Source organism: Hydra viridissima, unplaced genomic scaffold (assembly GCF_058129835.1).
Source record: "Hydra viridissima isolate aposymbiotic clone 2 unplaced genomic scaffold, HvirCarnegie_v1 scaffold_1, whole genome shotgun sequence".
In the NCBI taxonomy this organism is placed as follows: Eukaryota; Metazoa; Cnidaria; class Hydrozoa; order Anthoathecata; family Hydridae; genus Hydra; species Hydra viridissima.
Genome location: NW_028324300.1, coordinates 25,502,090 through 25,557,685, shown reverse-complemented (window position 1 = coordinate 25,557,685; position 55,596 = coordinate 25,502,090). Strand labels below are relative to the sequence as shown.

The following is a 55,596-nucleotide window of genomic DNA, read 5'->3' as shown; positions in this document are numbered from 1 at the left end:
AAGCTGTTAAGAGTTTGCTGCAAATCCATTGAAATCATATACTACACAGCACAGCATGTGGTGCACATCATAGACAAAAAGATAAATGTTCATTAGTAATTATTAGGAGTTTTTAAATTCTGTTGGATTCAGTGGTATTTGATTTCCTTGGAAATCGTTTAAGAAACACTGGGATCTTCACTGATAACCTCCGATTTCCACCTGTTTGAAAATTTTATCTGAAGATCGCCACAAACAACTTTTTTTCCGTTCCCGTAAAAATGATCTCGAAGTTTTGTTTACAAAACCACGAAACTTGTTTATGTAACCAAGCTTCATATAGAGTTCTTGAAGAATGATCACATTAAGAATGATGCAAATTAGAAGATCACGGCGTACTTTTTAATTACAGGCAATCCTGGAATATTTTAAGCAGAGTTAGAACAAAAGTACTCACTTCGAAAGCTTGCTTATCATAGCATATCTGGAGATAGAACCCACGTGATCAATCGACCAACAAAAAGATGTTTGTTAGAGTTCTAAAAATGAAAGTCACAACTCTTTTACAATTATTTGGGCAAATTAAATATGCGTTTCCTTTCTGCATGCTTACATAAAATGGTGGGGAATTTGTCGTATCATTTGCATAAAACATTTTAATTAAACTTCTCAGTGTCTTGAATTAGCAAAATTTTATGATAAAAAAAAAACCATTTCTGGCGATGTTTAAAATAAGATGAATTAGCTAATTGAACAGAAAAGAAAGCAAGAAGATGTTATTTAACACGTTTATCTTACTTAAAAGTTATCTTATAAAAAAGCTTCTGTATATATACGTATTGATGTAAAATCAAAAGAATGTTCTCCTATTACAACCGCTCTAAATTCTTTCTCTTCCCCAACTAAACTGTTCGAGATGACGGAGCGAACACGAAAAACAAAATAATCGCGGAGGAGAGCACATTCGCTTACAAAACTCGTTATATAATGACAACATCTTGAAAAAAAAGTGTTTCTATATAAAACCTAAAAACTGATTTAGTTTCCTATAAATTATGAGAAAAAGAAAATTGGAATATAGGTTATAATAATGAAATAAATTAAACTCACAAAAGAATTATTCTAATCTTCTCTTAAAATATTTTTATGTACTCTTGATCGAGCTTCTTTTTCCGATATGATTTTCTATTTCTTTTAACATTCTCGTCATATTTTTTTCCATTTTTTCATAAAATTTATGCCTCCCTCTTCCTCCCTAAAACGATGAGAGCTATTTTGAAAGAAGATAAAGGCAGATAATTTTCAACTTGTACAGCTATTCACGAAAGTTTAAACGATTGCAGAATTTTCAAATCTAATCTTCGGTTTTTCTTGAATAAAAATCTAACGGAAATAGATATCAAAATAATTATTTTTCCAATTTGGTAAATAGGTTATTTGTTAATAGAATAAAAAAAAGTAGGTTTCGACTCATCACTGTTTACTCAGAAATTTCATTAAAAGGTAGGTGATACAAATTAAGAGGTTTCACAAAAGTTTAAACAATTTTATTTAGGATCAATTATTTGCTAATTAATTGATAAATCCGCTGCGAAATTTTTTCTCGCAGCGAATTTATCAATTAATTAGCAAATAATTGAGTAGTTTTTCAATCAAAAAATTCATCAAAACATCATCAGGCAGCTTGTAATTCATTAAAAATCAACTTAAAATATTGTGAATTTCAAATTAATTTCAATTGCGTACAAATGGGTCGAAAATCAGTTTCTAGTGACATCAAATGGCAAGTTATTGGTATGGCGAGGACAAAAAATCACACAAACGTTCAAATAGGCAAAATACTAAACATTTCTGAAAATTGCGTTAGAAAAACCATCAAAACCTGGGAACTTACCAAGGACGTCTCCGACATGCCGCGTACTGGGAGACCATCCAAACTTAGCAACCGTGACAAAAATGGTATATTCAGTATGAGCAGAGAAAGCCCCAGACTCAGCCACAAAAAGCTAGCACAAATTTTCAATGAGTCAAAAAGTAATCCAAAAGTTAGCAGAGAGCTCATGACACGAACATTGTCGGACAAAGGTATTGGAACGTACATAGCTGCTAAAAAACCTATTCTTTTAATCACGGATAAACGTAAACAACGAGTGTAGTCCAAAGAAAGGCTGGACTGGTCTGTAGAACAGTGGGCAAAAGTTATTTGGAGTGATGAAGCTAACTTTCAAGTTGTAAATTTCAAGGGAAGAATCTATGTCAAAAGATTTGCAACTGAGAAATATTCAGACAGGTTTTTTCAACATCGTCGACAAGGCGGTGGAGGTTCGGTTAGCATCTGGGGATGTTTTTCTCACAAAGGTATAGGCTTCTGTGAGCTGTATGAAGGCCGAATTAATCAATACACCTACAAGATTACATTGGAAACGTATTTAGTTCCATCAATCAGACACTTGTATGGCAGAAGCAAGCAATTCATCTTTCAACAAGACGGGGCTTCAGCTCATACAGCACACTCAATCAAAGAATATTTTTTGAAAAAAAAGTTCAATGTGATGCCCTCGTGCCCTATATCACCAGATCTCAACCCAATTGAAAATACTTGGTCTTGGATCGACAATCAACTGACATACCATGAAGTTCAATCAACTCAGCATTTGAAACAACTTTTGAATGAGTACTGGCTGAAAGTTCCTCGCATAATGTGCATGAACTTAGTTGAATCAATGCATAAACGAGTTTATTTTTGCTATAAAAACAAAGGAGGACACTTCAAATATTAATTTAGCTTTTTTTTTCATTTTTTGTTCGAATGTTGCAATTCGTTTAAACTTTTGTGGTTCTTATTTTTCCTATAAGATTTTTTGTAATAGCTTTTTTCTAACTAAATATTAAAATTTTTATAACATGTTCATATTCATTTTAAAGCTAATTACTTTTTCTTTAATAAATAAAAAAATTAAGTCGATATCATTTTACAGTTTTTCTTTATTAAACAAAAACCAAACATACTTGATAAAAATTCTGCAATCGTTTAAACTTTCGTAAATAGCTGTATAGGTATGATTATTTTCCGGCGCTAAATAGCATGTATGTATTCTGATACAGTTATATGATTTCTTAAATGCTTCTGAAATTAGTAATAAATTGATTTCAGAATTTGCTACATCTTTTTCCATTTCACTTTATATTCATAACCTATCATATAAATAGCCTTTTTCATTTGAAACGTTACATTTATCATTTGCGCATTCTTTACTCATTTTCCAATTATATGATATCAAGTACATTTTTCCTTTTCTCCAGTTTCTGCAGTCAGTTTTAACATGCTGTCAAGCAAATTTCTTATTCCTAATCTTCTTCAATCATTTAAAATTAGTCGAAGTATGAGAACACAGTAATATTTCAGTTAAAAATCTCAACGTAAATGTTTAAACTGATGAAAATATGTGAAATGGTTTAACACGTTGTTGACGAAGTTTTGTTGACAAAACGACTTAAATCAGCACGATAAGCAACATGACAAATATAATCACAGAAAATTTGATTGAAAATTAAAGATAAACAGATTTTATTTCACAAAATTAAAAAGTGAAAAGCAACAATTTACATCAAATAAATTGGTATTTTTACAAAAAAAAAAGGCAAAACGATAAAAGAAAAAAAATATGAAAACTTGATTTGAAATCAAAAGTATCAAAAAGTATTTGTATTCAAAGAGAATTTTTAGCATAAAAAAGTTTTATGGCATAAAAAAACAATGTAACAACTTGTAACTGGGAAAATAAAAAAGTTATATATTTACATTATATATTTACATCATTTACATTTTCGTGTAGATTTTTTTTTTTGTAAAATATTTTTAAAAGGTGGAAAAAGCATTTCAATTCCGCTAACTTATTTGTAGTAATGACTAGTTGCACTTAGTATTTAAATCTTACATTGCACGATGATAATAAATATAGAAAAGAAAAAAAAAGACAGTTCAAAAACTCCTTTTAAATAAACAAAAAACGTTGAAAGCGTGAAATACTTTTGAAGAACTTCATTCTATTCTTACAATTTTATACAAACCTTCATACAAAACATATTCAAGGAAACCTTCACACAAACTGTTTTTAAAAGGCATTTTTGATAATACCCTTAATGGATGAGTAAAAACTCGCTAAACCTGATTTCTCATCTCTATCAGAGACGTTACCGTTTTGTTCCGCAATAATGTCCAAATGTCTGACCGTTGTTACTCTTTTTTTAACCATTGCTATATCTGTGATTTTCAATTTCAATAACACTCGACCTTTGAAACAATATGAGATGAAAAAAGTTAAAGAGTTGCGCGATTTTATTTTCAATTGCAAGAAGTGGGCAGCTGAATTTAAATTTAAAGAACTAGCAGCTGAATTTAGAATTTGTAAACGAATGCGTGTTTTATATCCTAGCTAATTAACCCTGAATTTAATTTTTTGCTTTTCTTGTGAAAAAATATCTACTGAACATTTTTTAAAAGTTGTTTCGTTCTGAATTTAGCTAATGGTAAAAAAAACTCCGAGAAAAGCATTTGGAGGTCCTGGGAATGAGCAAACATTTTAGAGCAAAACCTCAGGGACACACGGTTAGCGTGGATCAGGATAATGCCAACCTAGCTGAGCCAAGAAAGTCACTTATATGGGGCAATAGCATAGACATCAAGGTACCCTGTGATGCAAATTTTGTAATAATTTTATTTTGTCCGTGAAAAATAACTTCATTTGAATGTTCAAATTGAGCGAAACTTTGATTTCATAGTGCGCCAATAAAAACACCTGCAGAATCAGAACCACTCTATATAGTTTGATAAAATTTGGTGCAAATGCTGCCTATAACCACACCAAACTTTGGATAAAATTTCAGTCGGATTGGTTCATGGGTTACGGATTTATGGCAGCTTTAGTTTAAATTGTGTTAGTTTTTTGCTACTTATACCTCAAAACGTTACCGATTACTGTGAAATTCGGTCACTATTTTCAAAATGGCTTACATAAGTGTTCTACTATGTAATACCAACAATCTTTATTACAGTTGTTTAATTGCTACATGTATCGTTTTCATTTTATAGACCAAAATATTGGTTTGCTATTTAAAGCGTGGTTTGGTTTGGCTTATGCATAGCGTGAAAATCTCGGCATTTCCTAAGGTATAAACTACTGCCAAAGTGCAAATTAATCCAAAAAAAAGTGTAAAACCTGGTCAAAAGACTACCAGTTGGTAAAACAAATAAAGAAATACGTCTCTGTTAATATATTTTTATTGACTCTCGAAACCTTCTTAAAATATTTACTTTCAAAATTAAGTGATAAAATAACTATTAAAACCCTTTATTTTTTACATTATATCATCATAAAATAGCATCTGATTACAATTTAAGAAATGTTTTTTGATTTTCTCCAAAACATTTATCAATAAATAGCTCAATACACTCTTTTAATACAAATACTCTACAATACTATTTTAAACGCAATTAATAATTTTTAAATTAACAGCATTTAAGGATAAAGTTGTTTAAAATGTTCATTGTAAACCTAATCTATGATTTTCTGCTCCTTAGCTCTAATAACTCAAATCATGCAAGCAGTTCTTTAAAGATGCTAACTGTTTAGATCAGTTATGTAGCACAACAATCTTTCTTTGTACTCTTGATGAGTATTGTTTCGTTTATACCTTTACCAATGTTGATAAAAATCTTGATGAGCGGTTTCAACAGTTTGTTCGCTATAGGGCCCCAGGGGGGATCCTTTATGACTGATGTAATCCTTGATGTGGTAGAAGACGGAGTGAATTTTAGTTGTTCCACTTGCACCAGTTATCATTAAGTAACACCTTTTGAAATTTTCAATTCTTTCAGCGAAGTCCGGCTGTAGGATGAATCCAAAGCTAGCTTTGACAACTAAATTGAAACTTTTAAATGCTTCAATTATGTAAAAGATATTGGAAACCAAATTTGTATCAGCAAATTGCTGCAGCACATCAACATTTTTAAGAAGCTTTCTGCATTCGTTTCCGTCGAAATGGCCCCCTTAATATGGGCTAAGTTGAATGTGGAGAGCAGCTGGCCACTTAACAGCTTCTGTCCAAGCAGTTTAAAGATCTTGAAAAGATGATTGACAACTCCAAAGAGGAGATGCAATTCCATTGGTGGGATGATTTCCAAAATCAGATTATTGTCAGGCCCGCTGATGATTGGCTTTCAAATGACATTGCCGAACAGCTTTGCATTAGCAACATCCCCGCCAGATTGCTGAAAAGGCTCGAGGCTAGATTTGATTGAGCCCAGTGTTCGCAAGTTTCCAGGTTCGGCAAGAGGCTTTGATTTGAAGTCACATCATGTGCAAGGATGAATACTTGAAATGTTTTGAAAACCACTAGCCAAAATTAGTTTATGCCCATTTGTATTAATTAGTGACCAGATTTGTTCAATGTTGGAGTGAGTTTCTGGCAAATCTTCTGATACAGCAACAAGAATTTGTCTCTTGACTCCAGTGTATTTACCAGTCCTTTGAGTGAGAGGCTGTTTTTGTGGCAGTGAGCTGGTTTCATCCCTGAACGCAATATTGACAATGCTTAGACAAAACTTGTGAAAACCATTGCCACCATCAATTCCGAGCTTAACAAAATAGCCACCAGAAATTTTGCGAGATTGAACAACATAATTCACAAGACTTATTAAATCATTGCAGTGAGCAACAATCCGAACTGTACCAGAATCTCCTTTTCCTTCGGTGATTTTTAAGTCACTGCAGGTGAATAAATCACTTAAGTGCTGACCTGTTCTTACGAAATTCTTGTTAAGTTTTGGCTCTACCATCTTGCTGCTTGATGTTTGGTTTAAAGTTTTGACCAGTTCTTTTAATCCGTTGTTTGACAGGCCCGTATTTAATTTTACATTTACAAGAGCTGGAGTGGTCAATTTGGTCAACAAAAGATTTGTAACAATGCGCAACGAGCATGGTTCGTAAAAAAACCAATGTCGTAGCACGTCCTTGTCTTTTACGTCCATGCTCAGTCAAAAAAGTAGCGTTTTTATTTTAAATAGTGGAAGCACATTTAAATATTTAATCTTAAAGTCAAACTAACTAGTCAAAACTTGTCAATTTTGCATAAGTTATATATATCTTGAAATTATCATTATACTTTCGAATTCCGGTTCAACCCTCATTAATACTAGTGTACGACCTCCGCATTTTCGTATAATTCGGTCGAGAATTATGGGACGTCTTGTACAGCTAGATTTTTAAAGAATAATACTTTTACAAAAATAAAACATCTGGTTTAGAAAAAAAAAACTTTAGATGCTAATGTTTCCTAAAAAAAAAATCTAAACGAACACATCCAAGCTTCTCATGGCTTCAAATTGAAAGTAAGCTCGAACCATGGACGTATAAGACAAGGACGTGCAACGAGATTGTTTTTTTTGCGAGCCATGCTCGTTGCGAATTGTTACAAATCTTTTGTTTTAGATGATAGAAATTAAATTATGTGAAAGTCTGTCAGGTTCATCGATAATTGTTGGACTTGTCTAACCAGTCATTTCAACTTGCTTTTAGTTATTAAAGATAACAGCAATAGAACCAAGTTTTAAGCTTAATTTTATATAGATAGACAATCTTAATATCTTAAGAAATTACGCTTGGGACAAAATTTGGGACAAAATCTTTTTTTTTTCGATTTGGGACAAAATCATTTTTCATTTTCGTTGTGCAATTTTTGATAATCGCGGGGTAAAAATTTTCTGGAGGTAAAAAAAAAAAAATTCAAAAAAAAAAAAATTTCAAAAAAAAAAAAATTTCAAAAAAAAAAAATTTCAAAAAAAAAAATAATTTTCAAAAAAAAAATTTTCAAAATAAAAAATTTCAATTTTTTATTTTGTAAAAAAAATTTCAATTTTTGTAAAGATGTTTAAATTTCCATTGCGAAAAATTTCTTTTTCCTTTTGTCTTTGTTCTTGTTCTTTTTTTGTTTGTAAGATGGAATTTAAAATTTCAATTTCACGCCATCCTATTCCATTATTTTTTAAAAATTGAATTGGATCGAGTATTATAAAACTTCGAATTTTTCCATCGTCATTTCGTAAGATTTTAATTTTGCGAGTGTCATTCATTTTAATGCGCCAAGAAATTTTTTTTTCACAAAATTAAATTTAAAAAGGGGATGCTTGAGAATGAGGAGTTTGGTCCGAGAAGCAATCCGGCGCCGATATATTCGTATCCTCTGCCACTTTTGACGTAAAGCCCATCTCTGACTGAGCTTCCTTTGACCCAAGGAGTTAAAAAGAAGTCCATTGCCTCTGTGAGTTCCCAATTTCATTTCGTGTCCATTTTTTTTGACGTAAACGACGCCTCTTCCAGTAATTTTGTCGATCACAGTGGACCCAAGCGGAGAGGCAACCCCACTTAATAGACCGGTGGCAAGCGTAGGAGCGGCTCGTGCTGCAAACATGCCTAATAAAGGTAAAAGAGCTCCAATAAATCCTCCCTTCACATTTGCGATGTGTTCCACTTGAGTTTTGCTCATTTTAATGGTGACTCCAACTCCTCGATGTAGAGCGTCCACAATTTTTCGATGTTGACTTTCCGTCACAAGCAAAACGTCGTTTCCGTTAAAATCCTCTCTTGAAATCCGGATGCTCACGGGTTTTCCTTCCATCATTGATTTTTTTATTTTTTCGATCTGTCCCTGAGACACATTTAATTTGACACTAACATATTTGCTCATTTTTTAAATGCCGGAAAAAATATTTATTTCACTTCTCGAATGTGATAGCGGATCGTGATGTCCTCGTCGCGAAAGTCGATTAAACTTCCATTTTGATCGACGATGCGAGTGATCATCGTTGAAATTTCTGGGACTTTGACAGGGAGGTAAACCAAATGGGTGGGTCTTTCGATGATTTTGAAAACTGGGCCAACGTCGGGATAAAAGGAGTAAATGCAATTTAATTGCGAGCCGTTAATGTAAGCCGAACCGATAACGTTGTTGACGATTCTGATCGTGTTGACGCTTGAAATTCTGACAATGTCATCGGACTCGTATTCGGAATTGGAGTCCAATTGTCTTTTTGTAAATCCCAAAAGTGAGGCGATGCTGTTTTCCACGTTCAAGTCCATCAAATAATTCAAACCAAGTTTGATGGTGGATTTTAAAGTGTTTGAATTGGATCCGATTTTGATGTTTTCAGGGGAGTAGCTGATTTTGTTTCTTGCAACGTAGCTTGCGCTTTGGGACGCTTAACTTTTTATTGTGTTTGAGACGGTCTTTTGCAAATAATTGTTGATGTCGATGATGTCGTAGCTCCCATCTGGAATGGTAACGTTTTCCCAATTTCCTCCGTTGTTCATGCTGTACCGGAAAGAATTGTTTTTGCTGGTGATGTTTGGAAAGCTGTTGTACGTCTCCAGACCGAGAAAAGCCATTTCATAAGTTTTCCCTTTTTCAAAAACGATTTTGTCCAAAAATTCTGTTATTATTACGTTGGAATTTCCATCCACGTCAATGATTATGCCTGACATTTTTTAAATGGACGAAATTTTTTTAAAATCATTTAATTCAAGGACCTCTTTTGGAAAATAAAAATTGTCAAATCCGCTTCGATATTTTCCATCGTATTTTTTTGATGACAAATCAATGACGGCAAATCCGTGAGGTTGAGACCAGCAATCTGAAAAATTTTTTGAACTCTTCTTTTTTCATGTCGCTAGAAACATGGTCTCGATAAATATGGTCCACATTTTTGGAATCTTGAGGAAACAGGCAAATAAAATTGGTGTTTTCTCTTATGGTTTGTCTGGGAAGCATGAAGTAATTTTGAGCAAGGTAAAAGCAGTCGACGTTGGAGTGTCTTCCTCGGATGTAATATTTTTCGCACTTGCTTTGTTTGGTCAATTGCAAATCGTCAAAGATCATCAAATTGTTTTTGGTCGAATCAAGATCTTCAAGTTCAGGAACATCGTCAGTCGTTTCGAAAAACTGACACTCCATGTCCTCGTTTTTAGAATAATTTTTTGAAAGGTCGTTGATGACGCATTCAGGGTTTAAATTCAATTTTTCCATTTCGTTTTGTACCTTGAACAAATCGAGAATAATTTTTTTTGGCAATTTTTTTTCGAAGGAATTTTTCAGTATTTTGTATTCGGGTTGGAAAAGAGATTTACCAAAAACTTGCAAATGGTTGTAATCCAGCCATCCATGTCTTAACAGCAAATTCAGAAGCAAAGTTGTTTTTCCACAACCTGACTTTCCAACGATGATTCCTCGAATGCTTCTCGGTAGAAGCTTGTTTTGTTCCTTTTGCTTTTTCCAATATTCCATGACAAATCAGCAACTTCCATTTTTTTTAATTTAAAAATATTTTTTTTAAAATAAAAAATGTACTGCGTCAAATGCAAAAGAAAAACAGAAACGATCCATTTGAGAAACGAAGTCTCAAAAAACAATAGAAATATGATCAAAGGAACTTGTGACGTTTGCGGAACGACAAAATGCAAGTTTGTTCCTTTTCATGAATCATTTCGAAAAGGAGGAGACTTGGTGGAATCGATCAACAAATTTTCAAAAAAAATAAAACTTCCGTGGGCAAAATTTCCAGGAGAAATGCACATTCCAGGAATGAATTTTGCAGGACCTGGCACAGACTTAATCACACCCATAATCAAAGCAAAAGCTAAACTCGGACTGGGTGTCTCTGCAAAAAAAAAAAAAATTCCCAGTTTGAAATGGACGGATCAGCTTGCAGAGGAGCTTCACAAACCGGTGATTCATCATTTCAAAAAAAGAAAAGTGTTTGTTAATGGCGTCGATGAAATATGGGCTGCAGATTTGGTTGACATGCAATCGTTTTCAAAATTTAACAACGGCGTAAAATATTTGCTCATGGTTATCGACGTGTTTTCAAAGTATGGATGGATCGTTCCTTTAAAAAGAAAAACAGGTCTTGATGTGGCTGAAGCGCTGAAAAAAATCTTTGAAAAAAGAAAGTGCACCAAAATGTGGGTCGACAAAGGAAAAGAACTTTACAACAAACACGTGAAAGCGCTGGGAGTGCAGTTGTATTCCACTGAAAACGAGGAAAAAAGTTGTGTTATTGAGCGATGGAACAGAACAATGAAAGAAAAAATGTTCAAATTTTTTTCAGCAAACAACACCAACAAATACGTTGACGTTTTGGACGAAATGGTTAAAAAATACAACAACACAAAACACTCTTCCATCAAAATGACTCCAGTTGAAGCCAGCGATGAAAAGAATAAAAATAAGGTCTGGATGAACCTGAATGGAAAGATGCAAAAAGAAAGACCAGAGCCGAAATTTTCAACGGGCGACAAAGTGAGGATCACAAAAAAGAAGTCCAATTTTGAAAAAGGGTACACACCGAGATGGACTGAGGAGGTTTTTAACGTATCAAAAGTTCAGTATACAGATCCGCCCGCGTATAAAATCGCTGACGCCAACGGTGAAGAAATTCAAGGAACTTTTTACGAACAGGAATTGCAAAAGACCCATCAAGACATATTCAGAATTGAAAAAATAATTCGCAAAACAAAGAGCAAATCATTAGTCAAATGGAAAGGATATCCAGACTCGTTCAACTCCTGGGTGGATTATAAAGAATTGATCCGTTTGAAAAAATGATTTAAAAAAAATTTTCTTTTCTTTTTAAAAAAGATGAATTTTGTTACGTTTGAAAATTTTGATGATAGCAAATTATCGGTTGGAGAAATTTATTCAGCAACCAAACCAATTCAGTACCAAAAAATTCCACTTTTTTATGAGTACCCCTCTGGAAAAATTCCTTTCATTTTAAGGACTCCCGTTTTGTTTTCTCTGGGTCCGTTTGAAAGCCGCAGTTTTGAAAAGAAAGAACTGAATGGATATTCCATGTCCTTTCTATGTTTCAACGAAAAAAACGGAATGAACGAAAAAGAAAGAAAGTTTATCGAGGTGACTGAAAAAATATCAAAATTTCTTCGAGATAAAGTCAAGGAAATGATGCCAACTTTGAAAAAAGGAGGAAGAACGAAAAAAATCATGACAAAAGATTTGTCCATTTTGAAAAACAAATCTGATAATCCAAACGAAGCACCAATTTTATTCGGAAAGTTGCTCACAAAGAAAAACGAAGAAAACATCGAAGTGTCTTCTCTGTTTTTCAAAAAGAAAACGAAAGAGCTCGTGAAAGCGAATCCTTTGGAATATGTTCGACAAAAGTGCTACGCCATCGCCTCTTTGAAAATTGACGGTGTTTTTGTCAGTGCGCAGATCGAGTCCATTCAGGTTAGAATTCCCGAAGTGGTCATTGCAAAAAATGCGCCTTCAATTCAAAGCATCATGGGTGACGATTTGGATTTTGGAGAAATGGAATCCGGTGACGAAATGTGAAAACACGAAAAAAAAAAAAATAATAAAATGATTTAAAACATTTTCTTTTCATATTAAAAATGCACGCGCCTCACAAGTTGTTTAAAAACAGCGCCTCGGCAGAGATTCACAGTTTTAATTTAAATTTGGAACATTTGAATCTGCATTTGGGACATTTGGAGGATAGAATCAAAGAGTTGGAACAAAAAAATCCAAAAAACATTATCGTAACAAAAAAAAAGTTGGATCATCCTACATATTTTAACGTTAACGGACAGTACGAAATTTTTGCTCAGAAAGATATCAGATTTGTTGCTCTTTCTTACACGCCAATTTCGTTGTCCGTTGGACTGAATTTGGAGAAAGGAATTGCTGTCGTCACTTTGATGAACAAAATCAGCGATCAATTGAAATACCACAAAAACGATGTTATTATTTCAGAGTCTGTGAACGACATCGTTTTGGATGTGAGCAACAACAGCCACCAGGACGTCATTGTCAAAAAAGGTGAAATGCTATGTAAAATAAATCACATCGATTCGAATTAAAAAAAAATCTGACTTTGTTAAAAAGATGGAAATGTTGAAAAACACTGAAAAAATTTACCCAGTTCTTCCAACAGCACCATCGGATGGAGGTTACATTTATCGACTTCAAAAAATAAGCGAGATCCAAATAGAAATGGAAGATAAAAAAAAGTGAAGAGAATGGCTTTGAGCAAAAAGTACCATCGAGCAGCAAAGATTATTCGCTTCTCAGATGATGGATTGCAAACGGTGTGCATCGGTTTGGGGATTACAGGAATTGCACTTTTGTCAACCGTCGTTGCCACTCCAGTTTCGATTGCGTGTGAGGGTGTTGCTGTTGGAATGGGGGCTTTGTCCATTTTCGGAAATCAACAGAACAAAAAACTGATGTTGAAGGCCGAAAAGCACGAAAAATTAAAAGTTCTTTCCGAGTCAAAATTGAACACCATTAGTGACCACATTTCAAAATCGCTCATGGACGGATTTGTGAGCGATTCCGAGTACGAATTAATTCTCAGCGAGCTTCAAAAATTCAAAGCCATGACTGAAGAAATCCGATCAAATACAAAAAGCAGCATTGACGAATTGACCAAAGAGTCGTTGATCCAAAAAGGAAGAGAAGACGCGATAAAAGCATTTAACAACCTGTTTAAAAAAAGTTGAAGATTTTTTCCACGGATTCGCAAGCGAATCTAAAAAAGGTGAATAAACAAAAAACGCAAACTCGTTAGTGTTTTTGTTTAAGTTTTTTTTTCTCCGTATTTTAAAAAATGTCCTTCTTTAAAATACAAGACCCGAAAAAGAGAGAGGAAATTGTGAAAAATTATATGGCCAACAGAGAAAAGCTTTACAACGACAGTCTCAACGCCAACATTTCAGATCCAAATTATCAGACTGATTTGTCCAAGTTTTTCAAACCGCTCATCGAGAGCAATGAAAATGTGAAAAACGAGCTGAAGAGCATTGCATACAGAGGGGTTAACAACAGTCCACTGGCTTTGACTTATCCAGAAAGCGAGTCGTCTTTTGAAAGTTTAAAGAGTGTTGAAAAGCCTCCTGAAAGAATGATTGTTGGAAACACAGCTTTGGAATATTTGTCCAAATATGCATCCAAACGATTTGTTTCAGACAGAGTGTTTGGAATTCACGAAGGAGAAGGTGGAAAAATGTAGATTAGAAAAGAACAAATTTCAATCGATAAAAATGACGTCATTGTGGGTGGAGAAAAGTATGCGGGAACAAAAGGTCTTTGGGAGCTAATTTCAAGATTCAAACCTGACAAAAGCATTTACACGGACGATGACCTTAAAAATTACGAAAAAATACTGATCAGCACTGGCGCGATTGAATCTGATACAAATCCGAACAGACCAAAAGCTTCGAGAGGTGAAAAAGATGTAACCGTCATTGCACCCATTTGAGAAAGAAATAAAATTAAAACGAGAGGAAAAAAAGGTCACGGAGTGATCATTCTTCCGAGCCATCCGAATGCGCTTGCGCAAAGACTTAGCTTGAGTATCGCCGCAGGTCATGCTGGAAATATCGCATCGAGAAACGAAGCTGTCGCCATTTGTGACGAGCTGGTGAGACTGGGGGAAATCAACAAAGAGGAATACAAGTCGATTCAAAAATACATCGAGTCGTGAAACACGACGGATTTAAAAAAATATTTTCTCATTTTAAAAATGCTCATTGTGAACAACAGAAGATATTTAAAAAAGAACGTCGTCGGAGGGGGAGGAATCATGGACACGGTTAAAAATTTTTTGAGGAGAATGGCAGCTTCAAACGCATCGAGATCGTCTCTTCATTTATTGAGAAAGGCAGTGGCAAGCGAAATTGGAAGAGAAGCGATCACAGCAGCCAAGTCTGCCGGAAATGAATTGGCCTCCTTCGCCATATTGACCGCCAAAGACGTTGCCATCGACAAAGGAAAAAAAGCTATTGAAAAAGTTTACGCCAAGACAGGTACGGTGAATCCGAACCAATTGGTCAACACGATTGTAAACGAAGCGTCAAAGGTGGATCATTACGCGCATATTAATCCGATGGAGGAGCTGCATAAAAAAATGTTTGGATCGTCCATTAAGCTAAAAAGGAAAATGACGAAAAAGAACGCGGTCAGAATTCAAGATCTCGTCAAATGGGGAGTGGAATTTTGATTGCGTGATTTTTTTTTCACGAATCAAAATGACATAAAATTTTTTTTTTTCTCTTTTTAAAAAATGATAAACACCGACAGATTAAGAGTTGACGAAATGCCCGTGCACGACTCCGGCATTGAAAAAGTTGATTTTTTCGAGTACCTCCCCACAATTCTCAATTTAAATTATTCAGGATCGATCGTTTTTGAGATTGATTGCCAGTCTGTGCAGACACTTCCGTCTGAGGCTTACATCCTCGTCGAAGAAGTTCTGAAAAAAGCGGACGGAACTGCTTACGCGGCAGCAGACAACATTGCTTTGGTGAACAACGCCATCATGTATTTGTTCAGCGACGTCACTTACAACTTATCTGGACAGCAAGTGGAAAGAGTCATGTACCCAGGTCAGGGAACAACCATGCTAGGATTGTTGAAATATCCTTTCGGTTTTCAGCTTGCAGATGGTTTGAAGCAAATGTGGTACAAATTCAGGATTCATCGTCAGACGAGACCACTTGTTTGCAGATACCACATCCATTGGAGCATTTTCGTTCAGGATACCTTTAAAACACATTTTTGGTTTTTGCGAAACTTACGACAAAGTCGTTTACGGATTCAGACACACAATCACCTTTACAAAAAAAGAATACGACGACGCCATTTACAGAGCGGGGGCTGTTGCTGCAGGAATGATCAACATCAAAAAAATTCCGACTTTTTATGCCAAGAATTGAGCTGGATGTTTTGAAAAAATCCGAATTCCTGAATTTTATGTCGAAGAAAATTTCCGTTCCAGTGGCCTATAAGGCAAATAAAGTCGAAAGGCAAGCCATTCCCTCGGGTCTCACAGAATTCACCTGGACTCTTGGAAGAATCACAGACAAAAGCGTTCCGAGTTATATCGTGCTCGGTCTTCAGACAAACAGGTCATCCAGTCAAACCACAAATCCAGCCGTGTTCGATCACTGCGATGTCAACAATTTTTTCGTTACCGTCAATGGGATAAAATATCCGAATTACAATTACGACTTTTGGAGAAAAGAAAATTTTCATGGCTCATTCTGACGCGTTCTCTTTTGACGAAAAATTTTACGGGACAAACGAACTTGTTTGCCAATCTGGATTGTCTCTGCTTGAATACAAAAATTTGTTTCCGTTGTTTTTTGTCGACATCAGCAAGCAAAAGGAAAGAGTTGTTTCCGAAACGGCTGAAATGGTTGTAAACCTCAAATTCAGAACGGCAGTACCAGACAGCACCGTTATTTTTGCAGTGATCATTTCCGACAAATTGATCAAATTCGTTTCCGACGGAACCAACATGAACGCTGTTTATTAGGTCTGAAAGACCGTCATGAGATTTTTGACAAAAAAAATGATTTAAAAAATTTTTTTTCTTTTTAAAAATAAAACATGAGATTCACAAAAAATTATCTGAAAAATTTGCTGAGGGAAAATGGAGTAACAAAAACCTCAAACAATTTGTTGACTCTGATGTTGATTGCGGTTGAAAACAACCTCATCAGCAAAGATTTGCTTTTGGAAGGTACAAAAGAATACAGGTCGGTGGGCCGACCAAAAAAAGAAATAAAAACAGAAAATGCGAAAACGGAAAATGCGAAAACGGAAAATTCAAAAAAACCAATCGATCCAAAATACGAGAGACTTGGTTCAATTCGAAAAAAACCTGTGTCTATGAAAACTACCAACATCGAAACCGGGGAAGTTGTTGAATACGGATCCCTTTACAAAGCAATGAAAAAGACGGGGCATGGATGGAGATACTTGGAGCGTCGAGATGGAAAAGTAGAAAATGGAATCAAGATTGAAATTTTAAATTCTGAAAAACTCGAAAACAGAAAAAAATCGCCAAGTCCGAAGAAATGAAAAAAATGAAAAAAATGCGAAAAATCGACAAGTCCGAAAAAAAATTTCAATTCTCGGAAAAAAGAATTGAAAAAATTCTCGTAAAAAAGAAAAAAAAATTGATTTTGAGAAAAAAATTTCTTGGCATAATAAAATGGAAAACAAAATGCGAAAAAATGGAAAAACCAAAAAAATTGATTTTGAGTTAAATAATTTTCTTGGCAAAGAAAAAATGGAAAACAAAACTGCCAAAGAAAAAAAAGTCAAAGAGAAATCTATGACAAAATTGCGAAGTGAAGCCAGAGACCGGGCGATAAAAGGTTTTTCAAAAATGACAAGGGATGTGCTCGTTGAAGCAATAAAAAACACGAGGCCTGTTGTTGGTGCTAAACCTGTAACACGCCGAAGACCAACGAATGCTGCAAGACCGGTTCCTGCTCCGCGTCCCGTTAAGCCAGTTCCTGCTCCTCGTCCTGTCATCGTGCCGAGCCAAATTGTCAAAAAACCTCTCATCGCTCCAAAACCATCAACAATTCCACCGAGACCTGCCATCGCGTCGAGTCAATCTCTCATGTGGAAACCAACTCTTCCTCCAAAACCAGCCCATTTGCAAAATCCTGTCGTTGCGACGAGATCTGTTCAAGAGCCGTCGCGTTATATCGTTGACGCTCCTGTTCCAGATTCGCCTCCTGCGATGACTCCTGGAATATTTTCAAGGTTTACGGCGGCTGTGAAAAATGCGGTCGTCAACAGTTTCAACAGCGTGCTTGAGTTCGTTAATCCGTACGTTCCAGAGGTGGTGAAAAAAAGGTTGAAAAGTAAAAAAAGAGAATTAAAAAAAAGAATATTGTCCCTCAAATCGCTCGTGTTCGGAAAATCTCAAATTAATTTTCAATTGACCGATCATGCGTTAAGACATGTTGCCAAACAATTTTCGCATCAAGTCGAAGGAAATTTACAGGACGTTTTTGCCTTATTAGATTTGGCAAAAGACGGAGCGATGAAAATTCTTCAAGAAAATAAAAATAAAAAAGCGATCATTGTTTTGACTTGCGAGATGGTGAGCGTGAGCATTACTACTGGAGAGGAAGTGTATCGAATTGCTCCTTTTTCGTCAAAAGCTGGAATTATTTTGGAGTCGACGGATTTGGGAGAATTTTACGAAAAAGCAAAAGAGGAAATCCTGGAAAACATGACCAATTACAACAAAATGGGTTCAAATTGCACAGTGTCCGCCATCTTGAAAATGGATGTTAACTTTATTGATTACAAACCCATCGGAGGTCGGTCGTACGTCCCTCTCGACGACTTTTTGTCAAGCAAAAAAGCAATCATCAACATGGAAAACGAAGACAACGAATGTTTCAAGTGGTGTGTCTCCAGGGCGCTGAACATGAAAGAGAAACACGGCGAAAGAATTGACAAAGACCAGATTGAAAAATCGAAAAAGTTAAATTGGGAGGGGATTGAATTTCCAGTCAAACTCGATCAAATTAAAAAATTTGAAAAAAATAATCCAGAAATAAGCGTGAATGTTTTCATGTGCGAAAATAAATCCATTCAACCTTTACGAATATCCAAATTTTTGCAACGGAAAAATGAAATTGACTTGCTGCTCCTTTCAGACAAAAAAACAAACCATTATTGCCTGATAAAAAATCTGAGTTGACTCATTTCCTCCCAATCATCCAAACACAACGGAAAAAAATATTTTTGCAGAAATTGCTTGCAGGGGATGAAAAGCGAGGAAGATCTTTCAAGACATTCAGCCTATTGCAGAAAGCACAGCGCAGTTCGAATCGATCTTCCTCCAAAAAATTCGTTCATGAAATTTGAGCACAAAGAAAGGTCGATGAGAGTCCCATTTGTGGTTTACGCGGATTTTGAAAGTTTTGTCAAACCGATGGATTCGTGCGAACAAGACCCAAACCAGTCGTACACAAAAAAGTTTCAAAGACACGTTCCAAGTTTCTTTTCCTATTATATCAAATGTTTTGACAAAACCGTTTATGACGGCGATCCGTCTATTTCCGAATCGTCAAACGAGAACCAAGACGTGGCCCAATTTTTTGTTGAAAGTTTGGAAAAAGAAATAAAAGAAATTTATGGAAAAACCGGGGAAAAAAATATGGTCTTCACGAAAGCCGATGAAAATAATTTCAAATTTGCGAGAGTTTGCCACATTTGCGAAGAAAAAATTCTCGATAAAGACAAAGTGCGCGATCACTGTCATTTTACTGGAAAATATCGAGGAGCTGCCCACAACGATTGCAATTTAAAATACAAAATTCCAAAATTCATTCCTGTCGCTTTCACAATTTGTTAGGATACGACAGCCATTTATTTATCAAGAAATTGGGTGGAGAAATAACCTGCATTCCATGCAATGAGGAAAAGTACATCAGCTTCTCTAAAAAAATAAAAGTGGGAGAGTACCGTCAAACGGGGTGACTTTGATAGGTTTTCGAGCATTTTTGCAAATAAATTCTTTCGTATAAATTTTTTTTTGAATTTTATTTTTTCGATATAACATTATACCTTTCCTTTATAGGATTCCGTTAAATATAATTTTTTTTTTTGGTTCTAATATATATTTTTTTAAGTCAAAAATGTTATCTATCTCAATCCTTCGTTGGGGGTGACTTTGATAGTTTATTATTTCTTAAAAGCTTATTAATTAAGCCACCTTCACAAGTGCCATTAATATTTTTTTTTTGGAGTTTTACTAACTTACAACACAATTTACAAAATATTTTTAAGATTTTACGGTTTTTTTTGTGCGCACATCGCACAGTTTGACTATCGGTTTCAATTTCACACTGACTTTTTATATGACGTTCTATACTGCTTTTAAGCACATTCCAGTCAGCTGTTTCCATTTGTTTATAAACTAGACATTTACAGATGGTTGTTAGTTTAGTAGTTTGTTAATAGATGTTGTTTATTATCTTTGTTTTGAATATATTCACTTACACACTTCACACGGTATTTTGCTATACCTGTGAAGTGTGAACTCGTTTGAATATTGACAAAAATGAGTGGTATATTACAGTGGTATTATAACTGGAATATACCACTTGAACATCTAAGTATAGATTTTTAGAAAAAAATTTATTCCAAAAAATTAAAATCATATGTTTTTTGGTATTTTTTTGGTACATGTAAAAATCGTTATTTTGTTGTTTAAGGCTTGTTAATCCCAACACATTTGCACAAGCTAGAATCACTTCACAATCATTAAATTTTCAAAAATATACGCAAAATATAATAATGTACTAGGAAAAAAACAAAAAAAGTTTCTAATTTTGCAAATACATCTCCAAATCAATACTTTTGAAACTAACAGGCAAAATTATCAAAGTCACCCCGCGTATCAAAGTCACCCCGTTTTACGGTACACTGGGAAAGATGGAAAACCCAAAGAAAAAAAAATTGAATTAAGATTCATCGACAGTTTTAAATTCATGGCCTCCAGTTTGGACAGTTTGTCTAAAAATTTAAAGCCAGAACAGTTCAAAATCCTCGCAAAATATTTTGAAGGAAAAAAAAATCGATTTGCTGCGTAAAAAAGGCGTGTACCCTTACGATTGGATGGACACATTTGATAAATTTCAAGAAAAGCAATTGCCGCCAAAAGAAGCGTTTTTCTCAAAACTCAGCAACGAGGGAATGAACGACGAAAATTACGCGCATGCGCAAACGGTTTGGAAGGAATTTAAATGCAAAACGTTCAGAGACTACCACGATTTGTACAACGTGTCTGACGTTTTGATTCTGGCGGATGTCTTTGAAAATTTCAGGGACGTTTGCATGAAAAATTACAAGCTCGACCCCGCCTGGTATTACACATCCCCCGGGTTGGCTTGGGACGCTTGTTTGAAATTGACAAAAATTAAATTGGAATTGTTGAGCAATCCTGACCCGTGGTTGCCGACAACAAAAGAACCATTTTGGAAGATGGAATTCACACGTTGGCTTATGGTCATTACAAATTAAAAGGAACAAAGGTAAGTGACAAAGGTAAGTGACAAAGGTAAGTGACAAAGGTAAGTGACAAAGGTAAGTGACAAAGGTAAGTGACAAAGGTAAGTGACAAAGGTAAGTGACAAAGGTAAGTGACAAAGGTAAGTGACAAAGGTAAGTGACAAAGGTAAGTGACAAAGGTAAGTGACAAAGGTAAGTGACAAAGGTAAGTGACAAAGGTAAGTGACAAAGGTAAGTGACAAAGGTAAGTGACAAAGGTAAGTGACAAAGGTAAGTGACAAAGGTAAGTGACAAAGGTAAGTGACAAAGGTAAGTGACAAAGGTAAGTGACAAAGGTAAGTGACAAAGGAAAGGAACAAAATAAAAAAAATAAAAATAAAAATAAAGATAAAAAAAATGAACAACAAAAAAATCAATGTGGAAGGAACTGTTTTGCCAAACGAGGCTTTGACCAATTTTCAATTGATAAAGGCTGCAAAAAAACTGAAATTAAAAAACTTTCGGGGAGTTTTTGTCAGAGACGATTTGCCCAAAAAACCGAGAAGAAAAGAATGTGGAATCGTGAATACAGGAGACTCAAGCACAGAAGTATTTCATTGGGTGTGCTGGTACAAAGACGGGGATAAAAAGTTCAGCTTTGACTCTTACGCTCAACCCCCTCTCGTCGAGCTCGTTGACTATTTGAAAAGCCCTGTCTTTTACAACAGCGAAAGGGTTATATTTGGAAACACGTCTTATTGCGGTCACTTGTGTCTTTACGTCTTGAAAAAATCTGAAGACGGAAACAGCTTTCTAAACGTCGTCAACACCCTTTGGTGATTGCAAATCGAATTTAAAAAATATTTCGCCCATTTAAAAATGATTGACAAATTCAACAGAAACGAATTCAGCGTTTATTTCGACAATCTTGCAGCAGACTCAACAAGCAACGTTTATATTAAAATGGGCGGATCCAGCACTATTACTGCAGATTTGGATTTCAATTTAAACAAAATAATCAACCTGGCAGAACCGACCAACTCACACGACGCCGCCACAAAAAAATTATGTGGACACGCATGCGTCAGGAGGAGGAACTTCAGTTGGAGCGGCAGACTTGGATTTGAATTTTCACAAAGCGATCAATTTGAACGAACCGACCAATCTTCATGACGCCGCCACAAAAAATTACGTCGACGTCAGCTCGAGCATGCGCATCAAAACGGACAGATCGAGCACCATCACTAGGGACTTGGATTTAAATTCCCACAAATTGATCAATGTTACAGATCCAACCACTTCTCACGACGCTGCCACAAAAGGGTAGTGGACACACGAGTGGCTTATTCAAATATTTTATACACAGATGTTAACATGACGTCACACAAATTAACCAATCTGGCGGAACCCATTTCAGCCTCAGATTCAGCCGTCGACTTGCTGTTGGAAAAATCGAGTTTGACCAGCGTCGTTCCAGGATCCAGTTTTACCAGTTTGGGTTTTAAGTCTCAGACGGTGGCAGCGTTAACCACTCCTCCTGTGTTTTCCTTTTCCGGAAAGTCTGAAGTGTTGAGAAGGTTATGGCTGGCTTTATACAGCGCCTCTGGAACAAATATTCCCGGTCAAGTTTTTATTCGAATAATTACAGACGGAGAGATTAACGTTGGGAACTATATAGAAGTGACTGACGGAATTGGAGTGGACCAAACAGGACTTGCCACCGATTTGCTTTTTTCACCATTGGGAGGAGCTTTTTACGCCAATTTTTTGCAAGGATGCAACATGTTTAACACCACTTCCTTGGGAGGATACTTTACGTAGGACATGCCTTTCAGAAACGACGTCTCTATTCAGCTGGTGAACAAAAATGCTGCAGCCATCACGTGTTGGATTCAACCGTTCATTTCCACTCTTGCTTCCATTCCTGCCTCCATCCCTTTTTTCAAACTTTACTGCAGGACGTTCAGGTATTTGAACACCACTTACGGAAGCGAATACGTTTTGATGAACACCAATAGAAAAGGAAACGGAGTCTTTCTTAAATACATAAAGATGCACATCATTGGCTCTTCTGGAAACTGGTGGGAATCCAGAGTCAGAATGTACGACGGAAATTTACCTCCAGGAAACTGAACCGTTTTCACTCCATACAACACCAACAATTACACATATTTTTCTGGGTATGACGGAGACAGCACATGCATCTTTTCTTCGTCGGGATTGGAAGATTTTTATTTGTCGTCATGGACGGATCAAATGTAGCTTCATTTAACAACAAATCGACTGGACTGCTTTACCAATCCACTGCCTCCATCGGCTCCACAACCACCATTTCATTTTACAGAAATTTCGGAGAAGCTGATTTCATGCCTAGCGTTTCATCCGGAAGAAGGCTCGTGGTGACGCTAAACTCTGGCGACGCTCAAGTCGGTCAATCCGGAAGCTTTTACCTTTAACTCGGATAGGTGTTTTATTACGCCTAATTCTAAACTTTTTTTTAAATTTAATTTTGTGAAAAAAAAAATTTCTTGGCGTATTAAAATGAATGACGACGAAAAAATTCAAAGTTTTAAAATACTCGATCCCATTCAATTTTTAAAAAATAATGGAATAGGATGGCGCAAAATTGAAATTTTAAATTCCATCTTACAAACAAAAAAAGAACGAGAACAAAGACAAAAAGAAAAAGAAATTTTTCGCAATGGAAAATTTAAACATCTTTAAAAAAATTGAAATTTTTTTTACAAAATAAAAAATTGAAATTTTTTATTTTGAAAATTTTTTTTTTTGAAAATTTTTTTTTTTTTTGAAATTTTTTTCTTTTGAAATTTTTTTTTTTTGAAAATTTTTTTTTTTTTTTACCTCCAGAAAATTTTTACCCCGCGATTATCAAAATTTGCACAACGAAGTTGAAAAATGAATTTCTCCCAGAACTCTCATTTCCTAGTAGTGATATAATAAATAATACAAAATATCAACTAGTTTTGTAGCTACCTAAAACCCAATGGTTTCATGTCCAGGGAACTACTTCATCTACTATATTGCTGTAGACTTCTAGTTTATGAATATTATAGAATTTTCTATTTTTATGTTTAACAACAGAAATATGTATTTATGTATATATGTATAGTTAAGGATAAATAACTTATACATAAAATAAATGTAAATACCATAAAGAAAAAAATATTTTGTCATAGTTTTAAAGAATTTAGCAAAGCCAATTTATGGCAAACCGCAAGAATAACTAAGTATTTCATATTAACAAAAAATGATTTACCAGCTATATATAAACTAATTTTTATTTGAAACAAACTAATGGGTTATTATGTGCTTTTTATGACATGAAATAATATATGAAATATGAAAAACGAAAGCACGAAATATTTGGGCGAATTTTGTGAGATAATAGTAAATTTGAATAACTTTTTAATAGGTTTTGCATTATCAAATGAATTACAAAAAAGCCCATTAGAAAATACACCTACTAAAAAACAATTCATAGTTTAATATATATATTCTTATAATTGAATATATATATTTTTGTCAAGATCTGGTTTTATTCAATTCCTTGGTTCCTTCATTCACCAGACTTAGTTTTGTGTATTTTTTAAGCATTTTTTCCGATTGTCGCCATTTTTTGCCTCAACTACTCTATACGCTCCATAATTTATATATTATATAAATTATGGAAAAAAAAAAATTTTATTTATGCCTTTTTTTTTTTTTCGCTATATTTTTTTTAGTCATTTTAAAATTATTCTTACATGTCTATTTTATCATTGACAGACTTTATTTACACGAAAAAAGTTCCCAAATTTCAAATGTTTATCTTGAAATGAAAATCTGTTCGTGCTGACAACTCATTTTCTTTACCTTGGTGTAATTTGTTTAGTTATTTGTCAACACGTGAAGTAGTAACTTTATCCTGAACAGTCATATTAAACAAATGCGTTAAAAGTTTAAACTAATATCACGTGATCAGAGTTTCTGTTTTAAAACTGTGAGCAGCCATTTTAGTAGTTTTTTTTTGTTGACGGGCAAAAACTTAGAGTTTGTCGGATACTCGCATGGCTCGCTGATTTCTGTGGTCGCTTTGATGTAAAACAATGAGTTGCACTTCCATCTCTTATACTTTATAACAAACTCTAAAAATGGAATAAAAAGTTGAACTTCAAGAATAAAACAACATCAAGAATAAAATAGCAAACAAAATGACTTTGCAATCTTTTTAAAAAAAGAACTCTATTTTAAGTAAGGCCTATTAGTCACTTTTTTTTGGAATACTCAGTTTTTCATTTAAATTCATAGATAATTATCATTTTCAAAAATTAATATAATAAAACTGATAGTGAAAACAAAAACTCACGAAATAATCTGATCATAAAGGGCCTAAGTAACTCACCTTTTTAATATATGATTTGGGTTGTTAAATATATTGACTCAAGAAAAAACCAGTTTTGTCGCGAAATTTTTAAAAAAAAATCTTCATACTTAAAATTTTTTTTACAACAATTAAAATTTTTGTTTCCAATAGAAAAATCCTTTCCCCCCGCCCCTCCCCTTCTGTGGATAATGTTATTTTTGTGTTTAATAAAAAGATGAATTAATAACTATTTTGTTTCTAATACTTGTGTCTAATGACACAGAAATGACATTCCCTCACATTGTTACAACAGTTTTCTATATCCTCCCGTAATTAAAATGAAATTTCCTTTCCCTTCCATTCCTATTCATATTCCCACATTGTCGTAGTAAAACGTGATTTTGAAAAATTTCTTTCAACTGCGATGCATGCGACTTAACAGTAAACAACTTTCCTAAAACTCATTTTAGTTTAAATTGTGAAGCAATAAGGTATTTCTTTCCCGTTTACTTCAAGAACATTTCTATATCTGTTCCCATTTTTAGGTATTCAAATGAATTGCTATATAGTTATGATTTAAATTTTGTATACTTAATAAGTGCTAATAAATAATATAAACCTAATTAACGGAAATTTCAATTTGAGAAAATATTAAAGCATTCATTACCTTGTTTCTAACTAAGAATCCTAAAATACCTTTCGTTTTGATGTTAGATCTTGTTTTCAATCAACAAAAAATCTATTTGTTCCATAGATACATTGTTCATTACACTGAATTCTCATTAAACTCAGCTGAACAAATTCTAAAAAGAAAAAAAACTTCAAAAAGTGCTGCTTAGGGCATTAAAACAAAATATAGAGTGGTATACATACAATGTATATTGAGAAAAAATATTAAACATTATTCTGAGCAGCTCATTTTTTCTTCTCCAATATTTAGATGAATTCGTTCGTTTTTTTTTAAGAGCTGGAAACGTCATGGTAAAAATTCGTCAATTAGTTTGATATTTCTTTTTGCATGATTTTCTAGGAAGAATAAAATAAACTATAACATCAAAACAGATTTGAAGTTTTTAATTGCGACAAGGGTGAGCAAACTTTTGTAATGTTACTTAATCTTATTTAAAACTAGCTGGAATTCCCAGTGCAATGCACCTGGTTTTCCAGGTTTTAGTTATAAGACTTTACTATTGGGTTGTAAAGAAAGTTCGTTCAGTTTTTATATTCCTTTGTTTCATAATGGTTTTTGTTGTTATACGGTAAAGTGTTTATATTCTTTAAATAGTACTTGTTCTGCTCTACAGACCTGTATTATTTGTTTTTTGAAAGAGTTAATTTTTTCTTATTTTTTCCAGGCTTTAAAATGGAATATCCAACATTTTTGACACCTGCTTTCCTTCGCTTTTCATCGAGGTCAAAAAGCAGCCGAAGCAGCTCGGGGCATATGCATTGTGTATGGAGAAGGTGTCATAGGGGAGCGAGCAGCACAAAAATGGTTTTCAAAGTTCAAAAATGGCAACTTTGACCTTGAAGACACGCCTCGAAGCGGAGGACCATCAGAATTCGATGAAGAGCATCTAAAGGCCCTGTTGAAGGAAGATGGTCGCCAAACAACCCGTGAATTGGCCGAAAAAATGGAATGTAGCACCATGACCATCTCGGGCAATTTTTGGCGGGACGGGATCAACGAACTAGCCGAACGTTTGGAGGAGGTCGTAAATAATAACGGAGAATACATGATTGATTAATTAATTGTTATAACTTATATTTTTTTGTTTAAATAGAAATGTCGAATAAAACCAAACGAACTTTCTTTACAACCCAATATATTAACTAAAAATGCATTTGCAGCTATGTGGTCATGTTTTTTGGAACTAAACCACACTATAGTTAACTAGCTTTTTCGCAACAAGCACATCGATTAATCACAATAATCTCAACAAGACCTATTTTAAAAATTTTCTCGTTCATTTATACTGTATACTTTTTCAAAAATATCCCTCAAAAATCGTAATAAAAAACCCCTAACACATATTTACAATTTTTTGGTTTTCAAGGATAAAAGCTATTAAAATTATTAACTCCGTAATCACCTTCTCCCCGGGGAAAAAGAGGGTTGGAGGGGGCTGGAGCTTAATTCCAGCCATAAGCACCTTGAGCATGGAGTCCGAGGTGGTCCGAACCTAGCCTGTAACCTTCTCTGAGAGAAATTACACCTACATGCAAAATTTTGTGAGGATCGGATCAAAACTGTGGATTTGTATAGCGCACATACATACATAATAAACTCCTTTGTAACTACGTTAGCGACTATACATACATATAATTATTTGAAGATCCATTTGCGTAACATCTTTATTTATTTTCAAACTTAACCTGGAAACCACTGTGACAGAAATGTTAAAAAGCATTGTAAATTTCAAATTACCCCATCAAAGTTTCTGGAATTCTATTCTAAAAATGTCTAGAATAGAATTCTAAGAATTTCTAGAATCTTCAAGAAGTCTAATCTAAAAAATTGGGGATTGTTTCCAGAATATAAGCTTCTAGAATAGGAAAACTACAATACCGGAAACCCAGAGGCATGGAGAGATCTGGAAATCTGACCCGGTCCCACTAAATTGGGGATGCCTGACAATTTTTGACTTTATAATTAAGTTGATATTTAGTACAGTTATGGAGATACAGGCATTTGCGGGTAAATAACCCGTATTTTGACCCGGATTCCGGGTGAAATCCGGACATTTGACCAGCCAATTTTACTCCTGGGGTCAGTATCTGCCCACAGCCAAAATTTCTTCGGAATCGCTCCAACGGTTTGGGAGGAGTTTTCATACTTTAACCAATTATTACTGACTATCTGCCCTTAAAGTCAATCTTTTTGCCTATGAAAGTTTAACTTTTTAAAGTCTCTTTTATATTTTTCAGACCAATACGTCAAGTTCTTGAAACCCAAGCTCAAACAGCATTTGCGTTTTATATGTATAGATGAGAGATGCATTTGCGTCATTTGCACGTGCGCCAGTTCAAAAAAGTGGAAACCAAAATGGCGAACCAAAATGGGAACCGAAATGGCGAACGCGTTCAAGTGTTCATACTGTTAATCCATAAAACACTGACTAAAAGTATTAGAAAAATTTCTTTTAAGGAAAAGTAGAAAATATGTTGTGTGGAGTAGAATTTATGTTATGTATTTTAGAAAATAAAAATTAGCATAAATCTTTTTTTGTTTTGTGTTTGACTAAAAGTGTTTTAGTAAAAAAAAAATCTTTTATTGTATCATATTTTCACTATAGATTAGATTAGGGAATGTCCGGGTCCCGATAGGAACCGAACGAGTCCCGACCCGAACGGGTATCGGACACCAATAAAAGCTAAAAATAATTTTATCGGACTCCGATTACCCGAACGGGTATTACCCAATAACGTCAATAAAATTGGGTAGTCAAAATTTTACATACCCAACCCGACTCAATCTTTCGGGTAATTTTAATAATCGGTTTCCGAACTTTTTTAATCCTATCGGTTGCCGAACCCGATTACCCGAGCCAAACGGTTCTGTCGGGTATTCTGTGAAAAAAGGTCCATTTTGTTAAAAAATAATTGATATTTCTAAAAAAGTTACCAAAGTGGAATATAACCGTAATATTCGCAAAAATTACATTTTCACTTGGCATTTTGGCAGTTAAACAAAATTTAATATATCTTCTAATGCTATTCATGCTATCTGTTTGGCAAAATTACTTTCTCTCACCCTTTATTTGAAATGCTCGACTCTGATTGGTTGTTACAAAAACTTCAAGGTAAGCCAAAACCAGTAAAAGCGATCGCAAAGTTCGTGTCCAAACATTGAAAAAGACAAAGAATTTGTCGAAAATGATTTTTTAAAACTTGGTTCAGATTTCATTCAACTTATTTCTTGATCAGAAACTCATGAAAACAGTCTCCAAATCAGTACATCTTCAAACTTTAAATGTTTATTTGTAATCGGAATTAGGTAAAAATTCTAAGGTGAAATTACTATACTTGCCAGAGTTTTATTTCTATGATGACAAAGGCAGCTGTGTTTAGAAAGTTAACTTTTGGTACCAAAACTGCATTTATTTTCACATCCTTTAAACTCTTTCATTTACTCATGTTGTTTAATTAACTGTGGACTTTAGTTAACACGTTCGCTGCCGAGCTATTTTAAGCTATGCGTTATTTTTTTGCCGAGCCATAATGTTTACAATGATTAATTTTTGCCGAGGCTGTTTTACGTGGTTTCATTCTCATTGCCAAGGCTAGTTATCAACATTTCAATAAATAAAATATTTTTAATCTGAAACAATTCTATAGTATTTTTTATTCTGAATATAACTGACAAAAAAAAAGCACTACGAGTATTCTCGTAGCTTTGCAATTGGGAAGGAATTTTTTTTCTACAGTGCCGAAGTACTCGTAACACCGTAATAAGTATAACTCATTGCGGTGACTACATCTTTTCAAGATGTAATTGAGAACTTGAAAGTTGTAATTAAGAAACGTAAGATGTAATTAAGAAACACAACATGTAATTAAGATACTTTAAACTGTAATTGAGAAACCCAACATGTAAATAAGAAATTGCAATATGTAATTTGAAATATATATTATATTTTCTCAATTACAACTTTCATCTTCTAAATTATATCTTTAGTTTCTTAATTACAACTTTCATCTTCTAAATTAAATCTTACGTATCTTAATTACATCTTCCATGTTCTAAATTACATAATGTGACTTCTAAATTACATGTTGTATTTCTCAATTATATCTTACGTTTCTTAACAACAACTTTCAAGTTCTCACTTCACTGTTGTCGAAAATAGGGATATTGACCTTCGAGCTGACCCGAGAATGAGATCCATATGGGATGACAGTGGACCACTCCCAAAGTCCAGAAATTCAAACTTTAAAATCAGGTTACAATATCCGCCAGAGAAAATTGAATTTTCATATTTTGGATAAAAATTGACTAGCGCCCAAAGCTAAAACCCACATTAGTCTAAAACCAAAAAAGCTGGAGAGCTGAAATTTGGTAGAAAGTTAGCAATGATATATACCTGTACTCACACAAAAAATCAATAAATTTCCTTGAGTGGCTCAAATTTTATCAAGTTTTAAATTTTAAGATTTTACTTTTTGAGTGAAAACTCTTTTGAAATGACTTGGTACTTATTGTTTGGTTATAATAGAACTTATGTCTTAATGTAAAGGTTAAAAAACTGTAGCTTCTTCAGTTAAAGTTCATATCAAAAGAGCATTTTCGATTTTTCTTTTCAGTTTAATTTGAGAAACCGAAAAAGTCAACTCTGATCAAATGGCCGATTTCTTTATTTGACTTCTTCTGACTTCAACAATAACTTAATTCTCAACCAAAATAATTCTTATCCTTTTCCTTCAAATGTGTTTGCTGTTGTATTCAACAAGACAGTTCATCAGCTTTGTAGCATAATCTGGGTGGGTCTTTGTTCGTTTGAACCTTTGCCAATGAGAATTGAAATCCTGATGTGCAGCTTCAACAGCTTGCTCACTGAAAATGCCAAGTGGCGTCTTTTGACGGCTGACAAAGTCCTTTACATGAAAAAACATTGTATGGACTTTTGGTGTGATGCTGCCATGCTGCAAGGCCAAATATGAACTTTGGAATTGGTCAATTTTTTGGCCATTTTCTTCTTCAAGGTGAGTGCCAAAGCAGACCTTGATGACGGAGTTGAACTTTCTAAAAGTTTCAATAAAGCCAAAAACCTGGAATGCAGCATCATTTTCGGCCAAGCTCTGAAGTAAATCAACATTGTTCAAGAGCTTCCGGCACTCATTTCCTTCAAACTGGCCACCATGGTACTCACTCATTTAGATGTGGAGGAAAGCTGGCCACTGATCGGCATTTTGCCAAACCTCCTTCATAGCTTTGAAAAGATGGTTGACAATTCCAAGTAAGAGGTGCAGCTCCATTGGAGGCAGGACATCAATGATGAGAGTTTCTTCAGAGCCTTGGACAATGGGATCATGGATGACATTTCCAAAGAATTTTACTTTGGAGAGGTCATTCATGGAATTTTCAAATGCATTCAGACAAGCCTTACGAGAACCAAAGCTTCTGAGAGTGCCAGAGTTGCTGAGATTTTTTGAGTCAACATCACACCACACACAAGGATGTGATGAGGAGTGTGCTTGCAGCCCAAACAAGATGTTGGCCAACTTCATGTCAGTGGAGATAAAATATTTGATCGAATTGGCATTGACAAGTGACCAAAGTTGTTTAACATTTGAATAGTTTTCCGGAAAATCTTCAGCAACAGCTGCGATGATTTGTCGTTTCACACTGGTGTCCTTGGCGATCCTTTGTGTCAAAAAACGTTTTTGTGGAGGACTTTGGCTGCACTCATCCACAGGGGTGACTTCTGAAACTCCAAGGCAAATTTTGAGAAATCCTTTCCCGCCATCCACACCAATCTTTACGATGTGATTTGCAGGGACATTCCTAGATTGCAAAACTTGCATCAGGAGATCTCACATGCTTTTGCAATGCACCACAGTACAATTTTCTTGTTGACCTCTGGGAGATGTAGAAGAGATTTTTGAGCATATGAAGAAATCCTCTAATTTCCGACCAAGGGCTTTAAAGTTTGCACAGAAGTTAGGTTCAACCATCTTTGAATTTGTGACCTGTGAAACAATATTTAAAGCGTAAAAGTAAATGCATGCAGGCAAAATATTTCAATTGCACCAAAATACTAACTTCCCGGTAAGACCACCTTTGAATAACTAGCTATATTAGGTTTGTTTGTTAACTATATTAAGTAGGAAATTTTTGCCTATTTAATTAATCATTATTTCACCTGGTTCACAGTTTGGACAAGCTTCTTCATTCCCAAGTTTGAGAGTCCTGTATTTAGTTGTAGATGACAAGATCGTTTGTCTTCAGAGCTGGCAAAAAAGATTGTGACTTGTCACTTGGACCTGTAGAAAAAGAAAAAATAATTGATGTTGCATCAACATCATTGCCTCATTATAGAATAGTAGGCTCATTGACCAAAAAATTGCTACTTTTTTATCTATATATTGGCTTTAGGGCTTTTAATTATTTATCACCTAAATCTTGTTTGATTACTTTCAATAGAGACTCATAAACCACTAGGATGGAGTTAACAAGTAGTCTTTTACCTAACTGGAACTGGATGTCCACCAGTTTCTCTTGAAAGCCGAATGGTCCCATGAGGTGAAGACTCTTTGTTGGAGACAACATTGGAAGCTATATGCTCTGCAACCTGAGGATCTTGTGCTGCAAGGCTCCTCATGTTCTCTCTGAACGTGGACTGAGTGCATTTGTGGGGCAAACCCCGTCCAAGTGGGCTTAAGCAGGTTGAACATCGAACAGCCTGAGAACTTCCTTCTTTTTTTTCTTCTAAAAACATTTAAGTGCAAAGAATTTTTTATTTAAACATAGTCATGTAATGTTATGTAATGAAGTAAAATGCACAACATTACATTGTCCTTACATTTAAGGGATAACAATAAATAAGATTACTAGAAATTGTAATAGTACTTGTTATAGTTGCAATCAGTGATTTAAATGAAAATCTTACCTGCTTCTGCAAGAGGACTCTTCTCATTATTCTTCAACCAAGCTATTCTGCAAATAAGACATGTGCACTCTTGCCCACGAGTTTCTGGTTTGATTTCAATAATTTTGAAGTCAAATAGTTGTGGCAGAGCAACATCTTTCCCCTCATCTTTCCTCTTGAATGTTGTGCGACAGGCTTCACAAAGGCCTTGAGGGACTCGTCCATCAGAAAAATCAAAGATGGTTTGATATATTTTTGAATATATCAAACCATCTTTGATATATCTATCAGCTTGGTAGGCACTGATTTGACGAGTTGCCTTTTTCATGCATGTCAAACAGACCACTTTCCAGTTTTCTTCATGGTTTCTAGCTTTATATGGTATTGTGATAGATAACCTGTCAAAAAAGTTTTATGTGAAGTATGGGTTCAAATTATTGATTGTTAAGCTTTAGCTTAATTTTATTTTTACTAACAAAGAATTTTAGCTTACCTTCAAAGTTTTAATGCTTTTTCACTTGTAGCTTGAGCTAAAATAATGAGTTTTCCCGAAAAAATGAGATAGTTTTCTTGCACTGATAAAAACATGTGATATCAAAAATATTTGCCTTGCATTGTTTACACATATATGCAAATATATAAATTTTATGGATAATTGATAAACCTTTAAAATATCTATGTACATCAAAGTTTACAATAAAATGGATTTTAAAATCTAGTATATATAAACTGATAGGTTTTTAATTGAATATCACTTTATATGACACCTTTTGTGTAAGCTTTTTTGTGAGAAATTTTGTTATAAAGATATTCTTAAAATTCAAAACTTAATAAAATTTGAACCACTCAAGGAAATTTATTGATTTTTAGTGTGAGTACAGAAATATACCACTGCTAACTTTGTACTAAATTTCAGCTCTCCAGCTTTATTGGTTTTAGACTTAAGTGGGTTTTAGCTTTGGGCGCTAGTCAATTTTTACCCAAAATATGAAAATTCAATTTTCTCTGGCGGATATTGTAACCTGATTTCAAAGTTTGAATTTCTGGACTCTGGGAGCGGTCCACTATCATCCCATATGGGTCTCATTCTCGGGTCAGCTCGAAGGTCAATATCCCTATTTTCAACATCTTGAAAAGGTGTAGTAATGTACCTTATCTGATGCATTATTATTATAGTGTTTCAATTTTATTGCACATGCACATTGGCAGTTATCATGAGTAAAAAAGGTAATTTATATTTTGTTTTCTTAATTCTAAATCGTTGTGTTTTTTAGACTAGAAGCTAAAATATATTTGATAACTACATTATTCTGTATCTTATTAAAAATGTGAAAAAAAATTTGAAGTACACAATAAGATTTTTTTTTAATACATTAAAAAACATATTAGTGTGCACTTCGAATTTTTTACACAGTATACTAGTTAATGTGTTTTATAAATGAGTAATTTCTTTTTTATAAATAGATAATTTATAAATTTATCTCCTATTAGCTCAACACAGATATTCCACAATTGGATCAGAACATTTGATAATGGAAGATTGTGAGGATAGTGAAGATGATGATATTAAAGATTCGGATTAATTTTTCGCTTATACTACTACGTCTTCGAGCTTAACTGCATCAGAATCAGGTTCTGAAGATATTAACCCTGAAGAAAGTGATGACAATCAGTACACAGACGTTCATCTAGCAGCCACTGCAGAAGATTTTTTAATGCCGCTGAAAAGAGCTAGAAAAACGGGTAGTCCATCTAGAAATTTAAACCAATGGAAAGATGAGTCGAATATTGTAAAACAAATTGAATTTACTGCTGATCCTGGTTTGAAGATATACATGGAGAGCAAGAAACCATTAGATTTTTTTAGACTATTTGTTACAGAAGAGCTTATAAATACTATGGTAGTTGAAACTAATCGCTACGCAGCGCAAGAAATAAATAAGCAGCGTCCCCTCAGAAGAAGCTCACGTTTTAAAGATTGGAAACCAATAAATTCAGAAGATATGCGGCAGTTCCTTGGAGTTCTTGTTCATATGGGGTGTGTCAAAATGCCATCTTTAGAACACTATTGGTCTAAGAACAGTCTCTATAGATTTCCCTTATTTTCTAGAATAATGTCACGAAATAAATTCCAACTGATATTACGGTTTTGGCATTTTATTAACAATGAAGATTCGGGTAGTAGACGCTTATGTAAAATTATTGGACTTCTCGATCACTTAAATAATGCAATGGATAACATCTACTGTCCTAATAAAAATATATCAATTGATGAGTCAATGATGCTTTGGAAGGGACGTCTTGTATTCAGGCAGTATGTGAAAAATAAAAGACATAAGTATGGTATCAAGTTCTATGAGCTTTGCGAATCAGATGGTATTGTACTAAAAGTAAAAATCTACTCTGGCGAGACAACTCTCGATAAACATTTGTTGGGTCAAACGGGAGCTATTGTTTTAGATTTAACGGAAAAATTTCTGGGAAAAGGTTACCATCTGTACATCGATAGCTTTTACAGTTCCTTTGAATTAACAAAGCACATGATAAATCAAAAAACATATATTTGTGGTACTTTAATAACTTACCGAAAGTCAAATCCAAAAGAGTGTACAAAAGCAAAACTGAAACAGGGAGACGTTATAAGCAGAAGCAGAGAGGGTGTAGTGGTTGCTAAATGGAAAGACAAAAGAGACGTGCTAATGATTAGCAACATGCATTCGTTGCAAATGATTGAAGTGACAAACAGAAGAGGAGAGAAGAAAATGAAACCCAACGTTATTAAAGATTATAATCAATATATGTCAGGAGTAGATAGGGCGGAACAAATGGTATCATATTATGATTGCCTAAGAAAGACAATCAGATGGTATAAAAAAGTAGCACTTCATCTCTTTGATGCTTTTTTGCTTAATGCTTACTGTCTAAACAGCAAATATGGGGTAGATAAAACAATTTCCTTGCTTAAGTTTAGAGAATTAGTTGTTACTGATTTATTGGGTGAGCGTTTGAATGAAATTGTGCCTCGAATTACCAATATTAGCTTCCACTACTTTTCTTCAATACCAACGAATGAAAAGAAAAAATTCCCAACCAAACCATGTCAAGTCTGCTCTAAAATAAAACGTAAAGAAACACGATATGAATGTGCTGTTTGTGAAAATAGACCTCCGTTATGTATCGGCGAATGTTTCAGAATGTATCATTCAGCAGAATAGGTTTCAGAATGTATGATTTAAACTTTAATTACACTTAAATTTTCATGAAATAAAATTAAATAAATATTAATGTTTTATTTTTATCTGTTTTAAGCTATTTCTGGACTTATCCGCATTTAAATTAGGTTCCCTGGATTTTTAAAATAAAATCTTGAATGTAATATTTTCTGAAACCAAATGTGATGCTAAGAAAAAAAAAAAAGAACAGACAAAGCCAGTCATGCACAAATATTATTTGAAATAAGTTCGTAGAACTACGAGTATTCTCGTAGTTGGCAAATAAATGACGCCAACTTACTAGAGTATACTCGTAGTTGGCAAATAAATGACGCCAACTTACTACGAGTATAATTGTAGTTGGCAAATTAATGACGCCAACTTACTATGAGTATACTCGTAGTTGGCAGCGAAAGTGTTAACTCCCAGCTTAAAAAAGTTTATTTTGTACATTTTTTAAATATTACATTATACATTTCACAGACTCTTCCAAAGATGCTAAAATTACCGTGAGCAATAATTCGTAGGAAAAATTTAGTGACTTTAAGCGATTTTTGCAATTTTTAAAAATATTTTGCTAAGTTTCGGGACACGAACGGTGATAAAGCCAAAAACCGAACGAGTTCGGGTTTTCGGGTAAAAAAAAAAATCAATAACCGAACTAAGGGTCTGCGTATCGCTATCGGTATATCGGTATGAACCGATATTTTGAACCGATAACGATATAAAATGATAACGATATCAAACGATATGAGTTTGTCTATGAAGCGATAATATCGGTTAAGTTATCGTTTGAAATGATTAGTTATCGTTTGAAACGATAATATCGGTTTAGTTATCGCTTTTTTTATCGGTTTATCGGAATACATGAAAATAACGAGAATACCGATATTTATCGGTATAATAACGATATTTTTTACAATATTCCAATTTTTTTTTTTTTAAATGCCAAATTTTAGTTCAAATGTATCATAAATCTTCAAGTCGAGTCAAGATGTCGTTTTGCCTATCTTTACCGGTTTTACAAGTTAATCCTTCCCAATTGTATATATTATCTGGATGTCTTACTTCACAAAAATTCTGTAAAGAAAAAGTGAAGCAACACTGTTCTCCAAATTGACCCCCAGGTTGAAACTCTCCCCACTCCTGATTTTTTTACATTTAATCAATCATATGTATTAGTAAACACAATATATGTTGTCAAAAAAATCTGAACTAAGTGCTAAATAGCCAGTGTGTGTGTGTGTGTATATGTATATATATATGTATATATATATATATATATATATATATATATATATATATATATATATATATATATATATATTAACACACACATATACATATTGATATTATATAATATACTTCAGGTAGAAAAATGTATTTGATAGAAAGTAATGTATTTTAGATAAATAGGAGTACTCTTAGGCGAACCTCTGATATACAGTATTGGACAAAACATTTGCAACCAACATCGAACAATGCTAAAAAGTGTTCCTAATTTTACTTGTCTTAAAATCGAAACGAACTATACTACCACAGCAAACAGTTCAGGAGTCTGGAGTTATAGCATCCCATGACATGAGCAATCAGCTGACAGGTGACAGCACACAGGCAGAATTTCGTTGACAAGTGCCATTTTGCAGCAGACAAAACAAGTGCAACTTTTTTGGTTTGTTTCATTTTCTTAAGTCTGGTCCGTGTCAACGTCACGGAAGTTTTTTAATAATTAAAGGAAGTATCCAGAAGTTTCCAGAAGTTTCCAGAAGCATGCAGAAGCTTCCAGAAGTTTCCAGAAGAAGCATCTGGAAGAATCCAGTAGCATCCAGAAATATCCAGAAACATTCAGAAGCATCCAGAAGCTTCCCGAAGCATCGAAAAGAAGCATCTAGAATCTTCCAGAACAGGTTCACACAGGTTCATTTTACTATGTAAGAGACATGTAAATCGACATGTAATTCAGTCAGTATATGGAAGTCAATCAATCAGTATTATCAAGACAGTTTATTGAAGTGAGTTTTATCAAAGTGTTTTATCGAAGAACATCAATACAAGAAGTGAAATACAACAAGTGTTTCATTACATCAATACAGTCCACATCCAACCAAGACGTTGTGTTCCACAGAGCATTATTGTATCATCACAAGGTAAATGTAACACGGTAAGCCTTGAGAAGCGTGATTATTTATTTTTATTACTTTTATGACTTCAAGTGCAAAAATGGCTCCCGACAGTCTTGGATTGGAACTAAGAAAGAAAATTATTGGCGATTACGTAAGTGGAATGTCACAAAAAAGTATTTGTGATAAATATCGCGTGAAAAAATGGACCGTGTCAAGACAATGTTCCAAATATCGTTCTACGGGGAAGTTGGCAGCAGATAACAAAGGTGGAAGACCGCGTTCCACCACTTCTAGAGAGGATTCTATGATCGTCAGATCCGTCAAGAAGGATCCCTGGATATCATCAGTCGAGATACAAAAGCAATTAGAGCTGCCTGTATCGGACAAAACAATCAGACGACGTGCTGTTGAAGCCGGATTGTTTTCTCGACGCCCTGCATAGAAACCGCTGATTTCACTAAAAAACCAGAAGAAAAGACTCCTGTTTGCTACATCTCATATTGACTGGAATGTGCAGAAGTGGCGAACTGTCCTGTTCAGTGATGAATCGAAGTTCAACATCATTGGGAGCGGTGGCATTTGCCGTGTACGTCGACCGGCCGGAAAACGCCTCAATTTACGTTACTGCCATAAGACCGTGAAGCATGGTGAAGGCAATGTAATGGTCTGGGGGTGTTTTTCTGCTATTGGTCTAGGTCCAATACATCGAAACGATGGAATAATGGACCGTTTCATGAATAAAAATATCCTGAAAGATGTTATGTTACCTCATGCTGAATGGAATATGCCAATAAAATGGGTTTTTCAGCAAGACAACGATCCGAAACACACTGCAAAAGTAGTCAAGCAGTGGTTTCAAGACAACCACCTATCGGTGATGGATTGGCCGCCTCAATCTCCGGATCTCAATCCTATCAAGAACCTGTGGGAGATCGTCAACCGCAGAATTAATCGTGAAGGTGTTCGTAATAAGGATCAACTGTTTCAACAACTCCAAAAGGCCTGGGCAGCGATTCCACAAAGTTTCATTGATCACCTGATCGAATCTATGCCTCGAAGATGCAAGGCTGTGGTCGACAACAAAGGATTCGCCACGAAATATTGATAGCGAAATACAGCTTGGTCAACATTTTGTCGAGTTGCACTTGTTTTGTCCTGAAGGAAATCAACTTTTTTTAATACTTTTGATTATTTTATTAATTTTCGTGTACAAATAATGAACTTTGTGATGAATAAAACTTGAAGAACTTTGTCTCTAAACAGTTACATAGTTATTTCTCTAAATTGAAGAAATGAAGCATTTTTATATAAAAAAACTAAATTAGCATTATTTGGTTGCAAATGTTTTGTCCAATACTGTATTTCCAGAAAAATAATTAGCCAGGGTCAAATACTTTAAATGTAGCTGAAAAAATCTGTGGACTTTGCTATTTAAATCTTAGTATAGATTATTTATATTTATGATTTTATAATTTAAAAATAAGGTTAAAATAAGATCAGTTAAAACATTTTTTTCTCTTTATGTTATTTTATAGTTTGATTCAATAGATTTTTTATCGTTTTTACTTATTTCAAAAACTGTTATAAAATTCTTAGTATTAATTTTAGAGGAGTTTCTCATGATTGTTGCAAAAGTAAAGCTGTAACCAATATCATAGATATTAGTGAATCACTTGGAGATAAACATGCAGAACAAGTAGCATCTGGATTGTTAAAGCATAAAATGGAGAGTGAAAGATTTGTAAGTGTAGAGCAGTTCAAGATGTCTACAGGTGGAAATCTTTTCTCTGTTACAGTTGGAGTAAATGAAATTAAGTCAAAAAGAAAGAAAGTAAATCATATCTTGTTCCAAAATATTATGGAGCTATCAAATGCATTAGAACTCTCTAAAAATAAAACCAAAAAACCATGTTCTACTTTACACAGGAATCTAACAAGTGCTGTAGAATCGATTACACAGGTCTACAAAAAATTTATTGCATTAAATTTGACACTTGTTCTTACATAACTTTGATACGCTGAATTCAAATCTGGCATCAGATTTTTAAGGAAAGCTATAGATATTTTGCAATAAACATTTTTTTTTTTGCAAAACATTAGAAATAATTCTAAAATACTGATTTGAAACACATTTGGAAGTGCTATGATATATTTTTTACAATAAAAGTTGTTTACCAAACTAAAACAAAAGCAGAAAGCAGATGAAAGGAAATCACACCTATCCAAAAATGGTCCCAACCTCAATTTTGAGGACAAAAAAACGACCGATGGGGCATTAATCTGCAAGGTCTCAGATATCACCAGATGAAAAAATTAAAATCTAATATCGTGTTGGATACGAAACATTTGTTGCAAAGCTGCTGCAAGCGATTGGGCCGATTGCAATTGTTTTTCAACCTCTTTTTGAATTTCCTTTTGAATAGCCGGAGTTACTAGACTATTGAAGGTTGTTTGCAGGCGAGTTGGCTTTGGAGGTGACTTTGAAGCTGATGCTATGCAACAAATGCTGATGCTAGATGTTGTTGATATAGATTCAGATAGCAGTGGCTGAGATGGTGTAGTTTCTGGTGCTAGTAGTGGTTGTGGTACTTTCATAGATTCTGGTGGTTGAGATGATGAAGGCTCAGGTTGAGATGACGGTGTTTCAAACGTATTAGCAATTTGCAATTTTGACTGATCGATTTTACTGATGTCGAGTGGAAACAAGCCAGTATTCTGAAATCCACTAACTATTTGGGTGCGCGTAAAAACCTCACCAGAGCTAAAAAGTTTTGCTTGCAGTTGGCTAAAACATTCTTTTGATAAGTTACTGAACTTTGTCTCTGCATAAAATTGTTGAAGTAATTTGCGCCAAACTCTTTTGACATGACAATAAACACCGACATCTAGTGGCTGCAGAATGTGTGACGAATGAGCTGGTAAGCAAATTAACAAGATATTGTTTTTGATACAAGTAAGTACGACCCGATAGGTGACATGTGTCACATGTCCATCTACGACTAAAATATGAATGCCTATAATTGGATAACTATAATTAGATTTATTTAATTAAGTAATTAATTGATTAAAGTAAAGATTAAACTAATTACCTGGAATTTTTTTAATGGCAGGAACATACACGCCAGTGAGCCAATTCATAAATTGCTTATCTTCCATCCATCCGGATGGAGATATGGCGTAAACGGCATCGTCTGGACCACTTAAGCACCAATTTCTGTACAGGCGTTTTTTGATTTAAAAATAATATATGGAGCAAGACGATTACCAGCAGCATTGATGCAATTTCCAACTGTGTAATGGATTTTTTCATTGTTGCCAACCAATTTCAATGGACGTTTTGCACCACGCCGGCAAACTATATGTTGCTTACCTTGATCACCAGAAAATCCAATTTCATCAAAATTCCACAAATGACATGAAGTACTTTCATTGATTCCTGCTTCGTTGAATTCTTTTTGCAGTGTGTTGAAATACTTTGCAACTATTTCTTGTGTGCAAGAAGCGGCTCTGAAGGATGAAATATTGCCTATGGCCCTGATGCTTAACTTATGACTCCACCGGTTTATGAAAAGCTTATACCAATCTCTCCCTGGTGTACCATTAGGAAACAAATGAGATTGACCTTGGTGTTGCAAATAGTCGGTAACAAGTGTGATGACGTCATTGTAAGTTCTACAAAAGCCCCAATCGGATAATTTCATTAGGATATCTACCAAAGTTGATTCAAGTTGTTGCGACAATCTCGTGTTTGAACCACTCCCAATTGTTTCACCTATGCCGTGGACACGCCTGTGAAGAGTTGCTACTGGTATGTTGAATGATTTAGCAGTTTTGTTAAGTGAAAATTCACCGCTTTGTACTTTAGCCACTGCAAGCGCAACTTGCTCTTCGGTGTATGGTTTTCCTTTTTTCTTTGAGAGCAACTTGTTTCGAGGCATATTTTATATTAGAATAGATTTAACACGAATTGATTTAAAATTTATACAAAAAAATTCATAGACATTAATTGGTCACTTGAGATTTAATTAATAAAAGCCGCATTTAACAAGTGAGCAATTTGCGTATTTCATTCAACCCCACATGTCTCCGTTTTCGTTTTTTTCTCATAACTTTTTTCCCTGAATAGCAAACTTAATTTTGAAAAAAGATTCTTGACCAGCGTAAAAAGTTCTACCAGTAAACATATTAAGTTCACTAGTATCAAATTTAATTTCCGAGAGTTTTATGTCCATTTTTCAAAAAAAGAAAAAAAATATCATCATGCATTCGAAAACTTAGCAAATTATCAAAAAAACTTTTTTTTTTAAATTAAAATTTGATATCATCTTATTCAGAAAAAAATCCTCTGCAACATGATCAAAAAATATTTGCAAAAAGTTTATTCAATAATTAATTAAGAACAAAAGAATAAGCATAGTCATAACTATTTCATTCTGCCCTCTATTTCATTCTACCCTGTTTTACTATATATGTGTTGGCTATAACCTGACAAAAAATCAGCTCTTTAACACTTGTGGTTTGTGTACAGGGACCTAAAGTAGAGGGTATGGCACTAAAAGCCTCTTTAAAAAGAGACAACGGATGCTTTACGTTTTTATTCTAACCTTATTATCGACTATGGAAGTTTCAAAATTTAATAGAATGAAGCCTTGGCATTTATCTTTCAGGCAAAAAAAAAAAAAAGCAAGATATCTTTTATCTGTGCAAAGATATAGCTCTTAAAGTAGGAATCTCGCCTTTGAAAAAACGGCCAAAATATAGCAGCTTTTTGTGGTTTTTATGCTTTTTAAAGATTCAAAGTTACATCAAATAACTAATTTAGTAACAACATCATGTGACTAGTGGATATGGGATTCTATGGTTGTTAGACTTCACATTTGTGTGTGCTTTGTCTGCATAATGAGTGCTATTTGTTTCCAAGTTTGTATAAAATATGGGGATGAAAACACATAGAGGCATTTTTTCTAATTATTCTGAATTTAAAACACATAAAAACCTCTTTATATTTTAGTTGTTAAACCCACAGGTTTGCTTTCTTGCTTTTGTTTAAAGTGAGTGAACAAATATTGGATATAATAAAAACTTTTTTTCATATTGTAAAAATTACTTTAGAATTGTAAATTCAAAATTAATTGGTAAATTATAAAATAATTTCAAAGTTAATGCTAGAATCAAGTTTTTTTCAAATATGTATAACCTTGTTGTGCTTTTTTTCTTGTATTGAAATATCTCCTAAAATCTTTCATTGCTGTTTATTTCGACTATTTAAAAATGTGTAAACAAATGTTTTTTATTTCCGGGAAAAGCCACAACATCAAAGTAATTACATTTAAGCAGTCAACAGTCTAAACAACTAAAAAGATTTTTTATCAACACAAGCTTGTACTGAGTTTTTTTTTCAAAGATCAGTTTTTTAAGCACTGAAATGCCATATAAAAGAAAAACTCATCAAGATTGTCGGCAATCTGTATGCTTCTTTTGTTTTTCAAAATGTGACAGGCATATTTCTGATTTCAACAAGAAAAGAATACTAGGTATTTTTTCTGGAAATTCCATTGATTTTAAGGATGATAGAGTTCCATTGGGGATTTGCAATTCCTGCAGAGCAATGGTACAAAAGCATGGCAAAGGAGGTAGAAACTTGCCTCTTCCCAAGTTACATGACTTTAACAAAGTGAGTATTAGACCACAGACCAGAGGATTTGATTCTTGTAATTGTTTAATTTGCCAGGTTGGTCAACTAAAAGGACATTCTACAAAGCTCACTTTTTCAACCGATCAAGATTTGAAAGAATCATCAAGTAGCTTTGATAAACTATGCTCAAACTGTCTCAGTGCAGTCAAAAGAGGAATAACACATAATTGTTCACAAGCCACCAAGTTTGAAAACTTAAAGAAAATGGTAGCAACTGATTCCATAACTGCTGAAAAAATTGCGTCCTCTGTAATAACTCAAAAGGTATCTACTCCACAGGGCACTATTAGGTTGAGCAGAGAAAGAGGTAGAGCTTTAACAATCACTCCAGGTCCCTCCAGAGCTCAGTGCATATCAAGAACTTCTCTAAATACTTTGGACATGGTTCAAGTTCAAATCAATACTGGTCTTTCAAATAAAAAGATGCAAGAACTGGCTGTAACATTAAACAAGTCTACAAATTCAAAAAATTGTTGAAACAAAATTTAGGGAAAATTTTACAACGGCTGGTCAAAAAGTTGAAAGTTTATTCAAACTTTCCAAAATCTCACTTACAAGGCCATCAACAAAAACTGATTATTTGGCAAAGGTTGTTCACTGCAAGAGTTTGGGGATTTTTATAACACAATTCTCAGAGTTAGAGCAATCACTTCACCGCATCTCATCAAACTAGGTATTGATGGTGGAGGAACTTTCCTCAAGTTCAGCTTGAGTGTTATCTCCAAAGGTGGATGTCAAAATGTCAAAACAAGTTTAGCCTCAAATGACAAAAGCTTACTGGCTGTAGAACATGGGAAAGAAACAAGTGCCAAGCATCAGCTACTTGTTGCTGTTGCTGAAAATGTTTCAGAAACTTATGAAAATGTCAAAAAAAATTTAAGTTTATTTGGGAAAATTGATGTGCCTTTTTTTATTGCATGTGACATGAAGTTAGCCAATATCATCTGTGGCATTCAGTCTCACTCAAGCAAACACCCTTGCTGTTGGTGTGATATTAAATCTAGTGACCTCAAAGAACGGGGAATTCCAAGAAACTTCAAATCCATTAGGATGCAATACAAAGCATTCATTGAGAAAGAGAATGGAAAAATGTGTGCAAAGGATTTTCATAATGTTGTTCATAACCCATTGTTTGACCAAGAAGATGTCAAACAAGTTATTGAGTTTATTCCCCCAATGGAACTTCACCTTCTCCTTGGAATTGTAAATCATCTTTACAAATCAATGCTAAAGATATGGCCTAAAGGCAAAGATTGGCCGTTACTTCTCAAATTGAAATTACAACCTTATCATGGTGGAGAGTTTGTTGGGAATGCTTGTCATAAGCTTTTGAAGAATACGGATGTTTTGCAAAGAATTATTGAAAGAGAAAAAGCAGACCATATGCTTGGTTTTGTGAAAACATTCCAACATTTTAGGAATGTTGTTAGCTCCTGTTTTGGAAGGACATTAATTACTGAATATGTTCAACATATCAAAGACTTTAAGAACTCGTATCTTCAACTCCCAGTTTCAGTCACCTCAAAAGCCCATGCAGTGTTCTACCATGTTCCTGAATTTATTGCTCTAAAGGGTACAGCATTGGGCATTTTTAGTGAGCAATCAACAGAAGCCTTACATTCAATCTTTAGTGCTCAATGGGCTAGGTACAAAAGAAACCCTGATCACCCTGGTTATGAAGGCCAGTTAATGAAATGTGTTATTGACTATAACAGCAAGCATCTTTGAATTAGATTTTTTAAATAATTCTTTTATTTTTAAACAGTTAAACAGTGATTTCTAGAATTTCATTCTTGTCTAAAATTTTTGTTTATATTATACGCTGTATCAATTTATTTATATTTTCATAAAATATCATAAGTTTACAAAAAATTAATCAGAAGTATATATCTTATTTTGCAAGTGCTAAATAAAAAAATCCCTAGAGCAGTTTGAAAAAAAAGTAATAAACATCACAACATAATTTTTTTTAAATGAAATCATTTCATGTCTGTATGTGTTTTTACAAAGGTTGAATGGGATTTTCTTTTGTTTGATATCTTGTTAAAACCTATTTCAGTAAAGATATATTTCTTTTTTGAATTAAAAAAAGTTTTTATTATTGTGTGTATTTCCAATATTTGTTCACTCATTTTAAACAAAAGCAAGAAAGCAAACCTGTGGGTTTAACAACTAAAATATAAAGAGGTTTTTATGTGTTTTAAATTCAGAATAATTAGAAAAAATGCCTCTATGTGTTTTCATCCCCATATTTTATACAAACTTGGAAACAAATAGCACTCATTATGCAGACAAAGCACACACAAATGTGAAGTCTAGCAACCATAGAATCCCATATCCACTAGTCACATGATGTTGTTACTAAATTAGTTATTTGATGTAACTTTGAATCTTTAAAAAGCATAAAAACCACAAAAAGCTGCTATATTTTGGCCGTTTTTTCAAAGGCGAGATTCCTACTTTAAGAGCTATATCTTTGCACAGATAAAAGATATCTTGCTTTTTTTTTTTTTTTGCCTGAAAGATAAATGCCAAGGCTTCATTCTATTAAATTTTGAAACTTCCATAGTCGATAATAAGGTTAGAATAAAAACGTAAAGCATCCGTTGTCTCTTTTTAAAGAGGCTTTTAGTGCCATACCCTCTACTTTAGGTCCCTGTACACAAACCACAAGTGTTAAAGAGCTGATTTTTTGTCAGGTTATAGCCAACACATATATGTGAAGAGTTTTTGATATTTTTTAAAAACTCCATAACCCAAAAGTGAAAAAAAAACAAAATAGATTTACGACGGGGCTCCAAGTGCGATGAGTTGCGCAAAATGCTATAAACTTTAAATGTGTTTTTCTCCTTTGGCTATAGAGATTAGATTTTAATTTTTTCATCTGGTGATATCTGAGACCTTGCAGATTAATGCCCCATCGGTCGTTTTTTTGTCCTCAAAATTGAGGTTGGGACCATTTTTAGATAGGTGTGAAATGTGAACTGTTTAAAATAAACATTTTATAAATATCGTCCTATAAATAAAGTTCTAGCAAAATTATCAATTTTTTATTGATTAATAATAAAATCATGTTTTTCTTTAGTTTTAAAAAAAGATTGCAGATTATATTATTTGATTAAAATTATTTAATCAGGAAGAAACATTTGCTTGTTGCTCTTTCTTTAATAAACTTTTTCTGAGTCTTCTCGCTTGGTGCCCCAATGCCCCAACAGTAGTCTGCCATCATATGTATGTCCCATCGTCCTTGGTAACCATCTTCGATTGTCTTAAGATCTTGATGGAATCGCTCTCCTTGCTATTCACTCACATCTCCAAGATTTTCAGGAAACTGGTCAAGATGACTATTTATATAATGAAGTTTTATACTCATTTTGCATCCAAGATCACAAAAGGCTACCAACATTTCATCAACTAAATCTGCATAGTTTTCTGCTTTTTTATTTCCAAGAAAGTTTTTTACAACAACCACAAACGACAACCAAGCCGTTTTCTCTTTAATATACATTGTTTTAATAAATTCTTTATCTTTTATAAGATAGCGAATTTGTGGCCCATTAAAAACTCCTGCTTTTTTTTTCTCTATTGACAAACCTGGTAATGATGCAACTATATACTGAAAGCAATCACTATCAGTTTTCAGTGCTATAACAAATTGTTTCATGAATCCAAGTTTAAGACGAGTGGTGGAAAAATTATTTTATTTTGACTAACAATAGGTTCACTCACAATATTTTGCATGCCCACTGTGAGAGTCTTGCGAATGGGCCATTCTTTTTGTATCTAGTGTTGATTTCTTGCTCGACTATCCCACATACAGAGATAACATTGAAACTTTGTAAAACCCTTCTGCTGACCAAGTAGAAAGTTAACCATCTTTAGATCTACACAAATAATCCAGTTATGTTCGCGATATTTAATCAAGTTAAGCACCATTTTAATGTCATCGTAAGTTTCTCGCAAATGAACAGAATGACCAATTGGTACAGAACCAAAAATATTTCTTATGTGCATTTGAGGCTTCAGTTTGAGCTATCAATAAAATGTCTCCATTCTGTTGGATTATATACAGAAATACCTAACTGTAATAGGAGACCTGAAATATCATGACAGTAAACAAATAAATTGACTTCTAAAAAAACTTAACAAAGTTTTCATCTCTTGTTCTAGTAAGAAATTTTTGCAAAACTATCAAGTAGGTTTTTTTTCTTTAAACATAATGCTAATACTTCTGCTGCTTGCTTAGAAAGTCCTAAATCACGAACTAAGTTATTCAGTTCTATCTGACTAAAACACTGAGGAAAATTGAATTGTTTAGCATTAGATGAGAAGTCTTCCTAATCTTGTAAAAATTCTTCTGTTTCTGTAGTAGACATACTTTCCTCGTCTTCTGACAAAAATAAACCTTTAAAAATTGGAAATGGAATCTCTTTAGAACGTTGAATTGGTCTAATAGCAGAAGGAATGTTGGGATAAGCTTTTTTTGCCTCTTTATTTTGCTGATATCAGTAGTATTAACAAGAAAAAAATAACAGTCGTCAATGTAGTTTAGTGGTTCCTTCCAAACCATGGGGACTCCAAAAGGAAATTTTTTTCTTTTTCCTTTTGTCCAATCTCGAAGACTTTCTTCACAAATATGGCACAAAGTATGTGGAGCCTTCTTTTTGTTTTGGTTGCCAAGTTTAATATCAAAATATAATTTATATGCTAGTTTTACAAAATTAGTAATGTTTCGTCTTTGTCGAACAAGTGTATAGCAACCACAGATGTAGCAGAATAAGTTAGGATTATGCTTGTACTTATGTCGATTTGAAGAAGCCATCATATTATATATTTGATCGAATAAAAACAATGACATGGTTACTTTTTTTATACCTATTTTAATAAAAATACCTATGAAAAACATAATTTTTAAAAAATAAATAAGTTGGTTATTGCAAAAAAACTAGAGCTTGCCAACAAAAATGGACCTTATATTTAGATTCAGCGTTTAAAAATACATAAAAGTCAGTTTAAATATATCATGCAACAGAAAAAAAGTTTTTTTTTGTAGACTTGTGTTATTAATGTTAAAATGACTGAATTGCAGGAAACTAAGAAAATCTTTAAATGGTGGTCAAAACTTCTTAAAAGTTATTATTGTTTTCGATCCAAAAAATTATTATTCTTCCTTTGAAATATATGAAGATTCTGGTGTCAAGCAATGCTATATTCTTGCCATTGTGGAGATGGTCTTAGAGAATAATGGCAATCTCCAAAAATTATTGGCACTTCTCCAACTTGAAGAAGTAAACTTCAGTATGACATTTGACCTAAAGTGTGCAAATAGTGTTTTTAGAACTTTCAAGTCACTCTGGTAAATATGCCTGCCTGTATTGTGAAGGAGAATGCTCCCTTGAAGCAGGGAAACTAAGAACGTTGGGCTCCATAGACTTATGTTATGATCAATATGTATATGGTGGAAAAAAAAGATTGAAAATGTAGGAATACAAAAATGTAATAATTCCTCATTTCATTTACTTAAAAGATCAAGAAACTTTTCTTGAACACTTTGTTCCTCCACCTGAGCTTCACATTATGATGGGAGTTGTGGATAAACTTTGTACTTTGCTTTAATACGTTTGGCCAGCTTTTCAAAACTGGTTGAAAACACATTACATATTAATGAGAGGGTATCATGGTGTAGGTTTAGATGGAAACAATGATAATTGATTTATGCCCCTGTTAGATATTTTCGAGAAGGAACTACCTTAACTGCAGCAATCAATATTTTACCAATAATGAATTGCTTGCGTAAATTTTCATTAGTGAAATCAGCTGTGTTTGGTTTGGAAATGGGTACAGATATTTCTGTTAAAATTCAAGATTTCAAAAGTTCATTTTCTAGTTTTCAACTATATACCAAAGATGTATTTAGCTATGACTTGACAGTTTCATGGAAAATACATATTTTAGTTTGTCACATTCTCACCTTTGTAGATTGCAATAATATTAGCTTAGGTAGTTATGAAAAGACTTGGATGAACTATAAAAGAAACATAGGACAAAAAAGTCATGGAGAGCTAAAATCTGCTGTGGTAAATTTTAATTTAAACAAGCATTAACTTAAATATCATTTGTGATACAAATGTATTTATATTATGGTTTTTTTATAAATGAAATAAATAAATATTAATGGATTATTTTGACTACAATAATGGCTGACTTTATTAAAACTTTGGAAGAAAAAAAGCCAAAAATTATGCGTTTTAATTTTGGAAGTTTACATATTTAGCACTTAGTTCAGATTTTTTTGACAACATATATTGTGTTTACTAATACATATGATTGATTAAATGTAAAAAAATCAGGAGTGGGGAGAGTTTCAACCTGGGGGTCAATTTGGAGAACAGTGTTGCTTCACTTTTTCTTTACAGAATTTTTGTGAAGTAAGACATCCAGATAATATATACAATTGGGAAGGATTAACTTGTAAAACCGGTAAAGATAGGCAAAACGACATCTTGACTCGACTTGAAGATTTATGATACATTTGACTTAAAATTTGGCATTTAAAAAAAAAAAATTGGAATATTGTAAAAAATATCGTTATTATACCGATAAATATCGGTATTCTCGTTATTTTTATGTATTCCGATAAACCGATAAAAAAAAGCCGATAACATCGTTTCAAACGATAAGTTATCGTTTGGTTATCGTTTCAAACAATAACTTAACCGATATTATTGTTTCATAGACAAGCTCATATCGTTTGATATTGCTATTGTTTCATATTGTTATCGGTTCAAAATAATAACGGTACGCAGACCCTTAACCCGAACGGGTACCCGATAATTTATCGGTTTCGGTTCCTTGGCTATCGGTGCTCGTTAACCCGTTCGATCATTGTTTCGGGTAATCGGGATATCGGGTATTTACGAGTTTATACCCGAACGGGCTCGGGACCCGAAAATTTTTTTGAAATCACCCGTTCGGCAGCCAAACGGGACCCGATGATATTCCTAGATTGGATTGTTCATATTTAAACGAGCGTAAAGCGCATGCGTATAAAACGGTAGGCAAAACAACCGAACAGATCAATTACACGTAGAGAAATCGAAACAATCTTAGGTATATTTAGATATAGAGATATATATAGAGGTATATAGAAATAATTTATATAGAGATATTTAGAGGTATATAGAGATAACGTCAGATATCAAAAAAATAAACTATTTTTCTTATTATTTGAGGTTGTCGAATCAAGAACAAAATCATTAAAAAATCAATTAAATTCTAGTTGACGGGTATCCTGATCCATTGAGTATCATAGGATGTCACTCTGCTTCTTGATGTTAACCGAACTGATATTTATCATAGCTTATTTTGGTGTAGCCAGCAACTTTAGTAAAGAAAATCTTTAGAAACCTAGATCATTCTTTGAAGGGGAAAGTATCTTACTATACAGCTATTCACAAAGGTTTAAACGATTGCAGAATTTTTATCAAGTATGTTTGGTTATTGTTTAATAAAAAAAAACTGTAAAATGATATCGAAATAATTTTTTTTATTTTTTAAAGAAAAAGTAATTAGCTTTAAAACGAATATGAACATATTATAAAAACTTTAATATTTAGTTAGAAAAAAACAATTACAAAAAATCATACAGGAAAAATAAGAACCACAAAAGTTTAAACAAATTGCAACATTCGAACAAAAAATGAAAAAAAAAAAGCAAAATTAATATTTAAAGTGTCCTCCTTTGTTGTTATAGCAAAAATAAACTCGTTTATGCATTGATTCAACTAAGTTCATGCACATTATGCGAGGAACCTTCAGCCAGTACTCATTCAAAAGTTGTTTCAAATGCTGAGTTGATTGAACTTCAATGTATGTCAGTTGATTGTCGATCCAAGACCAAGTATTTTCAATTGGGTTGAGATCTGGTGATCTAGGGCACCAGGATATCACATTGAACTTTTTTTTCAAAAAATATTCTTTGGTTGAGTGAGCTGTGTGAGCTGAAGCCCCGTCTTGTTGAAAGATGATTTGCTTGCTTCTGCCCTACAAGTGTCTGATTAATGGAACTAAACACGTTTCCAATGTGTTCTTGTAGTTCTATTGATTAATTCGGCTTTCGTACAGCTCACAGAAGCCTATACCTTTTTAAAATATAAACTATTTTAAGACAGGGAAAAGACTTTCAATTTTTATATAGACACGTCTTTCCAGCTAATACTCTTTCTTTTTAACTAAAACTATATAATACAACAAGAGGGATTTGCCATGAGGCACGGAGGAGCGCCGTGGCGGGAAAACTCCACCGTACCAGATTTCACATACTCCCCCCGTTGACTACAGCCCTTGTAGTCAACAATACAAATATAACCAACAAACTATTATGTAAGAAAAATTTTCGTTTTAATAAAGTTGTTCAAAGATTCTTCTAGTTTCTTCTCCGACGAGTGCTGCTCTACGCTTCGGACGAGTAGCTCCAAATTGTTTGGTATTTTCAGATTCATTTTCTTGTGTTAACTCTTCAACATTTTGTGTTGTACTAACTTCTAGAGGAATTAATTTCTGTAAAGGCCTAACAGTTTTCGTCTTTTCTCCTTAGAAATAACGGCTAACTCTGCTCCTCGTACAACTCCATCTCGACCAGTGATTAACTTTTCAATTTTTCCAATCCTCCATTGTCCACGGGGAATTTTGTTATCACCTTTGATTAATACAATGTCACCTTTGGATAATTGGCAGTTATTTGAGGCAGTGCATTCTTTCCTGTACAAATTATGTTGTCTCAGTTCGTTCAGGTAACTATTATAAAATCTATTCCAAATACTTTCAAACAGTTTTCTAATATATTTTGTTCGATTGGAGCAGTCTTGTGGATATGAACAGATCGGTACATTATCTGATATTATACACTCTCTACGAGAAATGTCAGCACCAAACATTAGATGGAATGGAGTTAATGATTCACACAAGTCCTCATCACTAACATAAACTAACGGTCGTTGATTAATCGAATACTCAACTTCACATAAAACTGACGACAACTCATCATATGAAACTATTTCTTTGCATAAGGTTTTCTTGAGACAAAGTTTTACAGAACGTACTAATCGCTCATAAAACCCACCCCACCAGGGTGAAGCAGAAAGAATAAATTGTTGTCGGATGCCTCTATTTAACATAAATTCACACACCGGTTTTGCCTTGAAGGTTTTTGCATTATCGCTTATTAAAAGTTCAGGACTTCCTCTTCTGGATATGAATCTTCTCAAAGCTCTTAAAAATGAAGGTGTCTGAAGATCATTTGTTAACTCTAAATGAATTGCTCTAGTTGTTGCACAAGTCAATAATAATACATACACCTTTAACACATTAGCTCTCTCATTATCTTCCTTTATAAACAATGGACCAGCATAATCAAGTCCAGTATATTTAAAGCTCCTGGTTGATTGTATTCGGAATTCTGGAAGATCAGGTTCACCCCCTTTTTTTATTGTTCGTCCTTGGAAGAATTTACAGATGTAGCATTTGTGTAACACTGATTTAACAGTCTTCCTACCTTGGGTGATCCAAAATAATTTTCGTACTTCATTAAGGGTGCTTTCGACGCCTTGATGGAATACCTTTTTGTGGGCCTCTTGAATTACAAGATAACACAAATAACTGCTTTTCAGCAAAAGGATAGGGTGCTTTTGATCAAAATTTAAAACTTCACTGTTACAATAACGTCCTTTTAGTCGCAATAAACCATATTGGTCCTCAAACAAATTAAATGCAGTTCTTACTTTATTAAATTTTTCATCCTTACAATTCTCATTTTGATGTTCTTTAACCCATAGATGTAAACCATAATTGTACTCATCAACTGTCAGTGTATCACATGTTAAGCTATTGTCATTAATATTTCTAATGTTCTTTAACAATTTTTTTGCAAAACGTAAAACATATGCGGTGACTCTAACTAAATGTTGTAGAGAGCTATACCTGTTTATATCAATTATGTTTTTGAGAACAACTTCCCCACAAAACAAAGTACACAAAGACAAATTGCTAACTACCTCTGAATCAACTATTTTACCATGCTTACTACATTCTTTATCAGCCTCTCCTATTAAATGATTCTTATTAAACTCAAACATTGGAAAAATGACACTTTCCTCCCTAAGAAATTCTGGGCCTTCCACCCATCTACTGCTTTTACAATGAGACAAATCATCAGGGCGAGTAGGAATGTCAGCTGGGTTAATTTCACCCTGAACAAAGTGCCAACTATCACAACCAATTATCTCCCTAATTTTTACTACTCTATTTTCTACCCATGGTTTCCAACAACATGATCTACCTTGGGCATGTAAGTTTTGTGTAGTAAATTGAATGTTTCCATTCACATTATTTCGTTTCTGTTCTTTCTGTCCATGAAGACTTTGACATCTTTCTTTGACTAAAAGTTCTTCATTAAAAAATTCCAACATTTTTTCTAACGACCAAATATTATTACCAAACCTTCTTGAAATAAGGATTTTTAACTCTTCAGGTATTCTTTCATTAAGAATAGGTATAAATAGACAACCATATGAAGTGATGTCCATTTTTAATGAATTTAGATTTCTGATACAGATTTCAATCTCGTTATAAAGCTTCCTCAATTGTTCAAGATTATCCATTGATGTCACAGGACAAACTTTTAACAAGGTTTCCATGTGTGCAGTAATTTGCACTTGAGGGTCTGCATATCGTTGCTTTAAAATATCAATTGCTTCTTTATAGTTTTCATTTGATAATGTTAAACCTGATATGGCTGATAGAGGAGCATGAAGCAAATACTTTTTTAAATATGAAAATTTATCTATTTCACTTAAGGAATCATTTTGATTAATGGTGGCATTAAATTGGTCCCAAAATGAATACCATTTTAGAGGGTTTCCATCAAAGGTTTGTATTTCTAATTTAGGCAATTTACAGTTAAATGAGATGCTTTGTGAACTAACAGATTGAGAATTGGGTGACACTTTTTGAAAATTTATTTTGTAATCAATTTGTGCAAGAAGTTGATTAGAATGGCGTACAAATCTTTTGGACTGAATGACGAATTCAGCAATGTCGTCTGGCTCCTTTAAATTAATAATTTCTTCCTCGACTTCTCTAAGTTCTATTAAACTGCTACTTAATGAGTTCCTCAATCCTCTTAGAATGACTAAATTATTATCACCATTATTTAACAAGTTCGTTTCAATTTCCTCATTAATTTCGTTTATGTCGTTTTGTAAACCCGCTCTTCGCGATATTTTCCTATTTAAGGCTGCCATAATAAATGAGTATGAATGTCAAAACAATCTCTGAAAATATAACTTATGTCAAACAAACTTTGTTGATGTTTAAACAACTCGATGTAAACAAGAACTAAACTAACTCAATAAAGCAACAACTTTCTACTCATCGGGCGCCAATTTAAAATATAAACTATTTTAAGACAGGGAAAAGACTTTCAATTTTTATATAGACACGTCTTTCCAGCTAATACTCTTTCTTTTTAACTAAAACTATAATACAACAAGAGGGATTTGCCATAAGGCACGGAGGAGCGCCGTGGCGGGAAAACTCCACCGTACCAGATTTCACAACCTTTGTGAGAAAAACATCCCCAGATGCTAACCGAACCTCCACCGCCTTGTCGACAATGTTGCAAAAACCTGTCTGAATATTTCTCAGCTGCAAATCTTTTGACAAAGATTCTTCCCTTGCAATTTACGACTTGAAAATT

The 55,596-nt window shown here is 33.8% G+C and overlaps 3 protein-coding genes and 1 pseudogene across 3 annotated transcripts in view; 1 reads left to right on the top strand and 3 right to left on the bottom strand.

The window, feature by feature from the left end:
- LOC149894098 (uncharacterized) overlaps positions 1–691 on the bottom strand; it is a 90,940-nt gene extending 90,249 nt beyond the window's left edge. The window contains exon 1 of the mRNA XM_090077114.1: positions 437–691. The gene's annotated coding sequence lies outside the window, so the exon portion shown is untranslated. The remainder of the gene's footprint in view (positions 1–436) is intronic.
- A 39,768-nt stretch (positions 692–40,459) lies between these two features.
- LOC149894097 (uncharacterized) lies at positions 40,460–41,348 on the bottom strand. The gene is made up of 2 exons (XM_090077100.1): positions 41,236–41,348; positions 40,460–41,160 (listed from the first exon to the last, which is right to left on the bottom strand). Exons 1-2 carry the CDS (start codon positions 41,300–41,302, stop codon positions 40,460–40,462), a joined length of 768 nt encoding a protein of 255 aa, XP_089933226.1. The 5' UTR covers positions 41,303–41,348.
- A 7,657-nt stretch (positions 41,349–49,005) lies between these two features.
- Positions 49,006–49,945, top strand: LOC149894096 (uncharacterized; annotated as a pseudogene).
- Positions 49,946–52,393: 2,448 nt separating this feature from the next.
- Positions 52,394–55,141, bottom strand: LOC149894095 (uncharacterized). The gene has a single exon (XM_090077088.1). It carries the CDS (start codon positions 55,139–55,141, stop codon positions 52,394–52,396), a length of 2,748 nt encoding a protein of 915 aa, XP_089933214.1.
- Between the last annotated feature and the right edge of the window lie 455 nt (positions 55,142–55,596).

Bases quoted from the DNA above. Each gene is read 5' to 3' on its own strand.
- LOC149894097 (XM_090077100.1), bottom strand. From the start codon at position 41,302: ATGGAAGATAAGCAATTTATGAATTGGCTCACTGGCGTGTATGTTCCT. The intron at 41,161-41,235 runs GTAATTAGTTTA...ATCCAATTATAG, and splicing joins TGCCATTAAAAAAATTCCAG to GCATTCATATTTTAGTCGTA.
- LOC149894095 (XM_090077088.1), bottom strand. From the start codon at position 55,141: ATGGCAGCCTTAAATAGGAAAATATCGCGAAGAGCGGGTTTACAAAAC.